Below are 62,189 nucleotides of genomic sequence, written 5' to 3'. Positions count from 1 at the left end.
TCATATGTACATATTTACTTCATCTGTCTAACTACCACTCTTCATTTTATTCATCGGCCCTCACATTGAAATCTGATGACTATGCGAGAAAACTAATAAAAGCCTGCCTTAAACGCTTTTTGCAGAGTTTATGAATATTAACGAGAATACCACTTGAATGAAGTAAGTCATTAGAATTTTGTCCCGACCGAGAAATTGTCACTCACGTCTCCAGCTGGTGTACTAAAGTCAGAAATCTCGCCCCTTGACATGTGACTTTCTGTTTTTCTTGCTGCTCTAAACACTTTTTGTCCCCCTCCCGTGTTCTCCCTGTCCCTCGGTCTCTCTCCCCCATCTGTCTCCCCTCATTGCTCTCCCTCTCCACCTCTCCTCTCCGGCTGCAGCCTTCTCTCACTCCTCTAATGAGAGTGTGTGTTACACAGGCATTCAGCAAACCTCCTCTGCTAATTACATGACAAGCATCTCGTTCTGGGACACTAATGAAGAGGAATAGCGAGCTGGAGACGCCACTGGAGTGTTGGTGTGTGTGTGTGTGCGGTGGTGTGTATGCGTGTGTGTATGGGGGGGTGGTCAAGCTCACAACTGGGTGGGGTGTTTGTGTAAATGTGTGTGTTTTTTCTTAGTGGGGGGGAGTAAACTGGCGCCAGTCCAGTAGCTTATCAACCGGGGAAAGTTGGACTCAGCATCTAGTTCTCTCCCAAACTGCTTTCTGCTTTCATCTTACTGCTCTCTCATGCTTTATTTTCTCTTTTAGCGTAAAGCGTCAATGTGTTTTTCCAAGCAATGTTGCATTTACACTTAATAAAGAGGGGAGAAGCTTTGAAGTATGATGTAAAATACATGCAAATCCATGATCTGTCACTTCTCACAGTGTGAGGCTTTTTGCAGAAAACGTGTAGTGTTAGTTTCAACAGTAGAATCACTTGGTCATGGGCATGTTAGTAATTAAACACACTATTGACCGAAGCGAAGCAAAAGCTACAGTCCGTGCACACACACGGCCTTCAGATAAACCCACACACAGAGGAGACGGAACACAAAAAGGGAGAAGAGAGTGCGAGCGACCTAGGCAGAAATCCAACAGCTCAGCATGTGATTTGGAGGAATTCGCTCTGTCAAGAGGCACACTCGAACAGAAGATCGCTGTCCCGTACCATCCCTCGTGAAACGCTTGAGAAACGCAAACCATCTGGAGGCTATAGTGCACACTCTCAGCCCATCAAATATTGAGGATGTTTGTCTGATTTACAGAGCCTATTTAGAGCTGTTTGGACAACTTGGCTGAGGGATTGGTGCTTTAATTAAAAATAATATCAAGAGCTAATATTGCCCCCAAGACCTTTGCCTCACAGTCAACAGTGCAACAGAGTCATGGTTCTGTGGCTGAGGGTGAGAGGCTGAACCACAAACACTTCTAAATGAATTTAGCGAGGCCCGATACAAAGGCCCCTCCATGTTCTTGACTTGACTGAGGTTACTGCCCCACATTTCCCCCTTTTTCTCTCTGCTCATGCCAATAGCAACGCAGAATGTTTTAGGCCCAAGTCTACCGCGGTGATGGCATATTGATACTGTTATAAAATATTACATCCTCGCTTTATTCATTAGAACTGGGCTTTAATCTAAAAATATCATGGGCAGAGAATAAAACAGAGTTTTCAGCAGCAGAAAGATTAGGCCTGTGCTCCTCTCGCTGAGCGCCACATCTCGGAAACACTGAGGCCCAAAATAGATGTTCTTCTCATAAAGGGCTCCTTCTTTGTAGTCGGCATATAGCAACAACATCTGCAGGGCAGTTTCTATGGGGGGAACAGATTCGGGCAGGCTATCAAAGAGAGAGGCGATCTCCTGTGAGAAGCGGTGGGTGGAGGACTTCCATATTCTCTCTCTCTTTTTCTTTTTTCCCCCTTCTCTCTTGCTCTTTCCTTCTATCTCATACTTCCAAAAAAGCTGCAGCAATCAGGACGATGCTAATAAAAGACCATTAATATCACCTGTCAGCGCTATCTTTGGAAGATCCAAAATGAGAAAATGAGACAAAAGGATTCACAGTCTGGAGCTGTTGAACAAGACGTAGGGTACCAGAGGAGGACAGGCAGCGGTATGGTTTGGTCTGTGGATTTCAATGAAGCAGTGGGGTGACAGAAATCCATCAAGAAAACGAAAGTGCAGAAGAGCAGCTCCATATATTGTAACTTATTAAAAAAAAGAAACATTAGGTGTGAGGAATTTGCTCAGTGTCAGCAAAGTGTAACTTCAAAGCATCAGTGTTAATGTTTTAGATGTAAAATTTACTATTTAGAACTGAATTCAGCAGCATTGGAATGGAAATGTGATTCCTGAACAGATAGTATAAGAATATGACCCCGACATGACCCCGTCACAAATAGTTTCTTCAAGGGTTAAGTTATATGGTTGAGACTTTAACCTGATTCTAGCTGAGGAATGTGGCAAACCGAAGCCTGAAGAATCACTTACTCAAACATTATTTTAGAGATTTTAGATCCGAACTTTGAAAGAAACCCACACAAGTTTGATTCAGAGTTGATGTAGATGCAAGAGCACTTTTTACTAAGACAGTGGTGATGAAGGCCATAAACTCCTGCAGGTTGTTTGACGGATGGTTTTTACTGGCTGTGATGGCGAGGCGTTCACTATCTGTTTAATGTAAAACATGAGCGCGGCAAGCAGACAGACGGAGGCTCTGAACGGAAAAAGATGGCACCATAATGGGGAGGTGAAAGGCAAAGGCGCGACGTGATGATAGTGGCTTCATGCGGAGCAGAAGTGTATCGAGGGCCTCGCCTTTGAACTGGTGAGCCACCTAATTGAAACAGCATTGCCGGGGCATCGGCTGAAGATCTGGATCGCATTCATCCCCCCGCTTTTATTCAATTTGGTCTCATCACAGGGGCGTGTCCCGTGCTTTTCTCTCCACATGGCAATAAGTCATACCCTCGCCTTTTGCCCTCGACGTGTTGCCCATCTGTGTCCCCCGGGGGCCCAAGGTGCTGAGGCCCACAAGAGCACAGAGGGATTCAGACAAGGGCTTGAGAAAATGCAGGCTGCCTGCCACTGAGCCCCTTATGGTACTTCTTCACGCCTCTCACCTTGGACTTGACCCCTCCAACCCTCTCCCATCTCCACAGCTCTTCACTCACTCACACACACACACACCTACACACACACACACACACACACACACACACACACCTACACACACCACACACACACACACACACACACCTCCTCACCTCCAGACTCAAGATTTACTGGTAAGAGCAGTGGCTGTCAGGAGGTTTGAACCGTGCACTTTCTAATTCAAACAAATGCTGCACTGGGGTCACGGAATTATCATGGAGCCACAAGGTGTTTCAGATGGCTCGCAAGTGTTGAGTGTTAAGCTGATAGAGAGGCAGAGAGAAGGGGGAGAGAGGAGGAGACAGTGCTTCATGCCGGTAGGCAGCAATGCAGCGGAAAGCTTGTGAGCGTCGCAGCGTGGAAATAAATAAACAAATACTGCGATAAATAAGCAAATACACAGATAAACCTCCACGTTCTTAGCTGCTTATCGCTAACCTACATCTGAGCAGGTGGATGTGGATGTAGATCCCGAGCTGTGCCGGGGGGAACTTCTCATTTCGCAGAAGAGTGGTCAACGTTTCTGTCACAGCTTTAATCAGTGTCCCACATGCACCGACTGCTGCTTACCGTTTAAAGGTAGGTGGAGGTGGAGGATGATATGATAGTCAGCGATGTACAGTAAATAAATATGCAAGAAGCAGATGCTTCTCGGGCGTATTCTGGTACAAGAGCTGAGACAAATTGATCTGACAGCTACAGTTCCTTTAAAGGTGATGCCAGATTTTAGAAGTCTGCCGTTCAGTGCAGTGCAAGTGAGCGCCAGGAGATGTTTGCCAGTAAATCTCTGTTATAACTTTGCTCGACACATGTGTTCAAAAATGTCAAATTGGCCTTTTGGCGAACATCTAATTTATTTGACATGTGTGTTTTTCAAATGACAACATTACAGGAAGATCAGCTATTGTCATTATAATCACACCCTTCTCCATGTGATGTTTTCCTGCCTCTTTCCGGCTGTTTTTCCCCAGTCAGCCTCAAGCTATCTGTCAGAAGGAAACAAACGATTACATAATTCAAACTCAGTTTGCATTTGTTTTTAGTAGTATTTTATCAACTTGTTACATTAAACGTGTAGAGAATGAACTCTAAGCAGTAATATCTGGGCTAAAAAAAACATCTTTTTGATTCATGATAACTTCTCATGAAGTTATGTTCAACCAACAAACTGCTTTGAATTAGTGGAATTAGCATTTCCCTTACAATCAAATGTATTTTTGATTGTCTGTTTTAACCATCTCAAAATGTTCACACATGTTAAGATAAGACAGGGGGCTTGAAAGTTAAGTTTTCAAGCAAATTTCATTACCTTACCTCAACTTGAATTTCACTTTTGATCAAGTAAAGCAGAAATTTGAGTTGAAATTCTACAAAACGTTGAACTGATGTAATTACCAACATTATTATGTCAATTTAACTCATCAAAATAAGGTTTGCAGCTAAAACTGTAAATACATGCGTTTAATTAAGCTGTATGAAAAGGTTGCTACAGTCTAAAATGACAAATCAGCCCTTTCTTTATTGTTAAGTTTACCTGTAAAACCCTGAAAAAGCCAATTTGATATTAAATAAATGCTCTTTATCTGCGGGATTTTGGAATATTACAGCAAAGTGGATATTGGAGGGATGAGAGGAAAGTTATTGCCTGACAAAGACTCTTCCTACAAGCTCACACCTGTACTTTGGCTTCATGTGAACCACAGCTGCATGTGAAGTCCAAAGACTACATGCGGAGGAAAAATAGGATTTGGAGAGGATCACCGTGCGACTGAGGGGAGGGAGGGAGGGACTAGAAGTGTGCATAATATTCCTTCCTCTGTGGGACTCGCTGCGAGCAGGTACAGCATCTGTGCAGTCCACCGCTCAGCTGTCACACTCAGCTGTCCAGCGCTCACAGGAAACTTCTCACCCCGCTGTCGGTAAGTGCAAACTTTCTCATTGTTACCTAAAGTAACTGTAAGTCAGCGATAGAATGACAAGATGCTGTTATCTGCGCTCCTTTAATGCTCTGAGGGTGAACGTGTTGGCTTTTAAGTTTCTGTTTTTCCCGTCAGGAATTCTCATAAAGCGTGAAGCGCGCTTTTTTTTTTAAATTGAGATGCGCCGCTTTCGACCTTTTTCATCTTTCCTTTAGTTGTGCCTACAGAAGAAGAAGGGGAAAAAAGTTGCATGCACATATTTATCTCCTTTTAAAATGAACTTTATTTCAATGGGATTGTCAATTTCCTTCAATTTATGGGCTTTAAACTGCCTTCAAATGGAAGCCTTCAAAAATATAGCCTAATACATTAGGATCTATTTATATCAAGAAATGCATAATTAGGGCTATATGAATGCTTTGCTCCTTTATTTCCTTTCACTGAATCAGCTACATTTAAGGAAAAGGCTAAAGGTAGTGCATGCATTTGAATGACAGAGCTGATTTGAGCATTATTCACTTGGTGTATGGGTACTTTTCCCCCTGAAACAAGAACATCTGAGTCTTTTTGAGCTGCTGAACATCTGCAAGCATTGAGCACTGGCACATCTCCCCGCAGTCTGTCAGCAGCTGCCACAAACTAGATATGCCAAATTGCTTAACATATGAATGTGAGGAGGATGGGACCTGTATGCAGCATGCCACTGCCCATATACGCCATTCTCCCCCTAATGTAATCCTTCAGCTCAGTTTCCAGTCTCATTTGTTGATGCGGCTTCAAGTAAACAATGTTAAGTGATAAGCAAAGGTGGGTGGGTGAGGGTGAGGAGGGGGGGTGAGGAGGAAGAAGGGAGGCAGACGAAAGGGAGGAGGCGGTTTTAGCATAATAGGAAGGGAGAGAGACAGTGGGAGAAGTGATGGAAATGTTAGGTTGACAAGCCTCTGGATGGATGGATTCGCTTCAGCTGGAATCAGTTTCCCGATCCAAATCACTATTATGTAATTTAAATTTGAACAAAAAAATCATAAATCAGACAAATGACACACGTGCAGACAACCGTAGTTTTCACCTTTTTAAATTGGATGTTACAGGTTTTTGAAACGCTGCTCAGATTTCTCACTCACCTCCTCTTCTCTTCTCTTTTTGACCCCCTTCCCTTCTCCCTCTTTTTCGTCCCTCACCCACCTACATATACATACCAAAACGCACACATACACACATTATATACCACACACTTGCACACACACAGAGTGTAAACAGTGGTTGATAGATAGGTCGCTCCACCCTGCCTCGGCTGTTTGCGTGTCGATCCCCTCAGCAGGCCTTGCTTCTCCTGTCCACAGTGTCCGTGATGAGTTACTACATGGATCCAGTTTCTTCCTACCCAGCCCTTCACCCCTGTGACCGTCTGGGCGCAATGGTAAGACCTCCCTCGTAAATTATCCCTGTGTTCTGTCTGCCTCCGCTACCTACCACACAGTCAGCCAGGAGTGTGTGGGGGAATAAGCATTTATATATGTGTGTGTGTGTGTGTGTGTGTGTGTGTGAAGGAATGTGTGCAGGAGCATTGGAGTGGTGTTCCTCTATGTGTATTAGCAAACTCTGGATTCCATCACCTAGCAGGAGCACACTCGATCTGAACGCTTTCCTGTTGAGTTTAGTCTACCGGAGTTGTACTAATAGTGCCTGCATCTGTACAAGCCGTTCCTCATGATTTCGTCAAAAGTTAGGAAACAGAGCTGTTGAACAAGACAATTCTGTCCAAGGCTGTGAAACGGTGTTGCACAACCACCCATTGCCGTGCACTTCTCTTTAGCAAGTGATATCCTAAATAATGAGACCTGTGAGCCTCCAACCTTGCCACTAACCAATCAAACTGGAGTCTGACGATCCCCGCTGACTAGCACTTTTCTCTTCTGAGCCACCTGCGTGGCGCTTTGCTGCAGTCTGTTTGCAAGAACACCGAGGCTCTTAACGCTCTCCAAATGAGAGAGCTGAATACGGAGTCAGAGACAGTGGTAGCTGGGAACATTGGGATTCCTGTCAGGTGAGCATTTGAAGGGTGAAGGCCAAGGAACAGCAAAATAAATACCTCCATTTGTATGCAGAGCACCAGCACATTAGGATAATAGACTGAGGTTACATGCAAATGGCAACCCCACCCCGGCCTGATAGAAAACATAGAAGGATACAGCTCCCTGGGTCCTAATTGGCTCAGGTGGTGGGGCTTGCCTTGGAAATTGAGACTACTGTATACCAGGGCAGCCTGGTCAAAAGGTGCACCCATGTCGCCTCGGTAGCTCTATTGTCTTGAATTTACATGAACTATCAGCGAAAAGCAGAGGGTCTGATGTGTTTTCTTTTTTATGTTTGCAATTAAGACTCTGTGTCTTATATGCTTCACAAAGATGATGTTAGAGAGAATGCTGGTTAAAAAAAATCTGAACTTTAAGCAATTTATAGCAATTGGGAATGCCTCCTCACTGCAGCGAAAATTTGTTTCATTTTAAAGCTACTTTAAGGTGAGACTTGCCTACTGTAGAAATAAGCAGCTTATTTCTTGCATAGCACTGTTCTTCATACAGCGTTAATGTGAAATTGCATGCAATCAAACTTTTGATTTCAGTTTCTTTTCTTTGACAAATTATTCTAACAATACACACAAGAAACATCATAGAACTATACATATTCAGTGCTGCAAAGATCATGACCCTCTACAATACATATAAAAGATGCTCAGTAGTTCATTCAAAAATGAGGCACAAACTGAGATTGTGCACTTTTATGAATCATTTTATGTCGTTCCACATTTCTCATGGCAGCAATTTTTCATGTACAAACATGCCACACATGTTGGACTGATTGAAGTTTTTTGTGTCATTTTTAGAGTGTGCTGTGCATCGCTTACATTTCAAACTCCAATATAATGGAGATGGGTAAATATAGGGCACTCTCCGATGAATAGAAAGTGATTTCAGACACAGCTTTGGCTTTGCTTTGGCAGATCTTTACATTTTGTCAATGCACAGAAGCACAGGTGTGACAAATTACACTGACAACAGTTCATTTCCGTTAAGTGTCCACGTCATCGTTCATATACGGTGCATGTGATTCCACGTGCCTGCTAGCTTTAGACACTGCAGTTCCTATTAGCGCCACTGGAGGGAGATAAATGAAACACGTGGCAGTTAATAGACAAATTATTGTCTGAGGCAATATATGACACTTTTTAGTATGTCAAATATGTATGACATGCTAAAAAGTGAGAAAAATGAGTCACTACTGTTGCAGAATCAGAATGTGTTTCTTGTAACATTGGGAATTTCTACTTTCCTTACACGTGCACTACAAGTTTCCATATTGCAAAACATGCTGTTAAATTTCAAGTTATGTCATGAGGAACCTTTCACTGTGAGATTTCAAAGTAGTAGTGAATTAGTTAATAGTTAGAGCTACTTTGTGGGTAACTGGTAAAAGACAAAACCAATCAATCTATTGTGACACTGATCTTGCTGCAGGTTGTACAAGTTCTAGACGGAGGCACACTCACAATAAATACACAAATATTTTCTTCATATATATATATACTTTACATAAGAGTATTACAGGGTCTTATTTCTATACTAGATGAGTCAAAATGTCTGAATTTCCACTGGAGACTGGAGCACACTGAGAAAAGCTGTGTAATCAAAGGGCTACTCACTACTTAGTGTATACTAGTCATTTCCTATTCCAATGCTTTTACCAATGTAATGTCAATAACAAAAAAGAAGAACCAAACAAACAAACAAACAAAAAAGATGCAATGTAATAAATGACACTGTTTGGTCAAGTCGGAACAGATGGAGGATTTTAATGTTGATTTTAATATTTAACATACTGCGGATTTTAAAATGCTTCTCCAGTCACTGTTTTAACCCCTAAAAACCCATTTATGTGCATCAAAATTACATATTTTTACCTATTTCTCTTAAAAGAACCCATTAAACACTAAAATAGCTTAGCTATAACTCTACCTTGCTGCTTTATCTAGACAGATGCAGATGTATGATGTCTCTTTTCCACCCACCCTTCCCCATTCACGGCAGCTGGAGCACACCAGCTCACCTACACCTCTGCTCACACACTAGAAAATGCTATGCTACAAAATGGCAAGTTGTAATTTTACAGTAAATCACCCATACATGTTCAGACTGGAAGCTAATTCTGATGAGTAATGATACAGAGAGCCCTACCCTGCAAGTCAACACAGTTGGTTTCTTAGACTGAGTCTGAATCCATATATTTAAGGCAGTCATTGGAACACTTCAGTTTCGAGGTTGAAATATAAACATGGCACAGATTGCTTATATATGCTCACATTCCCCTTAAAAAAAATTTTTAGGATAGTTTTTTAAAATTATTTGTGGATTGGGTATATTCATAAATATGGACTATACAGAAAAATATAAACTGTATTTACTGTGAACTATTTCTTCAAATTGAAAAGACATACAAGGATCCTCCAGATTGTAGTAAAATCACTCCACACTTGCATTAATCAAACAATATCATGGTGTCGATGTTATCTCCACTGCTATCTGTGACAGTCTATCTGCCTAATCCATAAATCATCCATGTGGCTCCTTGTCTGCCTATCTAACTTTCCCCTCTTGCTGACTGACTTATGATAGGAGATGGCAGCACCCCATGCAAACCTCTAAAGAACCTTGTAAACTGGCCTCCCTGATCCTGTGGTCACGTTAGCCATCCATAAAGCTGGACGACTACTGATAAATGCTGCTGTGCATAAACAGGGGCTGCTTATCAGATCGGCAGTCACTCTGTCTGCCGGGCTGTCAGTTACACAAATGACATATAACAGCGAAGTCTAGCATCGCTCTTAGTGTCTTTTCATGTGTTACAAATGCAAGACGAAAAAACTGTTGCTCATTGAATGACACTGTACGAGAAACTCTTATGCAATGAGTATAAATTCCAAAAGCAAATTGCATGTTGTAGCATGACTGTAGACACTGTTACTTCACAGGCAGCTGACAAAACACTTTATATCAAAATACAAAACTTTCTGATAAAAGCTGCTGCATTCAAATGGTAAAAAGAACACAGTGTAACGGCTCTCTTGTGAGAAAATTACCAGTTTCAGTCCAAAACGCTACCTACTGAGGTTTTTGTTTGTTGTCAAATGAAGGTTCTGATTCACTAAAAATGGCCAGGCGGCTATCTTGCTCCCTGCTCTCTCTTGTTTCCACACAGAATTTCATATCTCTTTTGGCTCCACTGTCAACTGCTGACTTTAGACTTCCCCTTTTAGTGCAACCTCTTACGTGAACATTACTGTGATAAGCAGGATAAAACAACATAGCAAAGATAAACTGAATGAGTCAAATTTAACTGCAGGGGTTATCTCTACATGGAAACAATGAAAAAAATGTTTTCAGATTCCAAGGTTATGCTGTTGGGTCGATGCCATCACACAGTTTGATTAGTTGTTGTTTTTTGTTTGTTTTTTTTAGCTTTAATACTTTTCCAGGCTCATAAATAACACTTTTCAGTTGTAAGCAGAATAAGCTAAAGCTGAATCTATTTGGCACTGGAAAACACACTGATTTGTTTTTGAAAAAAGTCAAATTTGCACCGTTTCTAGAGTAGTTCAAATGTTTTTTTTAAGAGATCAAGCTGATAGGTCTATTGACATGACTTCCAAATGTTTTATTTGTACACACACAATTCAGTTATATTTTAGTTGGAGTCATTTTTTATATTTCCATCCATAAAGACTAGTTAAAGTGGATCGTCAAGATGCCCAGAAGTACAGACAACCATCTTCCTTATTGATCCCACAGCTCATTGTCTTGGCCTTGTAAAGTTTGGTTTTAGTCAACTGATTTGCATAATGTTGTAAAACATCCTATCCAATTAAACATCCCTATTCATGGCTTCATTGTTTCTTGTTTTATAAAAGTCCTCTTCCATAGTCCTCCTAAGCAAATGAAACATACAGCAGTAAAGAAGCACAGAATAAATTAGCTGTGTGCATGTACAGTATCCATCTATTGCATGCTTCTCATTTCATGTTGACTAAACCTTACACTGTGTGCTGTTTGTCTCCAGAGGCAGAGTGGAGGAGTGGCAGTGGGTCCTCAGAACCAGCTCCCAGGTGTGGTTCACCCTCAGCAGCAGTACTACCCTTCACAGCCCCTTTACCCTCACGATATACCCCTGCAGGAGGTACCTGATGGGCACGATGTTTGTCCTACAGGTAAGAAAACAGACACAGACAGCGTGATCTCACATATGGAATGAGATGCTGTAAAAAGAGGGAAAAATCTATATTTAGTTGTGGCTTTTATTTTAAAATGCAATTATATTTTTAATAAAGTTAATGTTCCTAAAAGATATAGTTGCTGACTACAAACTTTAATGAAACCAAAACGCACCAGCATGATTATCTGCAAAAAATAAAACCACACACAGATTGCCTTCTTTTTCACTCATACTGTCCATGCTTCAGTAGTCAACTGCTTATTGCAACAAAACAACTCAGAGCGAACAAAAGACTTTGTGTTAAACGGAATGCTAAGTCTAATCTAATCAGACACACGCTGACATTCATGTTTCGACACACGTCTCAAGTCCATAATTTCGTTTTGAACAGACACACACTTTTAGTTTGTTTCCATCACTTCAGAGGACATCGCACTGACTTTAGTTCATTTTCTGGAGATCCATGCCAGTCTTAAACATAAGTACTGCCCAACCCTAACCTTCATCCTAACCTTTAACCAAGTCTTCAAACTATAATGTAATGATTTACACTACAGACGTGCTTTTGCTCTAAAAACAGAGATGAGTTCATGCGACGGAACAGATTTATGTCCTCTTAAAATTAGTAATACACACATAAGTACACACATACACAGCCTCAACTTGGCCTGCATCTGCTGCACAAGGGATGTTGGTGATGCTGACCCCGAGGGCAATGCCTTTACCAGATACCCCCTCTGCCCCCACCACCCCCATCTCTTCCTTTCTGTGTCTCTCTCTACTACTGGTTGTGACCAAATGCCCCGCATTTTTACTGCTTCCAGTCCTTTCTTTCGAGTTTTTTTTCTTTCGCTGTTTTTTTTTTCCAAATTAGTTTTTATTTTAAGCTGGAACATTCCTTCCAGTGCGTTTGCCTGCGTTTGACTCTGGCCTCTTCGAGTCCTCAAAAGTGATTGATGCTGGTGGACTGGGACGCACGCCACGGGAGTAGGGTAGGGGTGCTGGGGGGCACAAGCTTTCTTCCGTCACCTCCCTGAGCTGGATGCAGGGGGCAAGATAGGGGGCCAAAGGGTGGCCATCTTTTTCCCAAGCCTCTAGTTTGGTCTCTGGAGAGGTGGAGGGGGACGGAGTGTGCATGTGTGTGTGTGTGTGTGTGTGTGTCTGTGTGTGTGTGTGTGTGTGTGTGTGTGTGTGTGTGTGTGTGTGTGTGTGTGTGTGTGTGTGTGTGAGGGAGTCGGGATTTGATGGGATTTGCTGATGTTTGTTGCCAGAGACACACTCCTTTGCAGCCCTCACTTCATTCCTCCCAGCGCTAAACCGTTGACATAAACATTGCTGAGTGGAAAAAAATGACCGAGCGTTGACCTTTTTTTTTTGTTGCTTTTTTTTCTCTTTCTCGTCCGTCTCCTAAAGGCATGCAGATCACAGGTCTGCGAGCGTTTGAGAGCCACCTGGAGATGCCGTTAGAGTCATTTTGTTCTTGATGATAACGTAGCATAGAGCTGCTGAGGTCTCCGTGCTTCTAGCATGCGCCGGTATGAGTTGCTGCTAACCTCAAAAAGCAGTTAAGCTGTAACCTCCGACACAGTCTTGACGCCCTGAGCCGTTGCTTTGACTCATTCCTCTCAAACTGAAAGCACAGTCTCATTTTAATAATTTGCAAATTCAGAAATACTCATATTTAATTTGTACGTAATTAAAAATGGAGGTACAGACATTTTCAAGCTGTGTAAGTGATTGGCACTTTGGGGTTTTCTGCACTGAAATCACAAATGACTGCGTAGTGTTCCAGTTTTAAATTATGTTTTTGTTCATTAAGAGAATATATGCTTAATTTCCCCAGCAGGAAACATCTTACATCCCCTTCAATCATATCAACTAAAGATTTAGTGGAATATGAATATTTTTGTAAGTGTTTCATAAAATGCACTTACGAATATGTAAATGCAAATCACTTAATTTTCAGTGAAACTAGAATGAATTTGAAAGTCTGTCATCTGAATCAGTCATTTCTAAGTATTCTACTGGTGCAATAGTTCCAAGATGATAAATAAAAATAAAATCAGTTACATATTGAAGCAGGTAAGTCCTGAGTTGTCAACATTCCTATCAACCTCACAAACAAAACACACTGTCTTCGATACATGGGGTGACATATTGTATTTATCTTTTAAAGTGAGGATGTTAGGATTTTACAGTGGAAGTCCCTGTTTTATTGTGAATGGATTGGGTGTTTTAAAATGAGATGTGGCTGTGTGAGAAAGACAGAGTACAGAGCAGATGTGAGGCGGGGATGTTGGATGTTAAAGGACCATTGCATGTTTGGCCCGGAGCCCAATGTCACACACACTGCTTCCTGACAACAGCCATGCCATGGTGATGTTTACACTAACCCAGCTCTACTCGTAGCTGTCCAACACTCACACACCACAGGACCTGTTGTAAACTCCCATTGTGGAAATTCACTGTGTTTGTGTGTGTGTGGGAAGAAGAAAAAAAAAAAAACCTGATGGCTTGAGTGTGTATTTCTGTGCGATATCATTGAAATCCAGGCGCAGATATCACGCACATATGCCTCCACACTCCACCAACATCCTGCAGTGATGCATACTCCGAATATTCATTCATTAAATTCACACCCTGCACTCTGGTGTGTATTGTATTACAGCATCCTTCCATTCAATAAAGCAGGCACACATACACACACACACACACACACATACACACCGATCCACTCCCAGGCACTCATGAGTTCACTGTACATTTAAACATGCACTCCCATTTAGTACAGGCAGACACAGCTGTGATCTGGCACTCAGGGACCATCGGCCTGTTTTATTTGATGTGATTTGACAGCTGGACAGTTGGAAGAGGAGGGGAATGGGGTGAGAAGCAAAAGAGAGTGGGTTGAATAGAGTTTTTGAGGAGAGAGGACGGATAAGGAAAGGGATAAGTCACAGGACTGGGACTGCGATGGTGGGAGGAGAGGAGACGAGGGGAGGAGGATCTGAGATGTGGAGCCTTGGGTGGGTGGAGGGGAGGGGAGGGGAGGGGAGGGGAGGGGAGGGGAGGGGAGGGGAGGGGAGGGGAGGGGAGGGGGCTTCGCCTCTGATGAGGGGCACGTCCTCACGGGCGCAGGCCCATTTTTTATTTCTAAAAGTAAACAGGCAGCCTGCGGGGGTCTGGGGGGTTATGGGAAAGGAGGAAACAGTGATGCTAATCAGGCCAGCGCACACTTCCCCCTCCAACAATAAAACAAAACAAGAGGGGAAACACGGAAAAGCGACAGACAACTGTGGAGGAATGGGCTACACAACCGCTGTGCTCCTATATTTGAACTGCATAGTATGATGATAGAGCTGAGGCAAGAGGTGTTAGTCAATAAACAGAGGAAAGAGGTAGTCTGTTACTACAACACTGTACATTTATGGATTTTATTTTTAGAAGTCTGAACTTTGTAAATTTCCACATCAGCCTTCAAAGAGGATGTTTTAATGTGTGCTTAAATCAGTTTACACTAGAGTGACTGGAATTTCATAGCTCCAAGTACTGCTTTGTTGAACTAAAATCTTAAAGATTATGTTGTACTGCTTCTCCTTTGATAAGCCATTTATTTGAGTGTTTTTCTAAACAAGTGTTTTTTACCTTAAGAAATGCATTTTCCCTCAATAACAGCTGTGTACCCTTCTTGAAGAACGACCCCGTCGTTTAAAATTTGGAATTCTCTGCCTTAAAGCATCAGCCATATACCCAATTTTTAAACTTCCCCTTCCCAGAGTTCGACAAGCTTTATTTCTAGGAAGTGTTAGTGTGGTAAGTTCCTCTTGATAGCACAGTGACTAATTACAAACCACTTCAGTTGGAGCACATACAGTTCTCAAAGACATGCAATCACTGACGGGTGATGATGCAACAGATGCCAGCTCATCAGGAAAGGTGGCGCTTTAATGAATCCCGAGTGAGACCTCCCATTGTTTTAATGTTTATATCGTGAGCTTAGCAATATCCACAGACTGTTAACTACAATGAGTGTACAGCAGTGATGGTAAGAGTGAATACCTCTTACCTCGTAATTTGTGATCATACTTGAGTCAAGTCCATCTTGTAGTACTTAAAGGTCAATTGTTGGTTCTATTTCTATTTGATAAGCATTTATACAGCAGTTAACAAAAAAAAGAACAAAACAACAGCATCATACAACTGTATGTTTATAGATCGATAATTTTTTTTTCTGAGTGCACCATTCCTTTGAGTGTTGCTACTTACTATAGTACACAACCTTCATTGATCCAATAAGAAATAAATTAAAACCACAGAGTGGTGTATTTTCCCTTTAGCTGCGAGGACTAGCAGAGCTTCTTCTGAGACCTTGATGCTAACAGAGAGGAGGGAGGGAGAGAGGGAGGGCAAGATGACGAGAGGGAGGTCTGGGAGGCAAAGAGACTCGGAGGGGGGTGGGGATAATTGAATTATCTGCACAATGGAGTGATGGGGGGCACGTGGTGCCGCTAATGGAGGAAGAGATGTCCTTTTTAGCGAAGCTAATTGTTCAGAAAAGAGCTGAGCCTTTGTTCAGGGAGGCCCTGCTACTTTCAGTGCACTTACACGCACACAATTTAGTAAAGCGCACACGCACGCACACACACAAACACACATGCTCTCAGAAGAGACTTTGGAATGTGAGGCACAAGAAAGAGATGTACACAGTGCACACGCAAACACACACACACACCCACACACAGGGATACACCACTCCTGGCCCAACTAACCCTCTGATCTCAGCAGGAGTGCATCCAGCCTGTGGCACCTTCAGACAGCATCCACCACAGATAGAGCTGAGACTGAGCCTCTAGACAGAAGCCACAAGGACCCCACTGTTTTACTGTTTGACTGTCTGCTCCCTCTCTCTCTCTCTGTATGTGTGTGTGTAGGTGTGTGTGTGTGTGTGTAGGTGTGTGTGTCCATCACCCATTTCAATGTGTGCACCAGTGACTGATTGATTACATGCTAAATGCTGTCTATTCACACAGCTAACCATTCCCATCAGGTCATATTTATTGACTACGATGCATTACTCTTTGGCTTTCCCCAGCTAAGGCATCATTTCAGATGTATTGTTTGCAAATGTGAAAGAAAGTATAACGCTGAACTCTAGATACTTAGAGCAACTCAATCTCTTTTGACTCGCTGCGAGGGCGCCAACATCAAAGACAAATATCACTTGACAGCTGTATGGATTGCTCTAAATCAAATAACCTTTCAGTTAACTCTGTCAAAAGTAGCAGGTGTAACGGTTACATCTAAGGATTATAGGCAGGCAGACAGCACAGATGTGCCAGTGAAAGACAGACAGCGAGCAGCAGAGAGCGGCGAGGAGAGAGAAAGCTGTTTTAGCTGGGGGAGCCACGCTGCAGCACAAATGAGTGAAACCTGCTAACTGTCAAAACCATGGAAACAGCATTTGCCAGGTGAAGTAAAGAGACACTGAAACCAAAACTTGTTTGATCTGGGACACGTGTCCTTATGTTGCATATACTAGCTGGTTGCTTTATAAGTGTAAGACAATTAACAATCCCTCTGTCTAAAAAGGAAATGGCACAGTTTGTTTCAACAATACTTGTTTTTTTTTTCCTGGTTCATATTGTGAAAAACTGACATAAACAGTTCCTACAGTTGATATAGAGATTTCTACAAAGATAAACTTACTGTTTAGTTCACCACTGTGATTTTTATGCACACTATTTTCCCCATGTCAGTGTGCTGTTCACAGGAATGAATTTGTCTTCAGGGTCATTGTACACCAGAATGTCTCAGGACAATGGACTCATGGAGTATTAGGAAGAGAAACAAATTCAGATGTATCATAGCAACAGGATTTTAGTAATGATGCTTTTGTCATCAACAATGTTCCAGTTTATTTACATATTTAAGATGACAGGTTAATAATACAGTGTTTATATATTAATTTTAGTATGCATTCTGGAAAGTAATAGAGGAAACTACAAGAAAAATGCTTTGGTTGTACTAAAAAATGTTTTTAAAAAAAGTCAATATGGCCAGAAGAAAACTCAAATTGGCTAGTAATGCAGTGACACCAGCCCAGATATTAGTCAGCAACATCATTAAACCCTAAATGGCTGCCCTTAGGCACAAAAGGACCCAGGCTGTGCTTTTAAGAACAGATACATAGGAGTTCATTAACAGAAAACAAAGAGGTTCAGTCAGAGAGAGTGAGAGACTGACTGGCTGAGATGAAGTGAGGGCTACTGTTCCCCCTTTCCATTCTTCTCCTCTATCACCCCTCTATACTTTGCCCCTTGTGAGGCAGCTCCTCTCACCACAGAACCCACCAGCACTCCTCCCAGATGAGGCTTCTATCAGGCCAATGAAACCTGATCCAGGGCTGCTAATGGAGCCGGTGAAGTACCACCGGTTTAAAAATCCATGTGTGATCAATATCCCTGGCTCCCAAGCCTCCTTCTAGTCGATTATCCCATTTAGGCATGCATGCGTACAGTACGTGCAGAGCTATCATCCTGATGTACATCATATGACTCACTCTAAGTTGGGAATATGGAAAAATCCGACCGGTGCCTTCAAGAAAACCATTTACATTGTTTCATTAATGAACAAAAGGAGGAAAACATTTGCGTTAACCTGGTTCCACACTATCCATTCAGTTTCCTTCCTTTTGTTAAAAGCAATAGTATTGCAATATGTTATTGCTGTTTCTGTTGCTATGGGAGATGTTCCCTTTAATGGCAACGGCTTGTGGCTAAAAAGCCCAATGTTTCTACTGTTTTTTTGTTCTTTTTCAGTGGGAGAACAAATTTGTGATTCAATTTCCAGTAAGGCATGGTCGTTGTTCCTGATTACTGGCGATAAGAAAGCACAAAACTCTTAATAAAAAGAAGGAACAGACAGTCAATGCTAACCGAGAATTAGAACAGGCAGCTCGCCTTGTTCGAACTTGATTTTCATTGATAATCTTAGAGACAGAAGACCCAGTTTAATTGATTTTGGGCTAATAGCCTATCAGTAACCTACGATTAAACTATTTTTAAACCTTGCGCCATTTATACACCCCATAAACTTATATGTTAGGCCAAACACTGCACCTATATGCAACGACGTACCATGTTTCTCCCTGATGCTGCAGTGTAACGAAAATAGACATGCTTGGATTTTATTGATCAGTACAAGGTGAACAGGAAATACTCTGAGGTGTTTATGAGGGTGAGTTACAAGTTATGAGGAAGCCTGGACCTGCAGGATTCAAGGACAGACAGTCCAGACTCTCCTTTTAGCTCATAGTCGCCGGTTTTTAAACGACACCTGAACTGTTCAGACTTGCTCGTGTGCCAGTATTTTAAATTCTAAACCTACGTCCAAACTCAGAAAGCATCAGATGGCAACTAAACTGAGCTAATTTCTGTGTCTTATCCACTCTAGCGTTTCCGAAACACTCATTTAGGAGCTGTGAAATTTGATATTTTGGCACGGAAAGGTGGAAAGATGGAGCCGTAGCATGAACCGTTGCCGTCATATCTGATGGCATCAATCTCAAATAGGGTTAAAGTTAAATTTTTGAGGCAGATCAGCAGCTCTCACACCTTTGGAGTGTTTCCTCGCTCCTGTGAAACACAAGTAATTTTCTGGAACATGGGGGACTATACTAACTGATGACGTGAATAAGGGTGCAAAGTAGGAGACACGTGGGAGGTGGTGGGCTATTGTGTGATCCCGTGTGTGTGTGTGTGTGTGTGTGTGTGTGTGTGTGTCTGTGTGTGTGTCTGTGTGTGTGGATGGGTGGGGTGGGGTGGGATGGAGGTGGGGGCGGGGGGTGGGGGGACGCATTATAATTGAATTGTGAATCAACTGGCAAGTCAGCCCCCTAAACACCGCCCCCTTCGGCTGTCGTCGCGCTGCAATGCAACGCCCATATAGGCAGAGATAGAGAGGAAGGAGTGAGTGAGTGTGTGAGTGAGTAAGAAAGAACGAGGAAAAGAGGGAGTGTGTGTGTGTATGTTCCGGAGAGAGGAGAGAAGAGAAGTTAGGAGTCAAAAGCTTTTTAGTGTAAGAGAGAAAGATTTTGATTTTGGCCAGTTGATCTGACCGAAACGCGCCAAAGGAAGAGATTTTTTCCCCCTCTTGCTTATAGTGTGTATTTTTTTTGGGAGCTGTTAGAATAAAAAAGAAAAAGAGGGACGCGGCGTTTCTTAAATCACGCTGATCTGATGATCATGACGGCAGTTGTCGATATGAAACCGACGTTAACGATCATAAAGGCTGAAAAGATGGACGGTGAGTAACAACAACTCTTCTGACAGTTAACACGAGACGAACGTTACTCCTGATTGTTGTAACGCAACCGGCCGCTGGCACGGATCACGTTAACGATCGCTGTGTCAATCCGCGGCAATTAGATGCGCTCAGAGGGACACGACGTCCTGAATGCTTTTCCAAGACCGTGTTGTTGCTCAATACTGGACAAACACTCGAGGAAAACGCCGGAGGCTCTACAGTCATTCAATAGTAGCTATACTGTACATGTTCTTACTGTCACTGAATGAATCACACTCTGAGCGCTTATTATTTAACACATGCTGTTGTGTTTGGAATGAGGTGCCAGTGTGTTTAAAAAAAAAAGTTATTTCACTTCAGATTTCATGTTATTATTATTAAGTATGATGTCTTCAAATGCAACTGTCAAAACAGTTCCAGGTTTATTATTCTCTCTTGTAACTGTCACACTGAGAAATTGCATGTTTAGTGATTCAGTGAGTTTTCTATTTACAGATGTGTTTCTTCATTTTTGACTGTCCATACATGCTCTGTAGGTTTGTTCAACTCTCTCCTTCATCCATGCTTTGATCTCGCTGGAGATCTGTTGCCGTCTCCCCCCTCTCTCTCTCTCTCTCCTCCCCCCATGTAAGCGCCCATCTCTGACCCACATATTCCATGCCATGCCGGGCAGAGCCAAGGAGTCCTTCCCAGCCGGCATGGGAGACAGGCAGTGGTGCCTAATAACTCCCCCCCTCTCCCCACCACCACCACTGTCTCCTCTCCTCTCCCTCCCTCTCCTTTCTTCTCTACCTCCTCCACCTCCTCCTCCTCCTCGTCAGCTGAAACTGACTTTCCAGAGGGAAGGAGAGGCAGGCTGAGGTGATGAATCTGCAGTGCTGAGGCTTGCCTTCTCCAACTCTTGGCTTGCTCCAGGGGCAGTCTGGTGGGGGGGGGGGGGGTGTACAGACAAGGCAAGGCCGCAACTGTGAGCTGTTCTTGTATTGGGAGGTTTAAACCTTTGCACGGTTTCACTTCTCATTTTCATGCACAGCGATGCTACACATGGTGGCATGTTTGGGCGATTTGCATTCGGCAGCTTTTAACATTGACCAAATCCCCTGTGATTTTTGCAGCTCAGGTGGCACTGAGCCTGTTAGCGGAGCAGCGAGCAGCATTGATGCATCGTGGAAATCTGACACTAATTGCTAGTGTTGACCCACTAAGGAGCTGTGACTCACCACATTAACCACCCCTCTCTCTGCTGTCAATACCTGCAGAGCATAGATCCGTATGTACACATCTCACACACGCACAAAATGTGCTGACAGCTGCAGTTACGTTGCCAAAGCGTAGCACTATCTTGCAAAACCATTTCGCAACGCTCGCTCCTACTTACGCTCACTTGGGTGCGCTCGGGTCAAGCTGAGGCTGCCAAGGAGCAGTTCACAACTTCACACAAACACATCTTTTTTCCCGCTCTCTCCTACACACACACACACACACACACACAAACACACACGCTGCTCTGTTTACTTCTTGGTATTACCATGCTTACAAGATAAATGTACTACCAATGTCCAAGGCTGCTCCTAATCCTAAAAAGACATAACAGAGTTGCAGGCATGTGAAGTGCAATGAAAGGCTCTTTGCTTACAACTTACTGAGAGATAAGCTCTCCATTCAAAAGCCAGCGTGCATTTGGTTGATTTGTTGGACAAGTGCTAGCTGGGCTGCTACTGGGGGAAGCAGCTCTCCCATTGGACATGGCTGCTCAACTTTTCACAAGCAGTCACAGAGCTGTGGCACTGTGAGAAGTACAGCTGTCTTTTCTCTTTCTTTTTTCTTTTCCCCCCAAACACCTGCAACCACATACTGTACATACATGCATGCCCCACTAACAGGCTTAAGCGGTTTCCAGCCCACCTTACTATAATGTTTGTTTTCTTTTGCAACGGAAGTGAAGCCAGTGTCAGCTTACCCAGGGTCTGTCCTCGCTCTCCAGCAGAGGTAATTCCTTTAAAAGCGCTCACACACTGCCAGGGTCAGAGGTACACCCAAACAAAGTTTCTAATGTTCCACCAAGCTGTTATTCCTCTGTTCGGCCTTACAGTAGTCAATTCCTGGCACAGCATTTCATTGTAACCCAGACTGTGGTAGCTTATTATTGAAAGCATTATGTAGCCATAACAACACTCAGCTCTACAGAGACTAGTTTTAAAGATATGGAGGACACTGCTTTCCGGGGAGCGTTACAGCATATTCAAGCAACATTTACTGTAATGTGGATGTCCAATTATAGCTTTAATGCTCAACAGAGTTGTCAATTATTTACAACAAAAGTCTGTTTCAGACTTGAGTGAGTTGACCCTCTTTTACTTAACTTCTCTGTTTCGTCAGGCCTGAAGGTCGGGGTTCAGTGACTGGCAGGAATGTTTGTGAGCATGCCCAGCTGGGTGGCATGCATGGAGGCATAGAAAGAGCTTGAGGGGAGGCTCACTTTTATCAGATTAAAACGCTGCAGTTTGTTGTAATTGGCAGTTTTGATGTTTCTGCCGAGAGGCCTTATATGGCATCTTATTCCACGCCTGCCTGCCTGCCTGCCTGCCTGCCATATACAGTACACACACACACAAGTACGTACAGGTCATTCCAGATGAATGACTCTGAGGAGGACTTCACTGGCTTTCTTATTCACGGTTCCTCCCATGTTGGTACAGCGCGGCAAAGGGCAGCTTGTGTCAGAACACACCGAGTTACATAAGCTTCAGGTTCATGCTTTGGTGTGTTTGTGTCAGCACGGCTTCAGTAGCACAGTGTAATATATGCCAATGTTTGAGTGTGAATGGCTGGTTGGCAGCTGTGCAAACACTGTTTGGGTGATCCGGGCTCCTCTTGATGTGGTCTGTCAATGAATCGGGCCAAACGAAGCAAACAGGTCAGTTTTTCATCTAATGTGTGCTGTGTCAAACTAAAGACGATCTGGCCTGCCAGATCAAAACTTGATTAGTCAGTCCAGTGTTCAGTGCATCACCCCTATGACATGTAGTGTTTGACCAGGCCATGTCTGTGCCTAGAGGGCAACAGATACCAGCTTGCTCAATGGACCTCCCTGTGCGGGTCAGAACTGTCAACAGACTGGGTGGATACCAATGAAGTGAGTGTTTGTGAATTTCCACAATGACCTCGTCTTTTCTTTCTGTCTTTCTTTTTTCTTTCTTTCCCGCGCTTCTCACTGATGCCACTGTGTTGCATCAAACTGGTTATTCCCCCCATTCAGTCGGTGTTTCATTCATTGCTCTTTCATTCAGCCTATCATCTGCTGTGTTGCCCATATAAAACCATTATACTGCGTGGGTCCATTCTTGACGCTTCCCTGGTGACTACACGCCTTAATCTTTGCTTATAAAGCTTAGTCATAAAGTAAGGCGTGTTAGCACCAGATACGGCAGCCAGCTAAATAATAAGCATATGGTGAGAGAGGGGTTATGGAGGGAGGTGGGGGGAGGTTGAGGACCTGCCAAGGTGTGGCCAATATGATGGCAGTAAATAGTTGATCAAAACGGTTAGAGAGCCTGTCTTAGCAACTGGTCCTCTAGAACTTCTTGTATAATTCACATTCCACATTAAGTCAACAATCAAAACAAAGAAAAACATGTTCATTGGCTGGAGAATAGAGGATTAAAAAGCTTTTTTTTTCATAACAGGCAACTCTTTTCAATCAGTCACCGCCCACTCACACAATTCCTCCACCAGTGTTTCTCACCCCCCTCCTTTCCCTTTCTTCTTCTGTTTCCATGTCTTTCTGTTGGCCACATGAGTTTCTCTCATGACACCTTGATGTGGTCTATAGTGAGTTCCTGGTAAGTGCACTTGGTCCCATCCCCAGTCATTCCTAGCTTGTAATCCCTGAGTCATGGCGCTAGACGCCTGCTGTACCACACGCCACTGGCTGTCCGACTGTGCGTCTGTTTGACTGGCTTACTGGTTGGTCCTACCACAAGCCTCTGCCCTCCCTACATTACCAGTCTAACTGTGAACCCCAAACTGGCTTGACGCTGCCCTAAAATGGCTCTGCAGCTGCCCACGCATCTCAACATTGCCTTGAGTGCTTTGTAACTTTTTTGTCCTCTGTTTCTGTTTTATAGTCCCACATTTAGGAGCTGTGTTTCCTATAATGAAATGGAAACTGGGCTAGTTTAGAAACACTGCTGCTTTGGGAATCAGTTCAGTGTCCTGTTCAGCTGTTCACAGTGAGGCCGTGCCACTCATTTTGTTCAGTGTATATGTTCCAGATTTTCTTCCCTTATTTTCTCTTTTGTCTGCGTTCACTGCGCGCCACCTGTTTTTGGAGTAAGCATACGTTGTGTGCTGCTTTTGTAATCAGGTGAACAAATGGGGCACAGCTACAGACTGTATGCGTATCAGACCTACAGCATCAGAGCTGTATTGATTGACTGACCTGCTAAAGCAAAGAATGATAAAGAAGGGTGTGTTTGTGTGGGTGGCAGGCTTAGTTGTGTAGGTGTGACGGGATGAGCTTGGAGGCATTTGTGCCAAAGAGGAATAGCAATCACTGTAACTTTAGGCTGTCTTTGAAGTGGCAAAAGTGAAATAGCTGAATAAACTCTGCAGTTTTGTTTTACACATTAAAACAAGGTGATCTTTCTGACTACACCTGCTGAATGCCCACTTTCTGTATTCGGAAAATAATGAAAACTTTACTTTGACAAAATTCTACTATAAAAATGCCACAGTGTTTGAGGAAAATTGTCATTTTGCTTCACATAAATGTTAACAGACATGCTATTTTGTCGGATTTGAACTTGTATTTGTTTTATGCATGGCAACAATGTAACAGAGGACACATGTTGAGTCATTGAACTGGAATTTTACAAGATATGGTCATTGCTTTCATCATGACCAGTCACATTTTTAAATGAAGCAGCACGATATCCCCTGAAGTCCAGTCATTCTTAGATGGAATGAGTCACAGCCTGTCTGTGCGTGGTAAAGTGGGTGTGTGTGTCTCTGTGTGGGTGTGTGTGTGTGTGTGTGTGTGTGTGTGTGTGTCTAAGAAAGAGAACTAAAGAGAGGGAGATAAAGACGACACGTTTGCATGAGTTTACACAACGGCAGTTTTACTCTCACGGCTCGGAAATCACTTCATCTTTTATTGCAAAACACCGAGGTGTAACTTTCCAGTTATCAAATCATAGTTTATATCTTTTAATCAGCGCAGCCAGTCAAACCTGAGGTGTTTCACGTCATCGTGAAAAACACCTCATATCTTAATAAGATAAAAGATGCAGCCAGATGTTTGATGTTTTATACTCCTATTAGCCGCGGAGCCTAGCTTAAAATAGAAGTCTAATTCATCATCCTGAGCTGAAACCATTTTGCCACTTAGACCACAAGTCATTTTTGGTCGCATTAGAGGAAAACAAGAAAGCTGTGAGAAGCACATTAGCGATTGTAAAACTGAGGTGGAATGTGAGGCACGCAACATGAAAACACTGCGGTCCAGGGAGAATTTATTTATCAAGTATCCATCTGTCGCCCATAGCTTGCCTTCAAACAAGCAACAATCTCTTCTATATGTATGAGGTATAATTAGAGCCAGCCATTACAAGGCTTACATGCGTACATGTTGCTCCAAAGAACGGCTGTGTGGCAAACGGTCCCATCGATGTGTGCGAATGTGTGACTGTACACTGTCCCACATAATTCACACTTATATCAGGAACCTGATTGTGGAATGTATCAGTTTGGACTAAAAATGGGGCAGGCACTGTGTTTTGTGGAAAAAATGCAATGCAGAGAGTAAACTGTTTGTCAGATATGTCGTGTGTTTGGTTTAACGCCTAAACAGTTCCCCCAGAGCATCCCATGTCTGTTTATAACAGGGATGGAGCCTGGGAGGGCAGCTAGCCTGGATACAGCTACAACCACCTGCACTCTCCAATACACTGCTCGCCTGTCAGTTCCTTTTTCCTTGCCACTATGCTTGGACTGATGGGTGAAACAAGACACTCAGATCCTTTTGGACTAAGTATTGCTTTCATTATAAATATTGAGGTCCTTCATATTGTGTGGGAGGATTGTCAGATCTCTGCTTTCAGTGTAGTGTTTTAGTTCAAACTGGGTTTGAACTTTTTCCCAACACATTTTGTCCTCAAAGTAATAGAGAACTTGAAGGTTGTGCAATGAACTGTTGTGAGAAGTACATTGCTGTTGCTCAATCTTTAATACTTGAGGCATATCTAAAAACTAGACCTTTTCGCGCTGTTAAAGATCGCAGAGCATCAAAGCTTGTAGGCAGTTAAATGAGCAACAAGGAGCCAAATCTGCTGAACACAACTTGCCTCTGTTTCTCTCGTTCTTCTCCAAAGGAAAGAATTCCCATCAAGCTTTTAGCGAAAACATGTTCAGCGTCTGTTGCTGATGGCGTGGATCATTTCAAACTCAATGTCATATCAAGCGCTGAGACTTTGGCATAAACAGTAGAGTTAATGCACTTTCACATCATAAGCTAATATGATTTCAGAGATGGAGAGAGTGGGGGAAAGAAAGACAGAAAGGCAGCCATGGGGTATTAGTCTGACTGATTGTCTGCTTCGGTAGCCAGTGTGTCTGTGATGGTGATGATCCTGGGCAACTCCACTTTCATGGCCAAAGACAGATGTCAGCAGTAGTGGCTTCAGCCCATAAAGCTGCCTTACACCACCGCAGATTTGTGTTTCAGGAGGGCAGCCAGAAGCTAGTGGTGAAAATCTAAGAATAAAACTAGTGCTTCAGCACTGTTGCCCGTGATGGTGGGATTGTCCGGGTTTGTACATCGGATCACTTTAGCTTAACATTGTACTGCACTGGAGCATGCTCAGGTCTTGGTCTGGCTTCATCATCTTGCCTACACTTCTATCCCTGGTCCTTTGCGTTAACATGGAAATCCAAACAGGGTGGCTGACTGAACAAGCAGCCCTCTTAAAACCAGACTGCCACCACATCTACCGCCTCTTGCTCCACTGCAGCCCTCAGTCACCACTTTATCACCCTGTGGCACTGAATGGACCCCCTTCATACTGGTCGGGTTTATGACCCCGCGTTCCCAGACCAGGGGTCCAGATATGGATCTCCATCAAAGGCTCTCTCTGATACCACTGTCACCTCTGGTCTACTGTGGGCAGACTGGTCTGCTTTAAAGAGCCGATTATGAGGCTTTGGCTGGTAACCAAGACCTGCTGTCTTGTTTCCGTGCACCTTCTCGTGACCCTACCTGAGTGCATGTATAGATATTCAGGAAGCCTTAGTAGTGCCTGTAAAATGTTTGACCGTCACCTGAACCCACAACTCACCTCGCTTCCCTCAGGAAGTGGCAACTTAGCCACAGGAAATGGACTCTTTCACATATTTGTAAAAAATGCACCATACACTCCACGACAGAATGGCACAGAGTGGGAGACATGAACTGCTACATGCTTCAACGCTGATATAAATACATTTCTCTATTCTTTTTAAGTGTTTCACGTTTTTAAAACTCAGCTTTGAGTAGCCTTTTTAGATGCTGTCCTCATTTTTGTCCACGCTCTTTTTCCCCACACTCCCACTCATGAACTCTATATGGGGCTATTTATAACTCAATCACATGATAGAAAACATATTGTCCCTTATTCGTTGGGTCTGGTTGCCTGCTCGGCTTGTATCATTGCATCATTCTGAGTGGAGGCAGCAGTCCAAGCTTTATGAATGAACTGAGTCTCTGCCAGAGGCTGGGAGATGGCACAGATCCCACTGTGATGTCACTCCAGAGACAAGGAGAAGAGAGGGAGCTTTATGAAACCTCCCATTCATTTATTTGTCTGTCTCTTTCTTTGTGCCCACCCCTGCTTCACTGGTCCTGTGATGGGCTCATATTACCAGCTAGTGACTCACCCCCGACCTTCAACTCAATCACCCCTCACCCACCCAAGATGCTCCCTTTGCTACCTTCCCCAGCCCTGTCCTGCCCTGCCCAGTCGTGAATGTTCCAGCCCAATAGACTTTGGCCCCAGCCGCAAAAATCTCAATTTCACACCCACGCTCTGGCGCGCAGGCGAGGACGGCTGCTAATTTAGTTCGTGTGTGTGTGTGTGTTTATATGCGTGTCAGTTTAACAGCCTAAGGTGCCAAACAGAGCCCACGTCTAAGGTTTGGGTTGGGGCTTGGTCACGAGAGCAGGACAGTAAAGGTGCACAGTCTGTCTGTGAGAGTCCCTGGGGGCAAATATTGTCGTTGCACTCAGCAGCTTTTCCATTACTCATATCATTGCAGGCAGGGGAGTGGCTAATCAATACCTTTTACTGTAAATCCAGACTGAACATCAGTCTCACAATTCATCAGTGATTCTTAGAATAGATAGATTTATTATTCAATCTGCATCATTAAGAGAAATTGGTTTTGTGTATTTTCTTTTCAGTGCTTATGCTCTTTTTTTAGTCTGAGTCTTGTTAGTGAAATGTGAATGCCATAATGTTGCCTGTGATTTACGCCCACTCCCACATTTCGTGAGCTAAGTGGATGGGACTCATTTTGCGGACAGACCCATACTGTCTAATGTGGAAAGTGATGAGTTGTGGATGCTCTAACTCTCAGTACATACTGACCATTCTGTCTAATGGGACTCGCAGGCATTGAAATCGTATCAAGACTTCATCATTTACTAGAGATTGTCTAGATCCAGGCTCGCCTCTCTCGCTAATGGATGCACATTGTACATTAGCACTGCCGCAGATAACTTTCATATGGATCATTCACCATGGAGACTGCTCTATTATCACTTCACTTTTACGTCTAGTGTTTGCCTTTCAGCGTTTCAGTGCCCTTTGCTTCATGTCTTTAAGATTTAAACTCAGAAAACACAAAAATGTACATATATATATATATATATATATATATATATATATATATATATATATATATATATATATATATATATATATATATATATATATATATATATATATATATATATATATATACTGCAAACTATATTGGAAAATTAATATATTTAGTTGACGTGCAATTGCACCTAACAGTCCAAACTTAGAAGACATTTGTTGTGCTTTCAATTTGCTGCAAGATAGTAAACAAAAATCCCACTTCAAACTCATTTTAAGTAGGAGACACAAGTAATTCAAAATGAAAACAAAAGAATTTACACAAATTGCAGTTCACATTTTAATTTGCTCTGTAATCATGGTCCACATATTTTTCTCTTCAGAGTGCCCTGATGTTAGTTCTCATGTGCCATGGTGTTGAGTGTCTTTGATGCAGGATTTAGTGCTAAAGTGGGTTCAAGTCTGTGTGGGCAAGTACACGCTGGGGCCGAGTTGATAAAAGCGATGTAGAGGGAGGGGCGTAAATGGTTCGAAAGTGCAGACAAACTCCCCTCGATCCAGCTTAAATAAACTGCCACATTTTGCCTTCACATCAAAGCACAGACTGTCTGAGCCCCGATCCCATCTCAGTTTGCACGTTTTTGCACCAGCAACACTACTTAAAAGAAAAATGAGCTCAGTAGAAACCTAGACAGCCTCGCTGTCAGGGGCAGCTTTACACAAAGACATCTTGCTCAGGTCGTGCTTTTATTGTGAAAGTGCACGGCTTATTTTGATGCGGGAGCTGTGCCTGACAATAGTGTAACTGAGGTCTTATGTGAGACTGTAAAACAATGTTTATTCCCAGCTCCTCAACCTTGCTTTTACTTCTGAATGGAACAGTTAACTTTCTGTTTGTTCACCAGTGTAAGGGAGAGCAATATAATATTACAGGCCTAATTGAATCACACGAAGAAGCAAAAAGCTCCTGTCTGTCTCAAAGCTCTTGTGAGGTTTCTTTCTTCAGAGGGAAGGAAAAAAAGAGGGAAAAAGACCCAAAGAGAAAAAAAACGAAGAAACTGGGAGACCTAATTTTACAAACAGCCAGACAGACATTGGTTGCATGGGCAAAGGAGGGACAGCTGCTGTGCATTCCAGACGAGGTCGAGACGTCAGTGAGTGGTGAAAACAAGCATGAACTGTATGTTGCCCCAGTGCGCTGCTGGCAGATTAAACCGCCAGCCTGCGGAGATGCCAGCACATCTGGGTTCGGAGAATGCTGGTGCTGTGACGGGAGTGACACAACTTTTCCTTATATCTTATTTGCCTTCAGGCCAAACATTTTGTGATCTGGTTATTAATGATTTGAACTGATGTGCAATGGAGACAGTCAAGAAAGATGAACTAAAGAGATAGACGTGCCGCAAAAGATGTGGCCTTCATTCTGCATGCACGATAACCTCCTAAAGCCCCTGTTGTGGTCTCTAAGTTTTTGCTTTGCCCCCTCAGACTTGATCAGGCATGATAATGATAATATGTCAGACTGCCCACTAGCAGATTATGATCGATGTTGGCCTTTGTTGTGTAAATGAGTGTGGGCACTTTGCAGATTGAATGACAGAAACATGTCTGTTAATTGCATCTCTTTGGGCCCTTTTCTTGTCTGTTTACAAGTCATTTGTTGAGTCTTGGTTTCTTGCAGTCTATTCTAGTGTTATTGGCCCGGGGGTCTTTTCCCTTCTCTCCTCATCATCCCCCTCTGCTTTGTCTCCGTATCCCACACTTCTTCACTGCAGCCTGGTCAATCTAATTAGAAGAGTGCGAGTCATCAGGCACTGTTTAAAGCCATCAAAGGCAGCTCTGTTCCCCACTGGGTGCCCACTGGCTGTGAGCAGAGAACAGTAACCCTAGTGTGTGACTGAAACCCTCGAGACAGCCCACCCCCAACTCTCCTAGCCACCCGCCAGCAGCCATGGTGACATCATCACCTCATCCCTCGACCCTTGACCTGTCAGAATGTTTGACCCCATGCTTGGTCTTGTGACAGTAGGCCCACTGTGTCGGGGGAACATGGGAGAGGGCTAGCAGGGGTCGTAGTGTCATTAATGGGCACCAGGCGCTGCTCTCCCACCCAGGAAGTGCAGGGAGGAGAGAGGGCAGTGTTTGAAGTGTTGGTAAATAAACTTGCATGCCTGTTTTAATGCAGACTGCCAGATGAGTGGGATTTGCCAAAGAATCCTGTCAGCATCAGCAACTGCAGAAGATTACGGGGAAAAAAAAGTTTGAAAACCATTTGCACAACATTTTATTTTAAAATCAGCTAAAAAGATTTAAATTATCTGCTGTTCTACCAGAAAGTGCACATGTGCAGTCCATTCAAGACTAATATACGTATATGCAGTGTTATGTCATTTTTTTAAAAAATAGATCAGATCCAAAGCTGTGACAGTTCTTGTTTGAATAGATTGGATCTGATATGGAGACAGTGTCTGTCTAGACGGAATGTAATTGTTGAACCCTGTTGTTGATCACGGTAGATATAACTGTGTTGATTTAGTTTGTGTGTGTGCAGATGCATGTGTGTATCTGTGTGAATATCTAACTGAACCACATTCACAAGACTCTGTTTGCCACCCCCTCACTGTCTTAACTCAATTTTCCATTCAGTAAGCTTTATCGACATAAAAGATAATACAGGATGCACTGCTGTAGCTTGAGTTGTCAATGAAAATTTAGTCACTCTGTCAAATAATAATAATGTAATCAATATTCTTTGCATTTTCTGTTTGGCAGATCCGGAGTGTGGAGATGTTCCCCTACTAACTCCTGGAAGTAAAGAGATGATGTCTCAGGCTCTGAAGGCCACATTCAGTGGCTTCACAAAGGAACAGCAGCGACTGGGTATTCCCAAAGGTAAGAACTGTTCATATTCTAATTTGTTCCTGTTAACATTTTCATTCTGGTAATCAAATCTCATCAGCGAAAGCGTGAGCCATCAAAACAGTTTCAGTGTGTCACATGTCAGGTCCTTTCACATTACTTTAAAGCGTACAGTGAAGGCATCTCTTAGCAAGATTGACTGAAAAGCAGGAGACACCCAGTTGTTCCAGAAATGGTCTCATATTATATACTGTAGATTTCAATCTGGGCAGACTGACTGACTGCAGCATCCACAGAATGTAGACACAGAGACAGACAGTGAAATAATGAGTTGGTATTGTCAACTGAAACAACCACAGAGCTGCTTGCAAACAGCAGGACTCTTGGTATCTCTATATAATCTTACTATATCTGCAATCTATGGTTTTGGCTTTTCATTACCACTGCTGTTTGCATTCACTGCTGCCTCTGTTTGTTGTTGATTGTTAAGCGATAGTTAGTGCTGCAGTTTAAAGTGGTAAAACCAGAAAGGTGAACATTCAATCTCTATTGTGTTATCTGTGACAGATTGAGATGAATGATTGAATAAGTGCATGTAGGATATAGCAGCATTTAACAGTAAATCTAATAATCATCAACTGTTTATCTTTCAGACCCCAGACAGTGGACAGAAAACCATGTGGCTGAGTGGCTAACGTGGACAGTGAATGAGTTCAGTCTGAAGAACGTTGACTTTGACAAATTTGGCATGAACGGAGCCAGCCTGTGTGCAATGGGGAAGGAGCGCTTCTTGGACTTAGCACCCGACTTTGTGGGTGACATCCTTTGGGAACATTTAGAAATGCTTCAGAAAGGTAAGACCACAGAAATCTGAAGACAAGTAAACATGTAGATTTTCTGATTATAAGATAAAAGAATAAATGTGAAGCTCTTGTTTTTTAATCTCAGTTATCTGCTGAAAAAAAAGTACCACAAAAGCTTCTATCACTGTTTACTCCAATTTAGGACTCTGTTAGCATTTGCTTTAGAAACAGGAGCCAAACAGGAAGATACAATTTAGCTCAGGTCATTAATTTTTGATAATGCTGAATGCAGTTACATGATACATGAAATCAATGACAAGGTCACTGACTCTATCTATTTTTCATGAAGAAGATACAAAGCATTACCCCATCAATGGACTGACCTCCAACTTCCAGGAATCCCGCTATACCTCAGACTATTTTGTCAGTAAGTACTCATCACAGTCCTTGTCCATCACTCTGTCTAATAGCAAAAGACACTTGCTTAAGCTATGAATGGAAAATCAAGAGAAGGGAGTGGTTCAGTGTTGTGAATTAACCCTCTGAACGAATGTACAACATTTTTTCCAAATGCCCGCAAGGTGTTACTAATACTGAAAAAAATGTTGACTCAACATACCATAGATGTTTTACTACCAGCATCTTTAATTTGTTTCCATACTTGTCTCTTATCTGCTCTGGGTAAACACAGCCTGGAGTTCAGCCGAAAAGTATCCGAATTTTTGTCATGTGACTGTTGGCCACAACTGAGTCACTAATGACTTCACAGTTTCACTGAGGAGAGCAGAATTTTTTAGTTTTTTTCAGGATCTTATTAGAGCAATTGGTTTATTTTGAGTACATTTTTAATTGAGACATGTAGAATAGCAGGGATTTTTGTAAAATGTTAAATAAAGCTTAGATTTGGTTATTTTTACCAATAGAACCAAGTCATTCAGGGGCTATTGAAAAATTGACAAGCTGATAATTCTTTCCATTTAGACAGTTTTTAGCTCCGAAAAATGGTGTAATTGTGTCACTTTTTAAAAGACATTATGCCTTTCAAAGCCCCCTGCAAGTTTTTGGGTTCAGAGGGTCAAAAATATAAAATAATATACTGATAGGAAAATGGATGTTTTGTATTTTCACATGATTTATTTATTTTTTTTTTAAATTCTTGCATTTATTTTTTTTTTTAAAGTGATTCCTTGTGTATCTTTGCTGCTACAGATGCACTGCAATAGATGCAGAAAGGTTTGCTGAGGTTAGGCCTCATCAGTATTCTTGCTTAAAATCTACAAGATTCATCTTATGCACTCGAGGCTGCATTTTATTATGGACTGTTCACACACTAGATATTCACACAGCATTTGGGCAGCAGTTCAGCACAAGAGGGATAATGACTCCGCTCCTCTAAGATTGATCTTCCTCCTCTGTTTTGCTCTTTGCTTTCCTTCTCTGCTTTCTATCTACACTCATTTCCCTTTGTGTCTCCAGGCTATGGTGTTGAGCATGCTCAGTGTGTCCCTCCTTCTGAATACTCAGAGCCTGGCTTCATCACGGAGTCCTACCAGACGCTCCATCCCATCAGCTCGGAGGAACTGCTGACGCTCAAGTATGAGAGTGAATATCCTGCTGTCATTCTACGGGACACGGCCCTCAACTCCATGCAGGGGGAATATTTTTCAGTCAAGCAGGAGGTGGTATCCCCTGACAACATGTGTGTGGGACGCCTCAGCAGAGGTGAGGGATCATATACTACATATACCGGAGTATAGCTGAGATTTAATAAAAGCTTTGGAATATAGGATTCGTCTGGACAAGCACTGCAGTGAAAAATGTGCTGCATTAATATTGTTCTCTTCAGATTGCTTGGATAGACAACTTCGAATGTGTACGCCAAAATGTGCATGCATGCGTTTGTGTGAGTGCACGTAAATGTTACAGGTTTCTGTGGGTGTCTGTCTCCGTGTGATTGTGCTGAAGCTACCAGAATCTTGTCATGCCACATCAGTGTGCATGTATTAGAAGAGAAGAAAAGCAGGCCCTCTGGTTGGTTTGTGGTTCAAGCAAACCTGCCTCACACACTCTAGACTGGGTTGGGAAAAAAAGAAAACTCTATTGTTTTTGTCAGAGTGATACACGAACCAAAGCCACAATGTGTTCTCTTCTCGCCGCCCGTCCTTTATGTAAAACAGTTCAAGTGGTGTAACCTTCAAGAAAGTTTTTTTTTTTTCTTGTTTACGTTGGCCTCTTTTCCTCGACTCAACCTTAGCGTTCTGGGTAAGAAGATAGAGGTGTCATCCTCAGTGAACAAGCGTGGGGTTTTCTCATGAAACTGTTTGCTTTTCTCAATGCACAGGCTTGTTTTCTCTCCCAGTGATAGTTTACAGAGGAATTAGCAGCATGGTTTACATTTATAGCCATAAAGCTAGGGTTCTCTTCTCACAAATCCCCAGCTGTATAAATGAATAGCATGTGCCATGTTCACTATACAAGATCCTCTCAGTGCTTTAAGCATTCGCCTGCAAGGTTTGATCCCCATGCATCACACATGCCAGGCTTTTTGAGCGTTGCGTTGTTCTCCCCCAACGTGGGAAAGTATTTTGTAGCACAACTGATATCTGACATGTGGCTTCAATTTCCCCAGTTGAAGATTTCAGCATCAGTAGAACTCACTGCATTATCTGTCATTTGTTAATGACTTAGCATTGAAAGACTCCTCTTATCTTTCCCAAGGCCAAAAATAGCAAGACAATTTGTGTGATTGTCTTCCATTTAAAATCAAATCCAAATGGTGGTTGTGAAAGTGAAATGATGTGTGAAATGCAGAGACGTGGAATCGTTCAGAACAGTATAGCCTAGTGAGAAGCACCGTAATTTACTGCTAAGGTGCTGTGGTTACTTTCGTAGAAATTGCTCCTTTGTCAAATGCTTCAGAAAACTTCTAACAATCTACATTTAAATATCACATTGAAAAACTGCTACATTTCCATTTTTTAGAAATTTCTCAGTAGTCATATTTGATTATAGGAAAGAATTTTTAATGAAAACAACCTTTTCACTAAAGTTCTCTTCTCTAATAGCATTTTTTTCTCTCTTTCTTGACATTTCTTTCTCATCCTCCGCTCTCAGGTAAGCTTGGAGGCCAGGACTCCTTTGAGAGCATCGAGAGCTTTGAGAGCTGTGACCGATTGACCCAGTCATGGAGCAGCCAGTCTTCATTCAGCAGCCTGCAGCGGGTACCATCATATGACAGCTTTGACTCAGAAGACTACCCCACCGCCTTGCATGGCCATAAGCCCAAGGGAACCTTCAAAGACTATGTGAGGGAGCGCTCAGACCTCAGCAAGGATAAACCTGTCATCCCTGCAGCCGCACTGGCAGGGTACACAGGTAAGATGTGTAAAAGTTGTACACTATTTTGTACCAATTTTGTACAAGCCCGCCTTGAAAAATGCTTTACAGACCATTCTCATGGCGGATAATTCTCAAAAGGGCAATCGAGAACGTGGTAAGGGCTACATCAGTCGACTTTAACAAAACTCAAATGATTCATTTATGCATATAATTTTCTGATTGTCACTTAAATAAAGGCTAAAATTCAGTGCACAGCTGTAACACACTTGTTGATGCTCTGCAAAAGCCCCAGATGCGGGGCCGCCTTAATGCACCGCTTTTAGACCGAAGAAAGGAAAAAAAAAGCCTTTTACCCTGGCAACCCAAGTTATGCACATCACAGGAAACAAAATACATTTTGCTCATGCCTCCTTTTTTCTTCCCCTCTCTCTCTCTCTCTCTCTCTCTCACTCTCACTCTCTTGCTCTGTCTTCACTTCTCATCTACCTCCTTGTTATCTGCAACCCGCATCTCAACCTATTTTTTCCAGGTCGTCCTAGCAACGCTGCTGAAACATAGAAATTATGCCTGCCCCTGCACATAACACCAGAGTAAAATTATCTCTTCATCTCACAAGGCATCTTCGTATTCATACATGCTCAAAAAGCTGCTGGATGCATTTTCTTCAAGTTCAATGAGATGTTTGAGATATTTGCAAGCACCTCTGAAGCGAATGCACCATTTTAGCGTCTGTCATGGTTTTTGGTTTAGAAAAAAAAGAAAAAGGCGTTAAAACTGCTGCTGTTACTACATTTAGCAGTTCACAAGGATGTGTATAACACTGAGCAACAAATACCACTTTTATAATTATACTAAACTAACATTAATGACTTGAAGGTGATTCAGGCATTGTGTTAGCCGCCTCTCACATATGAGGAAGATATCTACTTAATCATGTTTTGTACATTAAAATAAATACCAAAGCTTTTTGGTTGTTATCATATAGTTTAGTATGGGGTGTTTCCGTTTAAAACTAGACTATAAGAACAGTTGAACACTGAAGTGCCTCTTAGCAACAAAGTTTTTGGGGCTTTTTCGGTCTTGCTTAAATTATAGTCACAAGGCTGCAAGATTGCCAGCATTGGAGACGGGGAAATCCGAGCATATTTTCAACAGCACAAACAATGCATACATCAGATCTCTACATACTGCCCCATAGTTGGTATTCAGAAGTTAATTGGTCATCTGTATGGTTATTAGTTCAAAAGCCACTTATAGAACAATGAGTCATTCATTTGTAATGATGTCGGAAAGATGTCGTAATGTATTTATAATCAAATGATGAAGCGTAAGACACAGTCTGAAAGCCCCTTTAGAAACATTAGAGGCTGTGTTTCTTCCCGCGCCATTTTTATCCAAACCAGCAGACTAAAAATAAATGTATGCAAAGGATAATATATCACACAAACAGTTTTTGAGCAAACTATAGTTGGATATTTGGAAATATGTGCCTCCTGTACCTTTGCAAGGTACAGGAGGCTCCATTTACCGCTTCAGTTTTGACAGCTGACATTTATGTGTCAGTTATTATGACGCGATGTAGCTCCAAAAGAGCTTATATGTGAAAGCCTGGCAACAGTTTTCAGCCTAATGCATAGTAATGCATTCTCACTGAGAAGAAAAGCCTTCCTCTTGAGCTTTTACACAATGGAAAAGGGGAAAGATGAAAAAAAAAATCATGCTATAACTCCCTCAATTTTTTCTGAAAGCGAAAAATATCCAGCAGCCTTTTCTTGTACTTGCTATCTTAAAGAGCAGTGTAAAGAGAGAGTAGCCCTTCGAAGATGGAAGCATTTTTGTACGTGTGCGTGTGCACACGCGTGTGGGTGGACGAAGAAATGGAAAAAGAAAAGAGAGAGACCTCGATCAAAAAAGAAAAGGAATCAAACCTCGAATAAAGAAACGGACTTTTGTACAGTTCCAACAAGATTTTTCTGACAGCTTGCTCTGCTCGGCTTCCTGTCCCAGTCACAGGGTGACAGGTGACACTTGTAGCGAGGACAGGGAGCCTGATAAGGCTGCAGAGAGATAAGTGACGCTCCAGTCGGTTTCCTGTGACAATTCAGCGTTTACACCTCTGTCTGCAGTAACATCAGGCAGCCTTACACCATGGCGAACTCTCAGTCTTTATCATAATACTTTGCACTTCCCCTCTCACGCCTCTCTTACAAATACAGAAATTCACACATGGGGGCTTTTTTGCATTGCAACTAAATTTAGTCAAGTTGTAAAAATAAATAACATTTATAGCTCAGTGTTTAAGTCATGTAGCATGTTAAAATATAGCTTTTTTGCTGTGGCTGCATATGCTTCTGAGCACGACCCCCCAACCCTACCCTCCCTTTTACCACACTGTATGCTTTTTCAATGAGGCCCATTGTGCACGAAGATTGTAACATATTTTTGGAAACTTAAAAAAAAAAATCTAAAAGGGTCGCCTACATTCTGTCGTGGGAGCACAGGGGGCTGGTATCACCCTCATGTGGGCTCGCTGTTACAGTGGCAGACGTTTGGAATGCGAGCCGAAAGCTTTCTGTGTGAAAGAGACCCAGTGTTGCAGAGGCACTTATTTCCCAAACCAGTGGCTGTTGTCATGCGTCTTCTTCAATCCTAGCCGGAGTAAAGAGGGCTCTGAGATGCCATTTCAAGTGTTCAACCCACACATCTGTTTCCCTGAAAGCTTTTGTTTGTGCTGTATAAGGCTACATTTGGTTTTCTGAGGCACTCGAGAGAGGTGACTTTTTGCTGAGGCGGTGTGCTGCATAGGCAGGTGTGATTTCAACATGTGTGCCCTAAAAGTGAGTGGGTTCGTGCATATGCTGAAAAACCACACCATCAAAGTGTATTGCTGTGAATCTAGTTCAGACACAAAGCCAGCCTTCTTTTTTCATCGCCTTTGTTCTGCTCTCCCTCCTTTTTTCATGAGCTGTAATAAACTGTTAAAGAACACCCCAAATGAGGTTTTAACAGGTTATTATATTTCTCTTTATTCTTGAAAAAAAAAAAAAACATCACATTATAACATAACAGATGACTTAGCAACTGCTCCTTCTCCTTCTACAACACACACAGTCTGTGTTTAAGCCCCATAGATGTGCTGCTGAAGTCTAAAGGCAGCCCCTCTTATTTTAAAATAGTGATTTCACCAGTATGGAACTCATGCAGACACAGACTCTGGATTCACATACTGCACAGGGCAACTGGCAGACAAGGGAATACATGATGAATGGGACTGTTGTATTTAGGAGGACATTTGTTTCCACTGCTGTACTTCAGTCTGACCCAGATTAGAAGGTTTACTTTGTCCCTCTTTAGACACAAGTGAATAATTGGCATGAATATTTAACACTTTCATATATAGAACTTCTTTTATTTCTTTCAGAAGCCGTTCTTTTCTCTTGCACTGCAGTGAATTAACAAAGGGTGTATGGCTCTAAAATGTCTAAGTTTGCAATCTAATTTACAGTTTCTTCAGTTATTCTGAATATTGATGCAACATATTTTCATTTTCTAATCTACTAGTTGTGGGTTTCAAACTTCAGAACTCTGAGCGTTCCCTAGAACTGCATCTCTTTGCCCTGAATGCACACTTACTTCAATAATTCCCCACTCCACTCAGCATCTGCACAAATAACAATGTGTCCTCTATATGTGTAAACAGCTCTTCTATAAATGAACACCTTCTTTCTCTTTCTTTCTTTCTCCCATCTGCTCTGCAGGCAGTGGCCCCATCCAGCTGTGGCAGTTTCTTCTGGAGCTGCTGACCGACAAATCTTGCCAGTCCTTCATCAGCTGGACAGGCGACGGCTGGGAGTTCAAGCTTTCTGACCCAGATGAGGTGAGAGGTTGTGACCCTGCTGGTCACCGGCACACGGGCTGGGAGGTCCTAAGTTGTTAGCCAGATGAACAAGATGTCTTCTTTGTGAAAACAGTTGCATGTTGTGTTTAATTCTGTTTTAAAGGAGTATTTTTTAACATTTTATCAGAGCTTTGCTTCAAAATGACTTAAAACATAAATCAAAGTACTGTTAATTGTTCAATGATAGCATTTTTGGGGGTTTTTTACATGCAAATACGAAACAACTTGTTGCACATTTCTCATGCCGTGATTTAAATGTTTACGGCACGTCTTGACACACTTATTCTCGGTGCTGTTTCAGGTCGCTCGGAGGTGGGGCAAGAGAAAAAACAAGCCCAAGATGAATTATGAGAAGCTGAGCCGTGGCCTACGTTACTACTATGACAAGAACATCATCCACAAGACATCTGGGAAACGCTACGTCTACCGCTTTGTCTGTGACTTAAAAAGCCTGCTGGGGTACACTCCTGAAGAGCTGCACGCCATGTTGGACGTAAAGCCTGACACAGACGAGTGAAGGCGCATACGAAAAAGGAATCGAAGACAAAAGTTAAAGAGCCACATGGACTGAGGCTCAAAAAGTGGTCTTAACTGTTTGATAGAGTCGGTAATCCATGTTTTTTGGGGGACCAAAATGTTTTTAATGACTGTGGTCTTTGTCAAGTTTGAGCTCCTGTCTCTCAGACCGTATTTTAGGAAAGAAGGCAGAAGCCAAAAACCTGTATTCATACCCTGTTGCATTTGAGAAGTGTGTACGCGCGTGTGTGTATGTGTGTGGATGGATGGGCGTTGTGTTATATATACTGGTATTATTTAGCAGCTCAAGGCAAATGAAGCGCTATCGGGTAGAGTTCAGGTTCTGTTCTGTCTAAGTAGCAAAGTGGAGGAGGCAAGAGGACCAAGACACAAAGTGTGAGAGAAGCGAGAGAGAGAGAAAAGGGCAAAGTAAAATGATTCATGGCGTTGTGGGGCTAAACACAGAGCAGATGGAAAGTTCTCTTTAAGAAAACGGTGGCCAAAAAGTAAAAACCGAACTGAGGCAGACAGAAAATCCGATTTACGCATTTGCTTACTGTTTCTCTTTAGCAAGGAGAATTTTCAGCTAGGACCAAAAAAAAAAAAAAAGAGTGTCATTTATAATTTGTCGTTTAAGGAGCGAATGCTTGTGACAGTATTATGTGACTGATGGTGAGAAGAACCGGTGTGAACTCATCAGGAAAACATTGGAAAGAGTATTTTTCTCGTGTTGTCGATGAAGGTATTACAGTGGAACCAAACATTAGATGCCACGTTTAACTGTTCAGTTCTCAAAGGAGCCTTTAACAGAAATGTGCTGATGCGTTATCAGACAACACTATAGACACTGTCCCTGTGCTTTGTGAGGTGTGAGGACCTGCTGAGATTACTCATACCAAGAGTGTCTGAAAGACAACTGAAAGTAGCCGTTGCTTTTGAAACTGACGCTTTTACCTGTATGTATATGCTCGCCATCCTTGTTAGAGACACATATTGTGACCGAAACTTATGCATTTTTGCATATACCACCAGTATTAGCAAACTGTAGACAATCTATGTGGGGGAATTCAGGAGTCATTTAACGTGCAGATAAGATGCATCATTTGTCAGTTCACTGTCCATGTTAGCGTTGCTTTAGAAGTGTTTGAATACTCCTCTCTGTCCATACAATACAATCACAAGTTAATTAGCTGAGGCAGGGATTTTACACAATCCTAAGAATGTGGTTTCTTTTGTTTTGCAGTACATAATGTCCATAAAGGAGCAGCTGCAGCATAGAGTGAAGGTACAGTGTAGAGACAAAAGGGACAGGCAGTGGAAAACGTAGAGACTCTGTATGGAATAAATGAAGGTGACTGAAAGGAATCTGTGGAGGATGCAGGTGAAGATCGCTGTGAGGTCTGATAGAGAATGATTGACAGATATGACGCAGGTTGACTTGCTGGAGACATGGAGGACTAGTGGCAGACGTGTGTTTCAATTTTAAGTTTGTGTGCTACTTATGTATGAACAAAATAATACTCATTTCAGAATGAGTAACTCATCTGTTTGTGCGGTTTGCTCCGAACACACGCATAACGATTCACTGGTTGCATTGAAATTGGCAGCAGTATCCTCCCAACACTGGGAACAGTGGCTGTACACTGGCCTTATGGGAAATGCCAAAGTTGAATATTATCTTAGAATACAATGTTATTGTTTACAGTGGCTGAATGTTACCCATATGGATGAAAATAGCTTTTGAGATGTCTATTTGTACAGATTGTATTTCATAATGCTTTATTGAGACCCAGATTACACAAATAAGCAAGACACAAAGCAGGAATAATAACCAAAACCCATGTGAGGTCTTTGGCCGCGGTGCTTCGGGTATCGTCCACAATGTTAGAAGACAGGGACCAGAAATCTCTCACGTATTTGGAAAGTGTTGTCTTTTATCTTTTGTTGATGTGTTGGAAAGCACACAGCTTTAGGACAAAGAGAAATGCCTTGGCTGATTTGGGTTTCCCACTGAGTGCAGAAACGAGATGCTGTATGTTCATAACGTCTGACTGGCAACAAGTTTGTTCTCTCTCAAACTTGTGTTCCACGTCCAACATAAAGAATTGGATTCTCAACAATCGGTTAGTAATAGGCTGCACTGTATTTTCATCACTTTGTTGATGGCAGTGTTTCAAAACACTGCTTTTGTTTTGTTCAGGTTTTTTTTTTTAATGTCAGTGTTTTGTGTTAAAGTGAGCTTTACGGATTTTTAAACATATTTGTAATGGAAAATGTCCCCCCCCCCCCCCCCCCCACACACACAAAGTCATAATGTTTGTATGGTCAGCTTCATAAGATTATTGTGCTAAAAGAAAACATTCTATTACCGAAAATGTTAATATTTTGAAAGTTATTTTGTCAGGAAAGTATACTGTTGTTAGATGTCAGAGACTACAATCTACTGCAGGTCTTATGTATTAATGAACCTTAGTCAGGCAAGTGTAAACACACCAATATTTTGTGGCATATGCATATCTCAGAATGGATTCAGAAGGAAAACCTTATTGTCTTGGATGTTGTTTTTTGTATATTTTATAGTGTCTCTGTATTTTTGTTATGAGATCATTTTTATTGTATTTAGTTCACAAACATTTGAATATTTTTCAATAATTTATATTTTATAAAAGACAAGAGATGCAGACAGCTGGTGCTTTCATGGGAATTTAAAGGTAGCGCAGGACAAAATAATGTAGCGATTTTTTTTTGTTTTGTTTTGTTTTTTTAATTTTTATTCTTTTTTTATATATAGAAAATAGACCTGTCTGCTAGAGGGAAAAAAGGCTGATGCTGGCCCATCAATGATTTCTGCTGGAAAGGTTTTATAAACTGTAGCTTCTATTTCTAAAATGTACTTAATGTACTTCAAAATGTTATAAAATATATGTGAAGAAAGATTTTATTACTGTGTGTGGTGTTTTGGTGGTGTGGTGGTGCATTATTACAGTTACATCCTGCTATGTAATGATTTATTACTACTGTAATAGTTCTATATGCTATTATGCTATAGTACTATTATGTTAAATGGAGTAATATCAAACATAACATCATTTTGCTAAATCTTTTAAGTAATTGTTAAAGTTTTGTATGACAGCATTGTGTTATTTTATACCTCTTCTGCAGGAAATCTTGTGGTTGACGATGTGATGTTGACTCATCACACTCAATGTTGCTGAAACTGGTTGATATGGAGATATTTGCAGAGTAGTTCCTGACGTATAAAACCGATGAGCAACGCCGAACGGATACAGAAAATTCACGGTTCAAGTAAAATTTTTGATTTCTATTTGGACAGACGCAGATGCAACAATTGATTCTGCAGTAATCTTCGCTGAACTTAGTGAAAACAAATCCATCCATTGTTCAGATCGCTGTGGTGCTTCAAAGTGGGGGCCATAGGTTCCCTTTGAAATACATGCGAGCCACGGGGTGTTCCAGTTTTAACAAGTGTGTCCCATGTGCACTGATGAGGTGACGTAAAAACAGAACCAACACACTGGGGCCCATTCATGTGCTCGTAACCCCTCATATAAATTCCACTGCCGATAGAAAACATGCAGGGCCGTGGCCTGCTGCCCCAAACTGCACAGCTGTTTGGCCCCACGGCAACAGTCGAGCAATAAGTACAAAAATACAGGGCCAGTGGAAAATAGCTGCATTAATAGATAAAAAAAGAGACAGTGTGCATGGAAATATGTCATACACAGCGAGAATTTCTGGGTGTGTGAGCTTAGCTGGGGCCAAGTTTACGTAACTTGACAGAAGTAATGTTTTACTGTGTACAATGGAATATAAAAATTAGAGTGATGCTGATCAAATAAGACACACATACTGTATGAATCACATAAAACAGAATACACATGCAAGTCTTATTTAATATACTTCACATGTAACCCTAAAACAAACACCGTAGAGCTGTCCTCTGTCAAAATCAGACTCATATTATCCTGTTGGATCTGCTGGTGGTGTTCTTGGCAGAGGGCAGGCTGAGGTTACCCAGGTGGTTCTTCTCCTGTTCCACCTCCCTCGCTCTGACTGAGCTGATGATCCAGACCAGACGTGATCGCTAGGCAAGTTTTAAAATACTTCACCAGACAGTGCATGTTCCAACAGACCTGGAATTAAATCCAAATCATTATGATACCACTCATACCTGTCTATTCCACATCCAAACACAGACACAAAGAAAAGCTGGCTCACGCAGACACACTTTGCTTCATTTTTTCTCCCTCTCCTCCTCTTTGTGCCTCACTGAAAGAAAACTTCCCCTGATTTAAGCAGTGTTTAAAGGTGAAGAGAAGCAAAGAGAGAAGAGGAAGTCTGTGCAGAAAGTGAGAGCTGTCACACCTGGCAGTCGCAGAAAGATGTGGGATGAGCTCTGCCTCTCCCCGACAATAACTATCACCTCCTGTCGTCAGGAGCTTACAGCGCTCTTGATACTGGAGTGCAGCTCGTTTGTCAGATTTCAAACTTAAATATTTATCTAAAGGATTTTACCAAGCTACATCTGTCTCCTGCTTGTAATCTTAACATGACGGGGAAAGACAGAGGGAGATTAAATGATGAACTAGTGCAGCCATGAAGTTTGGATATACTGGAAATATTAACGGCATGGTTTTTAATCACAAAAATGAAAAGAATAAATTAATGAAAACATATTGTATCTTTTTGGCACTTTTCCATTAGCAGCTACTTGGCTCAACAGGGCTCAACTCTACTTGGTTTGTGAGGTTTTCCATTAGGACGTAGTACCTGATACCAGGTGCTATTTTAGTACCTACTCGGCTGGGGTTCCAAGCGAGCTGAGTGGAGCTGATAATGTGACATCAACAGAGTGCAGGCCACTGATTGGACAGGGAGTGGCGACACTACACAGCATGCATATTTTAATACCTATCAGCGATAAATTGCAACCATTACAGGGTCGTACACAGGACTGATATACGATAACTGTAGCGAACTAGCATTAGCTTACCCTCATACATCATCTAGTTCGTATCCTCTTGTCTTCGGCTTGATACTGCTGCATCACCTCCCAGACTCTCCTGTTCTTCTGAGCATTTCGACTCAGCGCCTTCAGCTTTCTCTGACTCTCTTCTTTTACTTTGAATCTGACAAAAAGCCACAGACCGAGCAGCAGGTGTACCATCGCCTCAATGTCCTCCATTGTTGTGTTGCGTTTGTGTCACAAATAACGTTAAGGGACTTCCAGGCCGCCGTGCTATGACGACTCCACCCACGATGAGGTGGTACTCAGTGTAATGGAAAGTGGCCTAAACCCAACTGAGCTGAGTAGGTGCTAATGGAAAAGTGTCTATAGTTGATTCATCTGACATTCCTGTATCCTTGGACAACAACTGATCACTTGGTCTTTGTATATTTGTAGCATTCTTTATGTTGGGATAGAACCTATTTTAAGCAGAATCCGTTACTGCAGTGCAGGGAAAGCAAATGCTATGTACTATATATGCTTTTTAACCACTTATTTTACACTTGCTTTTCTAGTGCCACTCTAAAGTTCTATCATCTCTAAACTGTTATAGTACCGTTATAGGAGAGAATAGTGGGTTGCATTACATAGTACACAATGCTTACTTCTTAACCTATCTCAATGGAAAACATCATCATGCCATTTCCTTCCTACAAAATCTGCAGCATACTGACACAGTGGGTCAAATATCACTTGTCTGTACTTTCTATGGCAAAGAATTTACAAAGGTTAGAAAATAAATCAATATGCATTTAATTGAATCCCTGTGTGGAGTAAAAGAAAACTGACATGGGGCATGAAAACTGACCTATTATTGTTGCATTTGTGCTTGACAGCTGCACCAGAGCAAAGACAAGGGCTGAAGGTCTGTGAAAAGCAACAGCTATTTCAGTTTTAAATTCTCTTATGCTTTTATCAAGCTGACAGCAGTATTTAAAGCTATTTCAATATTTCAAGCTCAGTAGCAGAGTCTTCTGTTCCTCTCCAAACATACACACAGTGTGTCCTTTGCCTTGGATGAAGTCTTAATTAGCAGCATAGCATTTCAATGAAATAACAGGCAGAATAGTGGCTGTGCCAAACTGAAGAATCTGTCAAAGTGCTAAAGTATAAACATGTGGCAGCTAGAAGCATAAAGTTGTGTGCAAAGTCATTTGTAATAGATTCAGTAAATGTTTCCAATCAGTCCTTGCATCGCTAAAGTCAATCACATGTGTCAGGGTTGGTAAATACTACCAGAGGAAACTGCTTTGAGGGGAAGAAATGAGTGTATGTTCACTTTAAATCTCTAAATGAAGCTACTAAATCTGCAAATTGAACTGTAAAGATCAGTACAGCAATATATATATTTGTATGGCACAGAATTAAAGGCTAACTACCATCTGACTTCAAGAAAATGTTCTGCAGTATTTTCAGGACATTTTTGACACAATATCTGATTCAAGAGGACACAGTGTAACACAGTCAAGTTGTCATTCCTGCAAAAGCTCTGCTTTAACTTAAGTTGTTATAGCTGACTCTTTAGACCTAATAGACCTTTTGCTATGGATGGAACATAACTATATCCTCACTGCCTTAAATTAGTATCCGCTTCATCTAAAGAGAATCCCTGTGACGCACAAAAGACCAGCTCAGTGATTCCATTACGCAGAGAAGTTGTGAAATATGACCAATGTGTCCCTGAGGGCCCTGACGGCCCAACTTAAGACACACTTGCCAGGGAATGTACTCATGTCCTACTGTCCTTCATGGTTGGACTGATTTGGGCCAGTATAGGTTGTAATGACGTTTAGGGACTAAGGGACTAAGATAAACAGAGTTTGATCTACCATGTAATCCCAGATGTGACCCCTCTCATGGATTTCCAAGAAGAAAAGAAGACTAAGTCCTTCTTCTGACTTTTTCTACTAATTTGGCCGATTGCCATAACGTTGGGATTTTGAACAATACACTGGGTTAGTGAGAGTATATTCAGGCAAGGTCTCTGACTCTGTTCATAGCTCCTTCTGTCTCAGACACTCTCTTATTGAACATCTAGTACAATTAACTGACAGATACCATTTGAGATTGGCAATACATTTGTGTAAATTAATTTTAATTAGGTTTTCCACAAACAAGTCCAACAAACAAGCTTGTTTTTTTTTTTATCCTGATGGAAAAATGTGATCATCAACCTTGATTACCATTACTAAAAAACAAAGAACAATGGACTAATTTGAATTTCTGGAATTTAATTGAATTAGTTTAATTGAACCACAAAGTGCCCAGGTGTACCTCAACCCTTTGTTGTTTACATCATTGTCTGCCAGTTTATGGTTTTTGTCTCTGCCTTTGTGGAAAAGCTGCTGCCAACAGTCCATTGTCCATGCAGAGTTGTGGGGCTGCTGATGAGGGTATGTTGCAGTGTAATCCGATTGTTTTTGTTAGGCAGGGCACCATGGTTGGTCGATGTGCTTGCCAAAGGTGGACTGGTCAGGCCCACAGGTGCTGGTTTATGCCTTGTTATCATGACAGGATCTTACCCAGACCTTGATATATGTATATATATATATATATATATATATATATATATATATATATATATATATATATATATATATATATATATATATATATATATATATATATATATATATGCCAACTGTGTAAATTTCAGTGTCTGAGTTGGTGCTACCAAATCCTACAGGTGTCCCAAATTTTCTTGATTACTTACAACCCCCTCTGTCTGCATAAAAGTAGTGTTGGAACACACAGTGGCACCAAACCCTCCAGAGCATTTTTTAAACAGTGTTGTACTGCAGAAAGTAGTGTGTTGCTGTAAAAATGGCAAGGAAAAGGCAATTAACAATAGAAGAGAGACAGACCACCATAACACTTAAAAATGTAGAACTTTCCTACAGAAAAATTGCGAAGAAAGTCAAGGTGTCAGTGAGTACAGTTTCCTTCACCATCAAAAGGTTCAGAAACTGGGGAAACTCTGACAGGAAGAGGTCTGGAAGACCCAAAGCCACAACAGAATCAGAAGACAAGTTTCTGAGAGTCAACTGCTTGGTGATAGGAGGCTCACAGGACAGCAGCTTCAAACACAGCTTAACAGTGGTCGTAGTGAGTAGTCTCAGTTTCAACTTTGAAGAGAAGACTTGGAGTTGCAGGTTTGACAGGTGGAGTAGCAGCAAGAAAGCCGCTGTTAGACGTCAGAATAAGAAAAAGAGGCTTGCTTAGGCCATGAAACACCACCAATGGACTACTGAAGACTGGAAGAAAGTATTATGGACTGATGAATCAAAATTTTAAATCTTTGGTTCATCAGCAGGATTTTTGTACACCGTCGAGTAGGAGAAAGGATGGTTCCTCAGTGTGTGACATCAACTGTCAAACATGAAGGAGGAAGCGTGATGGTCTAAGGCTGTTTTGCTGGATCAGAGTGAGAGGTACACAGAACCAAAACGGCAACCACAGCATTCTGCAGCGCCATGCAGTACCTTCTACTATGCATCTAATTGGTCAGGGGTTCATCCTACAGCAAAATAATGACGCAAAACAAAAGTCCAAGCTACACCAGATATATATATATATATATATATATATGTATATATATATATATATATATATATATATATATATATATATATATATATATATATATATATATATATATATATATATATATATATATATATATATAATAGACATATATCGGATATGTCTATTCATTGATTCATCTGTCAACCAAAATTTATTTGAATTGAAAATTGTTACTTATTGTGGCAAAGTCTGTAGTTAATTATATTAATTTTTAAAATCGCATCCACCACTTTGCCTAACCCATGTCTGCAGGTACGTGTTGTCTGTTGCTGATGCACACACACATTATTGTGTATATTAAAAATGTTGGAGCTATTTAAAAAACTTTTTGTATTATAATTATTTATAAATCTATGGCCATGTCTAAATGTCAACCTAAAGCAGTAAGGCACATCTGTCCTCACAGTACATACACATTTGCTCTCTGGCTTCTGGCAAATCTTTTGTTTGAATACCAACAGTCTTTTTAAAGAAAATGACACTTTTTCCAATTCCATAAATGTCAAACGACTTGTGGCACAGAAGCCCTGGATTTTCTATATTGCATTAAAAACATGTTTCTACACAGTATTGAGAAAGTTTCCTAATACAAAAATCACAGATCTTGGGATTTACGAAATTTGGAAACACTCACAGTTACTGATGATACACTCCTTGAGCTGCTACTTTATCCAAATACATGTGAAAAGTGACTGGTATATTTGTTTTCAATGCAGCTTAATGAAGTCACGTCATTTCAATTGAAATCAGTTAGTAAACAGCATTTTTCCCATTATGCAATGAACAACTGTGATCTGATTTCATGCTATAAACAGTTTTCAGCACAAAGTAGGGCACTGTAATAGCTTATTGTGGCATTCTTGTTCCATTTAGAGTTCATAAAAATCTTTGCAAGACTTAAATAAGTAGTGTGCAGAGGAGAGTGCTGTTCAATTTCATATATTACCTTTCTTGTTGAACTGAATACAGATTGAACAGAACGGAGACTATACTGTATATGGCCAATCAACAATGACTGTCAGATAAAAAGGTATCTTCCTGCAGCTACTGTGGTGTTAAAGTCAGACACTCTATACCTCTCCGTTCACTGCCTTCCTCTCTTTTATTGTATTGTTGTGTCTGAGATGTGCTGAACCACATGTTTTGGCAGGTGTGGTGACTGTATTATCCAGACTTATGAAGGGCAGATCCAGGCCATCCCCTGCTTTGGCTTGTAATTTGCATTTTTATTGCCGTTGTCACATCCTCAGTTAATACACCATTGACTTCCAGAGCCACCCCTGGACCTAACGGCATCACCTTGCTATCCCACCTGAAATGAGAGTGCCTGCTGGCCCCCGCATCTACGTTGGCTGAAGCTCAGGTACCCGTCGACCTGGCATTCTGGGACGGAAATGGAGTGTCTTCTCATGTTAATGTGGACTTTCCATTAGGAAAGATGATTGATTTGTGCTGTGCTGTTGCAGTGAATAGGCAATAGACTGGCACAATAAAAGAGCGAGATGGAGCTTTGTGTGCAGGTGAGGCCATATGTGAACTAGAGTGTGACTGAATCAGGCTGCTGATGACGGGGGAGGAGGAGAGGGGTTTGGGGGGATGGAGACGGAGGGAGATGAGAGATGGAATAGAAAGTTGAATGCGGGAGGGTGAAGGTTAGGAGGTGAAAAGGAACAAAAAGAGCAGTGGAGGGTTTAGAGGTGTGAAAGGATGGGAAGATGAGTGGTGGGAGATGGCAAAGGTGTGGAAGCTGTCAGTGGCATTCGTTTCATTGTCTCTGAACTAGATGGAAGAAGGCAACAGAAAAGAAAGAGAGGTCTTTAAGTCAACTTTCTTACAAAATATTATTCTTGGTTTTCACTTCTGAATGACTATTTGAAAGCCAGTCCATTTGAAATGTATAACTCTCCACATAGAGCATTCAGAAACACTGTCATCTTGTACAAGCACTAAGAGGGAGAGAGAGTTCAGCTGGATTAAAACAGGCTTTGGTCACTGTCCAGTTGAACAAGCAAATGTTTTTGCTTTTCTTTTACTGTGAGTCGAGTGGGATTCAGCAACTTTCCCAGGACATCTGCTCCCAACGCCCACGTTCGCATCACCGTCCAATAGAAGTGCTTCTTTCACCCCTAAGACCAGTGAGTGCTTTGCAGTGATTGGCTGCCTGGGCCAGGGCCCAGAAAGGGAAGGCTGAGCCCTGAGAATTTTCCGAAACATTTTCTTCTCTGTCTTGACTTTTGCCAACATCTGCTTCCAATCAACTTTAGTGAAAAGACCGCTTTTCTTTCTCCCTGCTGTCTGGGTTACACACACACATGAACACACACACACACACACACACACACACACACACACACACACACACACACACACACACACACACACACACACACCAGGCAACCTTTTTCCTATAGCTTCCTTTTTGTAACATTCAAACTATTTTATGTTTAAGGCAACATTCAGAAAACATTGTGAGCACTTTTTGACAGATTAAAGTTTATCCAGTGATATTTACATATTTCTACTGTGTTTATACGTGACAGATTTAAAGTGCATGAAGATATGACGTTGAGATTTGACTGCAAACCATGACACATCATTATTCATTTCATGAGTCAGATCTGACTGGACTGAATGGAAGCAAAAAAGCCAGAAATCGGTGAAAGAACAATATTTTCACAGGCACAAACCCAAACACACATTGCAATTCCTTGTAACTGCTGCCCTCAGCACTTCATCCCACCCTTTTCATGAGAAACTAGTATTAGAGGTCAACCTCCTTGACCACAAGCGTCAGTTTTTGCTGTTGATTCTTACTTGCTCCCTTTATTTCATTCACAGCTCAGCCCTCCTGTGTGGTCATTACTGCTGCTCCTATTGCGTGACTTTCAACTACAACAAATCAACAAACTGCAGAAAACCATGCTTATTATAGCAGGTACTTTCCACAGATATTCAGAAATAAGCATGGTGATTCACTGTAGCCAAAGAGAAACACACAGTGTAAGCACAAGCTACTCCAGTTCTTAGCAACAGCTTGCTATTAGTAAAGCTGCCTGTGTTGTTTCTGCCAGCAAACTGCTTAATAGGCTTCGGCCCCCACGGCTAAACAATCATGGGAGAAATAACTTGGAGGTTATGAGGCTGGTCAAGTGAAATTTAGAAGTTATTACTAACAGTTCAGTGCAACAGCTGGACCAAAGCGTAGAGGCCAGTCCTCTGCAGATCTAAACATTTTTCACAGACAGCAAAAATATAAGAGCTACCTTTCTGATAATGTTTGACTAAAACTACGGAACATGTCAGATATTTTGAATACACAACTGTTTTTGTAGTTTTGAATTATGCAGCAACAGTATAAAAAATGTAAATGTGTTTTTAATAGAAGAACTGTGGCCTCTACAGTAGATAAAGATATTATTAGTGGCGGCCTGATCTTGAGCTTCCTCCCATTGACCTATGACCCTCCGGGGTCCGTCTCCTGCTGGGCAAAGCCTAATTTACAGCCCAGTAGTGCTGCCTGCTCTTCAAAAGTAATCCTGGGTCAGAGTGAGCTAATAAATCTATAGCCTGCACTCCTGGAGGAAGCTCTTTCTTTTGTTCTTGCGAGTTTTTAACCATTTTGTTTACATGTAAGTAGCTTCAATACAGCAAAGGCAGTCGTACTTCAAATATTTTGACACTCAGTTTCATTATACTATTCCAGTGTTCTAGCATCTTCTATAAATCCTGTCTGAATGAACTCAGTCCAGAACAGTACCATGGGGACACGTTTCTGTGCCATTACATGTTCAGAACATACATAACTGTGGCTGCATTTTACACCAGACATGTAGTAAAATGGAACTTGTTTTTGTGAATTGCAGAGGTGCTTTCAGAATACAACTCGTATAATGTACAACATAATCAATATAAATACGTGCAAAAATCAACAATCCATTTAGAGAGGAAAAATGCCAATCAGAGCTAATTACAGCTGTGGAAGAGGAGATTTCATCTCTCAGCTGACTTCTTGCTCTATAGAAAAGACTATAATAACACCAATTACACATCATATTTTCACTCAGCCTTTATATGGCTGTCAGTGTCTCCTCAGACAAGCATCACAAAATCCCACTTGCAATTACCTTTGCCCATAGCCGGCATTTTCAAATGAATGCAAAAAGACAAAAGTTTTGATGATGGTGGAAGAATGGATAAAAAAGAATAAATAAGGAGAGTGAGCATGAGGTAAGTGAGGGGACAGATGTACACTGTAGACTGAATCCAAACCAACTACCTTCACCCTTTGTGGCTGCCAAATTAAATATGTTGAGATGCTATGCTTTGCTTAGATTATGCAGTTCTGTGATTTGCACCAGTTCTAAATTTCCTGCTGAATTGAAGTAATTCTGGTTTCATTTTCTCATTATAATAGCTCTTCAATAAGTATCTTTGGTATTTCTTTGGATAGTTTGGTGTCTGATTCTTTGCCCCCTCAGACTGTGTTCACAGACACTCAACTCTGTTTCACTTGCTTCTTCTGCCACAGCTCACTAAACACACACAACGAAAACAAAATACAGCCCGTGAACATATAATTCAGAAAGCTACATATAGAAGAGAAGGTGGCTGTGAAAAAACACATGTTAGCACCTGCTGTCCCACAGTTTGCAGAGAGTCATGGGAGCTGGCTGATGATGTGCTTCATGACATGATGCATGCATTGTGTTGGCTTACCTTTTGGACAAGGGGCCTGAGTAATTACCCTGGAATTAGCTCATATAGATGAACTGGAATGGTACTGTGAACAAATAAAAATGAGGAAATAACAAGGTTAAGATGAAGATTTCTTGTTCATGTGAGGAAGTTTTGAAAAAGCCCAGAAAACTATTTCTGAGAAAGAAAGACTAGAAAGGAACCAAAAACATGTCATCACCGGAAATTTAAGCACATCCGTGTCTGAAAAGATCAGAGTGACTGAAGTGCTCCGTTTCCACCTTGAATTCTTGACAGGTATTGTGAGGAAGGACAGAATTTGTGTACAGGCATGTATATACAACACAAATTACCTTTTTTGTTGCAGTAAGTTTCTTGAGCTTTAAAAACACAGAGTGGAGTTGTAGGGAGCAAGAAGAGAAAAGGGTAGCTCCTTTGATATTTAAAACGAAGGCTGCCGAGGTGTCGTCAGAGAATCAGACAGAGAAATAGAAGGTAGTGTTGAATAGATTATTAACTTCATCAATAAAAACTCAGTCCTCCACCAAGGCCAATGACCTACTTCACAATTTTAAATAAAGTGATCCAGATCAATGCAAAAATTTAACAAGTTTCTCATTCTTGCTGCACCTCTCTATCAAGTTTAATGGCATTTATGTCTCCACTCTCACCTTGGAAGACATTAAATCCATTGACAACAAAGTAGAAGCAACCTTTGAAATAAAGAAGTATAAGGAAATGTATTACATTGCACATTGTCAAGTAAAAACTAAATTACAATATGACAGATGGACGAATGAGCAAATGAAGTCAGCCACTGTTTTAAGTCTTATTGAATGACTTGCATGCATCTGTAGAATCTCCAGACACAGACTGTGTAACTGTCACTCCTGACAGTATCAACACAGCATCTCTGCAACCCCCAAAAATACGTCTTTTTCAGAAATGTATGTAGTTGCAGCACTGTTAGTAAGAATCACTTTATGTTCAGTAACTTCCTGCTTTTATCAGTAATGTTAAATGACATTACCAATTCTTGGAATAAAGACGTGAGGCTTTTTAATCTACAATCTGCTGGAAATGAGCTAAACAAGAAACAACAACAGACAAACCACAAAACTACATGTTACGTTAAAGCCAATGCAACATTATCTATTGCTGTGGATGTGGCTGTAACAAATTACTTTCAGTTTTGTGCTGCCATGAAAAGGAATGAGTAAGTTTCGCTCCTCCTCTCAATCTAACCAGTATTTGTAGGAACAAGAATGAGGATTACTTTCTGAGTAATTTGTTGTTCTGGAGTGGATGGTTTGGAACTATTATACAAGCTCAACAATGATCTCAAAGTAAATCAATCACACTGACAACTGTGTTTGATAGATGTTTATTATGTTTTGAGCTAAACTTACCAGCCAAAATGCGGTACTGAAAATTACAAAAACTCAACTGAGACTGAAGAAAATGAAAGTTTAGACACATTTAACACATAAAATGTGTATATTTTTCTGCTTGTAACAGTCATTTAGGTATACAGTAAGCGACATCAGCACTATATTTCTGCCTAAATCATTACCACAGAACAACATCATGGCTATATTTTTAAATGAGCTGCAAATATCTTAGAAACCCACAGAGTCAGTAGCATCTCACCTATATTTACATAAACTGGCTAAAAACTCTCTGTGGTTGCTATGTAATCATGTGTTTACTGTGACTGTGCAACAGTGATATTTTTCCATAATAAAACAGTTGGTGTGCTCATATCAACCCCCCTTTTCTTTCTTTCGCTGAGGGAGAGACACTAAAGTCATATGATGATGTGCCAAAAAGCTCTTGCTCACATAACCACAAGCCGATCCCCCAGACCCCACCTCACAATCACACACAAGACACACACACAGTGGCAATCCTCACTTATGTTGCCTCCCCCCAGGCTCTGACAGTGCATGGATCTCACAAGACCCAAGATGAAAAATGGAGAAATAAAATGCCAAAAAAGCAAAAAACAAAATGAGGACAAGTTCTCGCCAGGCTATTTCCCCTTGCATCTGTGTCTTTGTCAGTATAAACAGGGCTCTAATGGTGACTCAGAGTTAATGTAAAGCAGATAGAGGATGGTCTGATGCCAGCTGGTCACTCCTTCACTCAGACAATCAAAACCTAAAGATGACAAGAGGACAGTATAATGCCATGTTTAGTATGAGGGGTGTGGAAGGGGGAGGGTGGGGACACAGAGGGAGGATAGTGGCTGTTCACACGCTGTGGAGAAGACAAGCGCTCCTCAGGTCACCGAGTTTCCCATACAAAAATCTGCTCCCTCACATATGGACACTGAATCAGCGCAATAGCTTGGCTGGAAAAGTACAGAACTGTCAGCTGAGACAGGGCTGTACGTGTGAATGCATAGAAACCACGATTTATGCTTTTTGGTATATTTTGTAATAAAGAAAAATCGTGGCTCTTCTCTGCTTGGTCTCCTCTTCTCACATAAACACACTGTGACAAAGGAGGTGTAAGCCGTGGAACAGTTTGCCTATTCCCATGGCAAAAGCTTCTCCTGTAGACATGCCAGGATCTTATTTGGATGATGTTCATTTTTGTCGTTGACTATCATAGGATAACGTTATTTCTTTGACCGACAAATCAAAGATAAGATGGTTTGACCTTGGCTGACATGTTTCAACTGCAAAAGAAATAATCATATCATGGACTGGGACAGGGGGAGGATTGTAACATCGGAGACCAACAAGCATAAACGATGGATCAAGGAGGCCATCGAGATCAGGAAGCGGGCGAGCTGCTCCATGAACCGGGACGAGGGGGACTACACCCTCTAATACCTGGGACTCCATCCTCCAGAGAGCACCGGGCGGCGGGGGGCGTGGCCTGTCTGACAGATTCTGACAGATCTGTCAGACAGATCACCTGATAAAAAAGGACACGTCAGCACACGTCAGATGACGCTCTGAAGAAGACTGCAGTTGCAGTTGAAACATGTCAGCTAAGGTAAAACCATCTTATCTTTGATTTGTCGGTAAAAGAAATAACGTCATCCTATGCGAGGATCTTGATAAGGAAAATGATAATGTTCTCTAAGCTGAAATGAAGGTCGATGATCGCTCTTTTCTATCTTTCCTCGTATTTTGGCGTTCTTACCCTCTGTACTGGTGTGAAGTTGTTTATCTGTGCATGTGTGAGCATGCGCTTGTGTTTGGCTTGTTGCTGGATTTGACACTACACAGACCCTCCTGCTTTTTATCAGTAATACAATGAAACTAGTCCAAGATTACTAACCAAGCCACCATGCAGTCCCTCTTCGCTCCCCGTGGACGTTGTGTAATTCTCAAATCTTAGCCATGCAGCTGGAGAAGCAGTAAAATCAGTGGGAAAAACAAAGAAACAATAGTGATGAGTTACTAAAAGGGGAGATTCAGGCCTGAAAAACAACTGTCAGTAAAATTACGTCAATCAACATCGCTTTTGTGACTGTAAGCGGCGAGCCAAACAGATGGTGACACACTTCTTTTTTTTTTTTTTTTTTTTTTTAAAAAGTGGTAGCAAGAAGTTACGCATCAGCGGCGCGATTCAACCTCACTGATTCCCACTGCAGCTTGTGTGGCATTTTGTGTTTGGTCTGAGGCAAGGTGAAACAACACGGCAAAGAAAACACTCGTGAAGTGAGCTATCTTTAACAAGCTCGGCCTGGCTTGACTGATGCTGTGACTGAGAGGGGCTGCAGCGATAGGTTTGGAGCCTGGGACGGCTGCCTGAGCCGCTCAGTGGGACACCCTCCCAGGCTTTTCCCACATCACTGGGGGCCGGAGGAGGGGGTGCAGGGGGGGCTCCGTTGCTCCACAGCAATCTTCTGGGCTGTGGCTGGGAAAGGCTGCGGCCCGCTGTTCTCACCATCTCCCCCTGTAGTCATAACCCAGCAGAGAGAGAGAGAGAGAGAGAGAGAGAGAGAGAAAACGATGGACGCGGAAATCCCTTCCACGACAAGTGACACTGCTCATGAATTTGGGGTAAATGCTGATTGTGAAATCGGAGAGATACCGACTAAATTGTATTCGCGTCAACGTTTCCCTGCAGCAGAAGCTGCGCGCACGTCTGCTCCCATGCCCAAAGCTGAACTGGAGTCGTCTTTTTCAAATGACTCACCAGACAACTGCATAACATAAACAAGTCGATGTGCCTACGCAGCATGTGGACCTTGTGCTTATATTTTAGCCTAGATTACTGTGTCCAGAGAGAAGTGTTGTTTAATTAACTGCAGCGTTTGGCTTCGTCTTCGCAGCGTGTATCATTTTGCTGTGTTTTGTGACGCACTAATGAGTTTTTTCTAGTGCTACCACAGAGGTTTGATCTAGATAAAAGAAAAAAAATGTATTTATCCTAATGACTGTGTTTAACTGTGAACATTGTCAACTCATGCCCTAGTTAGTCAAATTGGCACTTATTTACTTGCACTTAAACTGCACACCTGTTTTTTTAAATGTAAGATTTATTTTTTTAAATAAATATATGCCAACACCTGTTCTATTCAGTGTGAATGAAACAGGTCATGTTGCAGCTGTGAAAAGTGGAAAACTGCAAAGTCAAAATTAGCATAACTTGATTAATTAGACCTAATTACAATTGTAAAAGAGAGCTGTCATAAAATAAATAAAGCATCATTAGTCGTATTTGTTAGTCTTACCGTATATATTTTGCATTTCTCAGATTCTCTAATAATATATTAAACTCGCACTCTGGATGTTGATTTAACTCCTGAAAACTGATCTTAGTTCATAATTATTTTTTAAAATTTATTTTTTCAATGAAAATGATCACTTTCTGCTGGAAAATGGCTTCCATGTAGCTCTGCTCTGCTGCTCCCTCTAGAATGCATGGATGCACACAGTCTCTACCTCTCTCTCACTCACCACAGCTCAAGCACACCAGCTCACCTATGACTCTGCTTAAACATAGGAAAAACTAGTCCACACTACACAATGGCAGGTTAAAAGATTAGAGTAATTTAGACACACGTGTTCCAACTGGACACAGATTCTTAAGAAGAATAATTATACAGAAAGCTCCAACCTGCATGTTGACAGGATTTGCTCTGTAGGTTTGTTACCTATGAAACCTTGGAGGTATGAGTTTGTTTTTATGACAGTCACCTGTACACTGCAGTTTTAAGGTGGAAATGCTGAGCCATGTCGTTGATGCTTATCGCGCTCATGATCTGTCTTCTAGCATATATAAAAGGGATCTTTAACTGACCAACGAATGTGACAGCAGAACATAACCACTGTCTTATCTTTTAACGTACACTTATTTTTCATTTGTACTTGGCACATCTCCAACTGGTGAGTTTAAAAAACAATACATAATGCCCTCACTTTGAATAAGGCAGCCAGTCTGATAGTTGGCGTGCGCATTAAGTTTATCCAGATCTGTTAAAAGATCAGCTGGGTTTCTTGTTTGCACGCAGAGCAGCGCTACAAGGCCAAATGTCAGGAATAAATAACCCCTGCTGTTAATAAAGCTCCATGGAATGTCCAAAGCAAATGTTAATGGCGTAACTTGACTCAGCGCTAAAAGTACTGTAAAACTCAAGCCAAAGCAATAAGTTCTTGAGCAATTCGACAGGGAGAAGTACAGTCTTCCTCATGAAATTTAAGTAAAATTGTGGTAGAAATCAACGTACGTGCAGTGTACCTAAAGCAGCCACAGCACTTTCAGTTTCTGCACACTCAGTCATCCCTCCCTGTTAGCGGATGAGAAGGAGTGGGCGGCAGTGGCAGTAGAGATAAGGCCTGGTGAGCAGGAGGAGATGTGGGGAGGGGAGGCAGTCTGTTTCGAGGGTCAGTGACCAGGCAACCATTAGCAACTTGCTCTCCAGTTGTAAACACAGTGCATTAGAAGTGAAGTGGTCGCACGTGCATATCAGCATGCACATGTACTTCTATTCATGGACACACACACACACACACACACACACACACTCACACACACACATGCACGATGGAATGACCAAGAGGATATAGTTCGCTGATTTGACAGTCCTCTCTACTTTCCGTTTAGCTGGAGCTGCTCTCTTCAATAGCTCTCTCTCTCTCTCTCTCACACACACCCTCGCTAAAAGAAGCAAATACAGGAAACCACCTTTATCAGAACCTCCACCCCAGAAGTCATTTTTTTTGCTGCATCCGCAATGTTGAACGCTTCAACCAGCTTGAGCTAAAATATCAGCACTGTGACAACTCTGCACCACAGCCCTCCTCGTAACAACTGCTCTGCACAATCTGTTGTTTTTTTTTATTGAACCTATCTGCCCTCAGAAACTCACTACTGCCGACTAACTATACTAAAGAGGAAGGTTTTTTCCTCAAAACATAACATGATGTAACTTTAGTCTATGATCGCTCACCTTCATTATTTTTTTTCTCTTTTTCCATTGTGGTCAGATGTCAGATGTCTTATTAAGTTTGTCAGCATGGTACACTGCTCAATCAGTGTCTGTGGTTAGCACTGTCACCTCACAGCTTGAAGATCCCTGGTCCAGGTCCTGGCCTGGGATCTTTCTGCATGGATGGATTATGTTCTTTTTGTCGTTTGTTATTATAGGAAAGCATAACTTTTGAACCAACAATTCAGTAAGAAAAGAAAGAGTTTGCATGTTCTCCCTGTGCATGTTTGGGTTTTCTCCAGGTGCTCCGGCTTCCAACCACAGTCCAAAAACATGCTGAGGTTAATTGCTGATTCTAAATTGTCTGTAGGAATGTGAGTGTGATTGTTTGTCTCTATGTGTAGCCCTGCGATGGACTGGTGTCCTGTCCAGGGTGTCCACTGCCTTCGTTTTAAGTCAGCTGGGATAGACTCCAGCCACCCCACAACCCTAATGAGGATTAAGCGGTGTTTTGATAATGGATGGATGGATGGATGATTCTGGTTAATGCCAACAGGCCGTTCACCAGCAGCTGAATTTAAAATCAGTCCCAGTGACAATACTGAGCGCATTTATCAACTCACAGTTTTACTGATTGATTTGATAAGCAGGGTTGGGCAAGTTAATTGAAAAAAATGTAATTGCTTTCATGCAACAAAGTCGTGATTTGCCTGCTAAAACTTGTTAAATTCTCATTACTCACCCCAAGTGACTTAAAACGACTACAAAATCTCTCTACCTACATTTTTCTGGAATTTCAGCTTCACCTCTTTTGGCTTTCCACAAGAAACGAGTTGGGTCAGGTGAGGTGGTCACGATGGAGGATCGGCACACAAAGCACAGGACACTGACACTAGAGACAGGTTTTCCAGCTGATGTAAGTTTCTGCTATTGAAATACTTTGGGTTAGAGAAAGATTGTAGTTTAGGCTTATTACTGGAAAAGTAAGCTTGTCCCACCCCAGGTCACCCCTTTGTTTTTCAGTGTTTATAATACCGTACGCATAACAATAAAAAGGCACACTATGGTTTGATTCAACACCGGTAATTTCCATTCATCTTTGTTTATACAGTGTCAAATGAAATCACAAGTCATCTCAGGCCACTTTATGTAGTAAAGGTCAAGACCTCATAATATTATAGAGGGAAACCCAACAATTTCCCATTTAGCCGCACTTGGCGACAGCAGGGAGGAAAAACTCCCTTTTAACAGGAAGAAACCTCAGACAGAACCAGACGGAGGGTGGGTGGCCATATGCCTCGACCACTGAGGTGAGCGAAGAAAGTAAAGATGAGCGGAGGGAAGTGAGTTTCTATGGGTTTCTTTGCGTTAGTTTCTATGAGTACATATTGTAGGGAAACAAACTGAATCCCCTATGAATGAGTTTTTTTCTCCACTGTGAACATTTTGGAACCTTGGAGGTACTTTAAATCATGACATATCCTTATGATATTAATAAAGTCTTAATGCAGGAGGCATTTATTCCAATTTTGCTGCTCACTGATAGAGATCCTATTCATGCTGTGAAGCTGCAGGGTTCAAATACATTTCAGCACCTTATGATTCCACATTCCACGCTAACACTTACTCAAATACTGTAGTTATTTTATTGCTGAGGCAAGACAAGCATATGACAAGTTATTTAACATTGATATACAAGATGCATTTGTTATCATCGCTGCTAAGAAAAGCACATATGGTGCCATATGTTTATATTATTGTATCCACTTCTGGTTGTTAATTACATCAAAAATCTTACAAATCCTTGACACATTACTGCTTTTCATTTCATACAGTGTAATATTGTAAGTATATATACTTACAATATTACACTGGGACAAGATAAACCAGAGACTGGGATGAAAGTGGGAATTGAATGGAGGAAAGAAAGATTAAAAAAAAACATGCAAAAGATTTTCTTTTAACCCTGTAGTTTTTCCTTCTTTATATACATTTTAGACTTTAAAAAAACAAAGCATTTTTCATGGGTTCTTTTATGCTATATTTCCATTTTCTGCTGCTTTATACTCATTTCAGGGCAGAATGCTATGTGTATGACAATATTTTATTTAATAACTGTAGTTGGGTCAATATATAATTGCAGGACTTTCTGTAACATAGTTGACAGGTATCATTGTTGACATTTTTGCTGTTTTCAGGCCTAAAATCAACATGGTCGCCTATAACCAAACACCACATGGCATTTTTAGAGAAAGATCTCCTAAATATTATATATACAATTGAGCAAAATTAAAATTGAAATTTATTTATAAAGATACTGTGGTAAACTTGTTGACATGCGATAAATCCACACTCGACTCACACGCCACTTTATATTAAATAACTCAGAAAGCCTTGGAGTCTTGCCAGTCTTTTCTTCAGGAGGAAATGACATCATGTGGAGCAGGTCATGTGATCTGGAATTAACACACTTCCTTGAGAGGTGTTTTTGTAATGGGTAACTTAGTTGAAAGTGATTTCTGAGACACAGATACAATTAGTTATTTTCCACATAAAATTTGATATATTGACAAAAAGAAATATCT

At 41.6% G+C, this 62,189-nt stretch overlaps 1 protein-coding gene across 4 annotated transcripts; it reads left to right on the top strand.

Annotated features, from left to right (window-relative positions):
* Positions 1 to 4,930: 4,930 nt before the first annotated feature.
* ets1 (v-ets avian erythroblastosis virus E26 oncogene homolog 1) lies at positions 4,931 to 42,842 on the top strand. Of its 4 annotated transcripts, none has more exons than XM_023271189.3 (10): positions 4,931 to 5,060; positions 6,310 to 6,480; positions 11,175 to 11,322; positions 31,259 to 31,378; positions 31,999 to 32,199; positions 32,498 to 32,575; positions 33,673 to 33,870; positions 35,263 to 35,523; positions 39,246 to 39,364; positions 39,687 to 42,842. In XM_023271189.3, exons 2-10 carry the CDS (start codon positions 6,412 to 6,414, stop codon positions 39,900 to 39,902), a joined length of 1,410 nt encoding a protein of 469 aa, XP_023126957.2. In that variant the 5' UTR covers positions 4,931 to 5,060; positions 6,310 to 6,411; the 3' UTR covers positions 39,903 to 42,842. The 4 variants fall into 4 exon arrangements, with proteins under 4 accessions (XP_023126957.2, XP_023126955.2, XP_023126956.2 ...); XM_023271187.3 differs by having other exon boundaries at positions 33,625 to 33,870; XM_023271188.3 differs by having other exon boundaries at positions 4,987 to 5,060; positions 6,404 to 6,480; positions 33,625 to 33,870.
* Positions 42,843 to 62,189: the final 19,347 nt, after the last annotated feature.

This window comes from Amphiprion ocellaris, chromosome 7, assembly GCF_022539595.1.
Source record: "Amphiprion ocellaris isolate individual 3 ecotype Okinawa chromosome 7, ASM2253959v1, whole genome shotgun sequence".
Lineage (NCBI taxonomy): Eukaryota > Metazoa > Chordata > Actinopteri > Pomacentridae > Amphiprion > Amphiprion ocellaris.
Note: the sequence above shows the minus strand (reverse complement) of the source record. Positions and strands in the feature narration are given on the sequence as shown.

Excerpts from the sequence above, each read along its gene's own strand:
- ets1 (XM_023271187.3), top strand. The coding sequence starts at position 6,412 with ATGAGTTACTACATGGATCCAGTTTCTTCCTACCCAGCCCTTCACCCC. Across the intron at positions 11,323-31,258 it reads GCACGATGTTTGTCCTACAG|ATCCGGAGTGTGGAGATGTT; the intron begins GTAAGAAAACAG and ends TCTGTTTGGCAG. Across the intron at positions 32,200-32,497 it reads TTTAGAAATGCTTCAGAAAG|AAGATACAAAGCATTACCCC; the intron begins GTAAGACCACAG and ends TTTTTCATGAAG.